Genomic DNA, 72,089 nt, shown 5'->3' with positions numbered 1-72,089 from the left:
CACAGGCAGGCTGTTCCCACTGTCCACATCATGCATGAATAGATGGATGACACCTGGAGCGAGTGAGAACAGAGTAGAAAATTGTCCCAGTAACTGGTGACAGTCAGTCAGCTGCTCTAGAGTCAGAGAAGGGAAGAGGACCACACCTCCTACTGACCTATCCTGCTCCCTGGCGTACCAACGTAAGGGAGAGGTTCACTCTCCTCTTCCACCCCATCATCTGTAGCCAGAAGCATGGTTAACTCAGACTTCTCAAAGTGGGATCATATAGGACCTCCAAGGAGTTCCTTAGAGTCTGCAAGTCTACCAAGTAGGTGACATCACCCTTGCGCTCCTTTGCCTCAAAGGGCCCTGTCCACTTGTCCTGTAGAGCACATGGCTCTACTAGGGCCATGACCCACACTTTCTAGTCAGGCTGAAACTCAACCAGAGCGATATTCTGGTCATACCAGCATTTCATATCCTCCTAAAGCGGTAGTCTTGATTCTGAAGGCCAGCATGTAGCTAAATACATCCTGAGGTAACTCTCTAGGAGAGTGCTCCCAGCCCTTTTTCACCAGACTTAGAGGTTCTCTGACCGGATGCCCATACAACAGCTCAAAGGGGCTAAAGCCAACCCCCTTCTGTGGTACTTCCCGGTAGGCAAAAACAAGGCATGGCAAGAGGACGTCCCACTTACACCTCATGGAGTCTGACAGAGTACCAATCATGCCTTTGAGGGTCCGGTTGAATCTCTCAACCAGCCTGTTACTTTGGGGGTGGGAAGTAGTGGTGAACTTGTAGTTGATCACACATTCCTTCCACATAGCCTTTATGTACATGGACATAAAGTTGGTACCCTGGTCAGATACCACCTCCTTGGGAAAAAACACTTGGCTAACGATCCCCATCAGTGTCCGGGCCACAACAGGCACCATCACTGTCCCCAGAAGGATAGTTTTAGGGTACCGGGTGGCATGGTCCACCAAGACCAGGATAAACCTGTTACCCAGGGCTGTCTTGGAGTCCAGAGGCCCTACTATATAAATGCCCACCTGCTCAAAAGGGATGCTCAAGACAGGAAAAGGTTGGAGGGGAGCTTTACATTTCCCTCCAATTTTGCCACTTGCTTGGCAAGTCTGACAGGTCCTATGAAAAGCATATGTATTTTCTTTTATTTAGGGCCAGTAGAAGTGGATGACAAGACTGTCAAAGGTCGTACCCTGCCCCAAATGTCCTGCCAGAGACACATCATGAGCCAAGCCCAGTAGGAAGGCTCTAAAGCACTGATGTACCACCAGCACACAGGCTGCCCCTTGCTCAGCACCCTTAGGCTCGCTATACAGGAGACCATTCTCCCAATAGATCAGGTGATTCTTGGGCTCAGCGTCAGCGGCCTGGGCATCGACCTGATGCCTAAGACCTATGAGAATATGGCACACCTTCTTCTCTGCACAGAACTCCTCCCAGGTGGGACCCCCTTCTTGCTGCCAGTGGGTCTACTAAGGTAGGTCTCCGAGTTTGGCCACTTGTTCCCCTGTAGGTGCCAGAGTGTCCCCCTCAAGGTCAGCCTTCTCCCCGACCGTGAGAACTTCAGGGGCGAGTTTCCCATGCCCCTTGCTCTTTCTCTTGGCAGGCATCTGAGCTCCTCTTTCAGACTCCAGGTCTTTCTGATCACCCTGATTGGTCGCCATTGACCGAGTGGTCACACATGCCCACTCTGGCAACCCCAACATCCCCAAGTGTGACCTAGCTCCACGACCTTCCAGGCAGAAGCCTCTAGGTCATTGCCCAGCAGACAGTCAACCACAATGGTGGGTCTCACAGCTACCTTCAAGGAAACTGAGACCACCCCCACTCAAAGGGAACCTGCGCCACCTTACACTGGCGCTCTGAGTTGTCTGCTGCAACCACTTGGTGGAATACACCAGGGACTATCAGCTCCTCAGACACCAGGTGACACCAGACTGTGGTCACACTGACTCCAGTATCTCTAAGAGCCTCTGCCCATTGATGGTCATCCACTTCCTGTATTTTTTTGTGTTATCAGGCATAAGGGCCCTGATTTATACTTTTTGACCAAAACTGCACTAATGCAGTTTTGGCTCAAAACATTTAGCGCTGATTAGCGCCATAATTTAAAACCACCCGGGCATCATATTTAAACTATGATGCTGGGTGGCACTAAAAATAGTTTAGAGTAATTTTTTCCGATGTTACCAATTGTGCCTTGTTGTAAGGCAAAATGACATTAATGCCGGAAAAATGACTCTACTTCGTTTTACGACACGGAAAGGAGAGACCCCAGGGAGACCCCAATCAACCAGGAACCAGCCAGGAGGACACAGACAAGACCCAGGGGAGAAAGAAGAAAAGGGGAAAGTGTTGTTTCAGTGCAGAGGAGCATGAAATACTGGTGAGAGAGGTGACAGAGCATCAGCATCAACTCTTCATCACCTCAAAATTGGCATTTGGAAGGAGAGAGGCAATTTGGCATAGATAGAAGACAAGATTAACAGTGTGGCAGAGGTCAGGAGATCGTAACAGAGTGCAAGAAACGCTGGCATGACTGCAAGCGAAGGGCAAAGGAAAAAATGGCAAGGAACAGGAAGGCTGCACTGCAAACTGGAGGCGGGAGTCCAGCACCAAAAGAGGACTTGGACGAGGTGGAGGAGATGGTTGCAGCGATCATCCCGGAGGAACTCGTCACAGGAATCGCAGGACAGCGCAGACTACCAGAATACACCACAAATGCAGGGTAAGAAGCATGGGGAAAATTAATGCTAAAATGTCAAGTGCAAGAAGGGGGAGGCACATAGGACACACAAAATGCATGTCAAAGGAGCGCAGAGGGACACATTGCACATCAAGAAAGTTGCACCATGCTGACATTAGCTACACATGTACCTACGCCTTGGTAATGCCATGCACCATAACACATACACAACCTGGACATATGTAAATCACCAGGCCAAAATACCTACATGTACATATGCAGCACATGGGATGGACGGAATGTATAATCACTGTACCTCTGGTTGTGTCATCACAACACCCCTTGTATATAGTCATATCAACCCTACCAACACACCCAAGACTTCAGAGACCAGGCAGTCAGTCAATACCATTCCTGGGGTAATGTCATGGTGGTGGCCCTTGCAGCAACACCTTGCAACTGCCTTGCCTCATTGCCCACACACATGCTGCATCTGACAACACACAAGTCATTGCAACTGTCCCAACAGTACACAGACATGTGCCGGTAGCACCACCACCCCACACATTGACAGCACATCCACATAAGACAGCCACCACTCCATCATGCAATCAAGATGCCCCCCTGGGTGCAGGGAACAATGAACTGAACAGGTCCTGGGGAATAGCAAGCTGGTCCTGTATCATTGGTAACATGCCACTACCCAGACCCACTAAACTGGTGTAGTGTGGAACCATACATCTTGATGCTGAACAGAAATGTGCCACTACAGAAAATATGTCCCACAGTTAGCAAACAGTAGGTCACAACAGTTACAGGCTGAGCCCTCAGCTGCTCTGACACAATCATGTGGGACACATATAAATGGGGAAATAAACACACACATACCACACATGGGGTATGTATGTGAACATAATGACGTATAATTCCACAACGACGGAGGAGGGGTGGTGCATGGACAAGGTTGGTGTTGGAAAGACTGCTGGTGCAGTGTGCCCTTTGCCGTTGGCATGAGGAGCCACACATTGGGATGGCAGGTGGAAATTTGTCTGCTCATGGTAGCTCTGTGGGGCACTTAGTGCAACATTGTTGATGGATCAAATAGAGTCAGTGCCAGTTTTGGGGTGCATTGGGTGTGACAGGTCATGTTGTACTTAGCCGTGCAAATCAGGCAGTGGAAAGGGCAAAGGGCCAGGGCATGGGACCCCCTGCACTGCCCATGCTAGGTGCATGGGCAGTGCAGGGGCACCCAGGGGCACACCACACCACATCACCACCAAACTTTGCATTGGGTTTCACTGCCATGCAAAGGCTAGTGGAAATGCGGGAACAGACCTGGAGGTTAGCATTGGAAGTAATACTGGTCTGGTGTCACAGGATAGCTGGCATTGCCAGTCTGTAAGCTGCTGGAAACCTGCCAGTGCCAGGCCATTGACCCATGGGGCATTCCACATTGACAACAGTTGCCACTTCCACCTGTGCTGTTGGGGCTGGTCAAATAGACAGTGGCAGTCAGGTGCCCATAGGACTGACGCATTTGAAACAATCACCATCAATCTAGCTTTGGGCCCTGACCTAAGTTAAACTCCAGTTAACTGGCTATGCCACATACATTTATCATCAGGCACTGTAACATACATAATGATGTACAGATCAGATATCTTATACCCATCCTGGCCATCCCTAGTTCTACCCCTGTGCCTGTGTCAAATTAGCTGCACTGCCACCATGCTGCGTCTCATGTAGCATAGTGCAAGGAGGGCTGCATTGAGAGGGAGGACATAGGTGTGTAGGAAGGCGAACCCACCTACACATACCAAAGATGAAATTGAACTCTGCTAGGTCCATGAGTGCTATGCTATGTTGCGCACATACACAAACATCAACATGAGGAGCTATCAATGGTAACAAGAGCATAGTGTCCTGGCAATGCCATCCCTGGGGTGGCGCAAGGTCTCAGCACCACATGGATGTATATGAAACGTGTAAGACTGGGAATAGGGGAAAATTGCCATGTGTGGTGCAGTGGCATGAGCACAGCAACACCCATTGCAAGGCCTCATTATGCAAATGGATGCATAAGGAGGGTTTACAATGACAAGATGGTGTCAAGCCACAAAAAGGGTATTCAACACACCTAGAAGATATGACGCAGACAATAGCACAAACTGGACTTCCCTTTATGTGACACGCAGGTGGGGCATAGGGCTGATAGACTGCAAACATTAAATACAGGAACAATGTTTGGTTACTAAGATGACAATGAGCTTCCAATAGCAACTGCCACAACACAGATAGGCTGATTTTACACCATCTCATTGCAGAGGATGATGGCTCTCCTGCAGATCTGCCTTTCCTGGAGTACCCCGATGACATGGATAAGCAGCTAACAACCATCAACCAAGAGACCCTCCAAGAGGTCCTCTTATCCCTCCAGACACCACCTCCAATCACAAGGAGAATTAATGTAGCAGCCACCCCAGAGGCCCCACCCAACACCCAAAAAGTACGACCTGCCAGCACCGACACAGCTGAGGACTCCGAGGACCCAGGGACCAGTTTTGAGAGGACAGTGGTAGGAGTCCAGCTGGAGCTGGCCAAGGAGGTGCAGGTGGGGATGCAAACTATGGCAGACAGCCTAGAGGGTATGCACACGTGCTTCCTTACGGCCACTGAACAGACAGCAGCCAAACAAGGCACACACTCTCCAATGCATGGAGTCCAGCAGTGTCTGAGGGGCATAGCTGCTGCCTTGAGAGAGAGGCAACAACAACTGCCCTCCCAAACTCGCAGCAGCGGGATTGAGGACAAGCTGAACTCCGTGCACCGGTAAGTGGCCTCCCTCAGGGCAGACATGGCTGACTACCACAGGGATTTTGCTGCTATCCTCAAAAATCAGCAGCTCCTCCTTGCTGCAGTGATGCCATATATAGTTTCACAGATGTCAGCTGCCGGGAATTGGGAGTCTCCAACCACTGAAGTGTGTGTTGGGCCCCCTCTACCACCCCACCACCACCATCAAGGGCAGAGGAAACACCACACACTTCGGAGGATGAAGATGTGGAACAGATCATCTTCACCCATAGTAGTTCCCGGTAACACCAGCCCATGCCACATGGGTAGTGATCTTCCTTTGTCCTGCGCTTGACATAATGCCAGTGTTAGCACAGTTGTATATATATACACTCTTCCGCAACACACTGTTGACCTTTCTGCTATGGATTGCAATTGTCTCTCACTTTTCAAGTGGCATTTCATGTTCCCCCGCACTGGACGACACTTTACCCAAGTATGTCCCATGACATGTCCTCAAACCTGGACTTGTGTTGTGTCACAATTGGATGGATTTCACTAATGGGGGTCACAGACCTGAACATTGTAAAAATTGCAATATGACATTTGTAAATGAACACCACCTACACAACCAGCATGTCTTTGTGTGTTGTGACACATCTGCTACGCTTAGACTTGTGATGTGTGTAACATGTATTTATTCACTGAGTGTCAGTACTAGAGTGCAGAAATATGGTGGCACATATCTACGCACGAGGTTCCTACATGATGAACAACAATGCTGGTCTCATCCCCTACAAGCATTTCACTGAGTATGTCAAAATGTTGAACACATGTATGCTTCACCCACTACATACAGCAGGAATGGCTGTGAAACAGTTCTTGGGTAATATCGTCAGCTGCGAGTACCAGTAGAACACATTGGTGTGAAACAGAGGTACTTAACCTTATCTGTAATTGACACTAACCAGTTTAGCATGATAGATATAACATGTAGGCTGTTGTCAGATGTCCCACAGTGTCCACCATTCCTACACAGGACTCAAACAATGACGGCTGAATTACCACACCTAACTGTCCAATACAAAGTTAACATAACCACCTTGAGTGATGGGTACACTGGATGGCAGATGCTTAGACAAGTAGATGTGCTGTAGCTGCCAATGTGACAGCTCAGTTGTAAACAGGTGATGAACATTTCAAGAGAGGGATTTGGGGGCAGGACGGAATCCCTAGGCCAACACACAATTTTCCCTGTTCACTCATGGGAAGACCCTGAGACCCAAGCACATGACACATGAAGTAAGGGAGTACCCAACGATTTTTAATGAGAATTAAACTAAACTAATGAGAATAAAGAAAACCTATCCTTACCTAGCCTAACCTAACCTATCCTAACTATACTATAACCAACAACTGATCCTAACTACCCTATGCTAAACTTACCTAACACATTTAACAACACACTCCAAACATTGGCCCCCCACCCCGCTTATATTACGAGACACAGGCAGGACAACATATACTAACCTACATATATACTAACTATATCTAAACAAAAATATATTATTTGGGTATTTAAACAAAATAACTAATGGTACATTTTTCCCTACACATATATGCCCCAACATTACCTCCTACCCACCCACCCACACAGTAACATGTAAAAAGTAGAAAACCCACCCTATAACCCACTTATCGTAACTAAACTACTAACCTACTCTAACCTAACACTAACCCCATAAAACTCACTATAAAACATTAAAACAAATGAGGAGGGAGGGGACAGAACTGGGAGTGACAGTACACAAAGCCAATCACAGCTTTGCCCTCTTGAGGGTTTTTTGATAAACTTAAGTATTTTCGTGTTTGCTACCACCTCTTTCTCCAGACTGTCCAACTTTTTCAGGACCAGTGTTACATCCCTCTGTAGATCTTTGATCATGTTCTTGTCCATGGCAGCAGGTGGTGTGGGCTGTGGTATAGACGTGGACAATGTAGCAGCTGGGGCTGTAGTGGTGGTGGCAGCTGTGCACCCTGGCAGCTGTGGCGTTTGGTCCTTTCTGTGTGGCCACTGCCACTGTGAGCCCCCTTTGGGTGAATGCCCGCCATTCTCTGGTGCTTCTCTATCTGCGATAGCAGCATGCCATCCTCCGGAACCCAGATTCCACTGCTAGGATGTGTCTGCCCTCTTCTGAAATGCCCGCAGTTCCTCATTGTTCTGTTGCAGCTGTTGAATTGAGACAGGCAACCATCAGTGTCAGCATTGTGTGGAGTATGTACAGTATTATTAGCTTACACTCTACATCTAATTGCACATGCACTTCAACTCACATTCCAGAAAAGACAGTGGCCCTGATAAATACAAAGACAAAGCCTTAGCATCATTACCTTGACACCAAAGCAACGCATAAGAAGATTAGGAACCAAACCAAATTAGGTGTGCATTGATTTTGTGCCATGTGTAACAATGCAAAGGCACGGTCAACTTCACCTAGATGAGGCCCAAAAGTCCTCATCATCTGTGTCAATTTTCAAGCATTCATCACCAGTAACTTGAAAATGTTATTGGGAGTATGAGATGCAGTTGGTAACCATAAGTGGACAGTGTTGCTAGGTACACATGCAAACCTGATCAACATGACTGTCACCTACGCTGTGAGCATTACATCTACCTACAAATGTGTTGTTCCTCTCCCCCTGTACGTCAGGGGGATGGCCATGCAATCCATCATCTCAACTGTCCTGGTCATCCACCAAGTCATGCCCACTCATACATGGAGTCAGGGAGTGGACCATATGTTAGGAGGGCTGCCAACTAGAAAGCTAGTATCCATAGGTCTATCACATCTACATTCCTGTGTCCAGGTGTCGACACCCATCAATACGTGATCTGCCAAAACTGTTCCTTACACACCCATATCTATGCCGGCACACCTCTGGCCTTGACCTGCGTGCATGCCTATTACATTCCACATAAGTGTCACGTAAATGGTGTACAAAATATGGAGCACCATGCTTTGGGACAATTGCCCACCCAGTCCTACATATACATTACAATACAGGGATGCACCAAATTGTGTTCAAAATGGTACATCACTGTGTTGTGAGAATGACTGTGTGTCCCAGTGCCAGTATTCTCACAGTGTTGCATTTCTTAGTCACAACTGGCCCTACATGTGGCTTGTCATCACCTTGTTTACACAATGCTGCTCATTGAGCATTGAGCATTGATATCTGATAATTTTACAGCTTATCACACCTAGCACTGTGTGCAACCTACATGACTCACTCACACCAAACTCTCGATTACTACACAGGACACACATTATCACACTTACTGGATACATTTGGGTCCTCAAATCTTGCCACATCTCCGATGGTGTAGGGGGGAAGTCCACCTGTAAGATATGGATGGAAAACCATGCTTAGTGTTATATCACTGCCACTACTAGTGTACAACATATTACAGTGTGTACTATTTTAGTGGAGTGAGCAAGATATCCTGGTGTAAAAAAGTGCAACAGACAAACCACTGCAAACTCACGATGACACTGACACTCAGGTGAGTGAGAGCCACACATCTGCACACTTTCACTGGGCCTGAGGCTCATGTAGTGCTACACCAAGCAACAAATCTATAGAAGATGGAACTCCATGGTATGATGGGGAGTTGGGTGACAAATACATGACACTACCCTGGTGCTTTGCAAGACAATTGACTCAGGTATTCAGGCTTGTCCTGCAAGGTACTGAGAGGCACTTTGTGATGGACATGCAGCTCAATTATTAGTCTGCAATGATCATTCGTTGAGTAATCCATGACTGATGTGGAAAAATTGTCTGATAGTATCAAATGCCCCATTTACAGTGCCCCCTAAGGTGGGGAAGCCCCCTCTGCTAACATGATGGGAGGGCTCATGTGTGTGAAATGAGGACAATGTAGCGCTATCCATGCATTGCCCTACTTTGTTGACACAATCCAGTTAAATAGAGTAGGCTGGCGGTGTCTTTGCATATCATACATGACACTATGCCGGGGCACAGGTGTCGCCATGGCCCCTGAAATGTGTGACTTAGTGATGGTTGTACATGACTCACCTGACATCTGACCTGCATTGGTAAAATGGAAGGACATGTGATCTCCACGTCTAGACTGGCGCAGTTACACTTCCATTCTGGTTGCATGCAACCTGTCCACGTGCAATGCATGCAGCACTCCCAAACATATGGCTACTGTCATTCAAAAGTGGTGAACGGTTAATAGTATGCCAATGAGAGACTCACTACACCACACCAAGATGATCAAGCAGATCCTTCTCCCTGGTCACCAGATTTGCCCAGCAGTACTTCAGATGATGCTCATTCCTGCTGCTGCGAAATACCCTCTTCAGCTGGTGGAGCACCCTGCCCCACCGCAGCCGCTTTCCCTCGGTCCAGTAACCTTGAATTACCCAGTCTCCACATCTCCAACATCAATGGCAGGTAGTGGGCTACCAGCCACAAAAAGCTATCCAAATTCTCCTCTCCCATCCTTATCAACCTCCCCCTACCAGACATATTATCCAGGTACAGGTTGACGACAACAAAAAAGAAATTAATATAAAGGAAACTTAAGGCCCAATAATTAATCCCAACTAACCCAACTTAACAACTATCCCGGACAGACACCCCACAGTACAAGTACAATTATGGACAAAAAATACACACAAATGGACAGACATTAGGACAAAGTACAGTCAAAAATAGAAAAAAACACAACAGGAGGGACACCACAAGATACAAAACACAGGAAAATCACACCACCAACTCCAGGACACAGCCACACAGTCAAAAGAGGCACAGACTGTAAAGAGAAAGTGAAAGTACACCCACTGTACCATGCCTGTAAACACGGTTCTCCGATTACATGACTTTCTGTCCCCGTGTGTCATGTTTTCTGTTTTGCGTGTATTTATCTGACGTATGTGATATTTGGGTGAGTATTTTGGACGCATGACCTACGTCCCTCATTTTTATTGACGCATTACCTTTATGTGTTGAATTAACAGAAAATCAGCATTAAGAAAAGTGCGAAGGTGGAATTCACGCTAAGGGCCATGGGGACATATACTTTATGTTTGCAGTTGTTTTTGACACATTTGTGTCAATTTATTTGACTCAATTCTTGATTGCGGGATTTTGTTCCATTGACTATCGATGCACCCTGTATCAACACACAAATGAAATGGGTTGTGCTGCAGTGTGGCATATTGTGTATGGCCACATGCGGTAGTCAGGCAACAATGTGATGAGAGTGTGATTGGTCTGTTACACCGATGTGTGTATTACAGATTCAACAGCATGCAAACAGTTGCACGTCGTGCATATGTATGCATGTGTTACAACAGTGTGTCCACATATGTATGGCAGTCAGTATAATGCAATAGTTCTGGGTTGTGATTGTGAATTGTATTTACTTATGTGATGTGTGTGTGAGAAAGTAGCCTCTTTCTAGCATGGTGACCCCCACTTTTGGCCTGTTTGTGAGTGTGTGTGTCATTGTGTTTTTACTGTGTCATTGGGATCCTGCTAGCCAGGACCCCAGTGCTCATAGTGAAAAACCTATGTGTCAGTGTGTTTTGCCTGTCTCACTGGGATCCTGCTAGCCAGGACCCCAGTGCTCATAGTTTGTGGCCTAGTGTGTGTAGGGTCAGTAGTTCTTGAGTGTGTCCCTGAGGCTCTGCTAACCAGAACCTCAGTGCTTATGCTCTCTCTGCTTTTAAATGTATCACTGTAGGCTAATTACTTAATTTACCAATTTCAATTGGCACACTGGACCCCCTTATAAGTCCCTCATATATGTTACCTAGGTACCCAGGGCATTGGGGTTCCAGGAGATCCTTATGGGCTACAGAATTTCTTTTGCCACCCCTAAGAAGCTCAGACAACCCCTTTCACAGGACTGCCACTGCAGCCTGTGTGAAATAGTGCACACATTATTTCACAGCCATTTTCACTGCATTTCAGTAACTTATAAGTCACCTATAGGTCTAACCCTCACTTAGTGAAGGTTAGGTGCAAAGTTACTTAGTGTGAGGGCACCCTGGCACTAGCCAAGGCTACCTTTATTTTTAGTAACTCTGAGTATTGTGTTTTGTTATGATATAGTGCTATATGATATAAGTGGTATAGTAGGAGCTTTGCATATCTCCTAGTTCAGCCTAAGGTGCTCTGCTATAGCTACCTCTATCAGCCTAAGCTGCTAGAACACCTCTATTCTACTAATAAGGGATAACCGGACCTGGCACAAGGTGTAAGTACCACAAGGTACCCACTATAAGCCAGGCCAGCCTCCTACATTTGTGGTGCAGCGGTGGGATAAGTACTTGTAACTGCTTTACCACTTTGTCATTGGTACTGTCCATGAGAAAAACATATACCAACTATTTCAGTATATACACATTGAACCAAAAAGTTTTCTGTTCTGCTCTAAAACTTTCTACAAAGTTTCTGAAAAGTTCTGAAAACTTAAAAAAGTTTTCAAAAAGTTTGAAAAAGTTTTTTCTCTGTACTTTCAAAAGTTCTAAAACTTTTTCTCTCTCTGTCCTAAACCTTTTCTATCAGGTCTGCAGTAGAGCTCACTCCCAAAATTGCTCACGCAATCTATGAGAGTTTAAACTTTAAAAGTTTGAGGGGTCTCTGCATAGAAAGAGGCTTAAGCATTGGTAAGAATCCTACCAAAGACTTTCTCTTCAACCTTCTCCTAGAAAGTGACCAGAACCAGTCTGGCCCATCTCAAGAACAGGAGGTAGGAGGGGAGGGTGCCCAGTCAGACTCAGAGGAGTTCCCTGAAGAGATTGGGGAGGGTTCTTACAAAGACCTGCCATCTAGCAGGCCACCTAGTGACACTGGTAGTGGGAGAGGGTCACAAATTAGTAGGGCATCTTTCACTCCTAAAGGCCAGGTTACTAGGGTCCAGCCTGTTAGGGACAAGTCTCTCTCTGCCAATTCCCAAATCTCCTCTGTAGCTAAACATTCCCAATCCTCCCACCCTTAGGATAACGTAATGGAAGTGGAACTCAGAAAGCTGAGGCTGGAAGAGGCCAGGCTGAAGCTTAAACAGCAGCAGCTGTCCTTAGACAGGGAATCCCTGGATGTAGAGAGGGAAAGACTGAGATTGGGGATAGTTGCCCATGGTGGTAGCAGCAGTGTTTCTGATAGCAATCCTGTTAGAGAGCAAGATTCCAGAAACCTGCATAAAATAGTCCCCCCTTACAAGGAGGGGGATGGCATTAACAAAATGATTTGCTGCACTTGAGAGGGCCTGTATGGTACAGTTGGTCCCTCAAAAGCAGTGGGCTGCTATCTTGTGGCTATCTTTCACTAGTAAGGGTAGGGATAGGCTCCTTACTGTCAGAGAAAGTGATGCTAATAATTACAAAGTTTTGAAGGATGCACTCTTGGATGGATTTGGCTTCACCACTGAACAATACAGGATTAAGTTCAGAGACACCAGAAAAGAGTCCTCTGAAGACTGGACAGATTTGGAGGGTTGGTTGCATGGCAGTAAGGTGACTGACTATGAAAGCCTGTATAATCTAATCCTGAGAGAGCATATTCTTAACAATTGTGTGTCTGATTTGTTGCACCAGTACTTGGTAGACTCAGATCTGACTTCTCCCCAAGAATTGGGAAAGAAGGCAGACAAATGGGTCAGAACAAGAGTGAACGGAAAGGTTCTTACAGGGGGTGACAAGGATGGCAAGAGGAAGGATGGTAAGTCTTCTGACAAGGGTGGGGACAAAGATAAAAAACATTCTGAGTCTTCACCAGGCCCAAAAAAATCCTCTGGGGTGGTGGGTCCAAACCCTCTTCTCACAATCAGTAAAAGCAGTGGTGTTATTTATGTAAAGTAAAAGGCCATTGGGCAAGTGAATCCACTTGTCCAAAGTAAAACACCAAACCTCCCACCACCACAACCCCAACTGCAACCTCTAGTTCCCCTAGTAATAGCAGTGGTGGTGGGAAGTCAACTACAAATAGCCAATCCAAGGGTGTAGCTGGGCTCACTATTGGCAGTGTAGTTGGGGTTGGTCTTGTTAGGGAGACCACAGAGGCTGTTTTAGTCTCTGATGGTGGCATTGACTTTGCCACCTTGGTTGCTTGTCCCCTTAATATGGGTAAGTACAAGCAACTACCCCTAATCAACATTGTTGAGGTTGAGGCCTACAGGGACACAGGAGCCAGGGTAACTATGGTTATAGAGAAACTGGTTCACCCTGATCACCACCTACTTGGTCAGCAGTACCAAGTGACTGATGCTCATAATAACACACTTAGCCTCCCCATGGCTGTTGGGAATCTCAACGGGGGGGGGTTACTGGTACTGTTCCAAATAAAGTTGTGGTAGCCACTGAATTCCCTGTAGATTGCTTACTAGGCAATGATTTGGAGACATCAGCTTGGGCTGAAGTGGAGTTGGAGGCTCATGCAGCAATACTGGGCATTCCTGGGCATATTTTTGCTTTAACCAGGGCTCAGGCCAAAAAACAAATAGGACAGGGAAACTTGGATCCTGGAACAATGGACCAAGTGCTCCCAAAAACTAGGGGTAGAAAGGGTAAATCCTTGCCCACTATCCCTTCCTCTCCAGAAGATTCCCCTTTTGAGGAAGAGGAATCCTCTCCCTGTGCAGAATCTACACCAGAGGAGCTGGCAGCAGACACTGCTGAGCTTTTGGGTGCAGGGGGCCTGCTAGGGAAGAGCTGAGTGTGGCACAGCAGACCTGTCCCACACTAGAGGGTTTGAGACAGCAAGCTGTCAAACAGCAGAATGGGGATGCCATTGATAGCCATAAGGTGCATTGGGAAGAAAACCTCTTGTATACTGAGTCAAGGGACCCTAAACCTGGAGCTGCCAGGAGATTGGTTATTCCCTTGCAGTACAGAGAGTTCCTTCTTACCTTGGCAGATGACATTCCTTTGGCTGGGCATTTGGGCCAGACGAAAACATGGGACAGGCTTGTTCCCCTGTTTCACTGGCCTCATATGTCAGAGGACACTAAAGAGTTTTGTCGCTCTTGTGTGACCTGACAAGCCAGTGGCAAGACTGGTGGCAGTCCAAAGGTCCCCTTAATTCCACTTCCAGTGGTTGGGGTGCCCTTTGAAAGGGTAAGGGCTGACATAGTTGGCTCCCTTGACCCTCCAACAACTTCAGGCAATAGATTTGTCCTGGTGGTAGTGGACCATGCCACTAGGTACCCTGAAGCAAGCCATCCCCTTAAGGACCACTACAGCTCCTGCAGTGGCAAAGGCCCTCCTGAGAATCTTTGCCAGAGTGGGTTTCCCTAAGGAAGTGGTGTCTGACATGACAGAGGTAGTAACTTCATGTCTGCATACCTCAAAGAAATGTGGAAGGAATGTGGTGTAACTTATAAGTTTAGCGCCTCTTACCATCCACAAACAAATGGTCTGGTTGAGAGGTTTAATAAAACTCTCAAAGGTATGTTAATGGGACTACCTGAAAAACTCAGAAGGAGATGGGATGTACTATTACCTTGCCTCCTTTTTCTTACAGGGAGGTACCCCAAAAAGGAGTAGGCTTTAGCCCCCTTGAACTCCTCTTTGGGCACCCTGTGAGAGGTCCCCTTGCTCTTGTTAAGGAGGGTTAGGAACAACCTTTAAAAGCTCCTAAACAGGACATTGTGGACTATGTACTTGGCCTAAGATCAAGAATGGCTGAGTACATGAAAAAGGCCAGTAAAAACCTTCAGGCCAGCCAGGAGCTGAAAAAGCAATGGCATGACCAGAAGGCTGTTCTGACTCAGTACCACCCAGGACAGAAGGTGTGGGTATTGGAGACTGTGGCCAAAGAGCACTCCAAGACAAATGGAGTGGACCCCATCTAATTGTTGAGAAAAAGGGTGAGGTTACCTATTTGGTAGAAGTGGGCACTGCCTGGAATCCCCTTAGGGTGCTCCATGTCAACCACCTGAAACCCTACTATGACAGGGCTGATCTCACCCTGCTCATGGCAACTGATGAGGGACAGGAAGCAGAGAGTGACCCTCTCCCTGATCTCTCCTCCACCATTGAAGCTGATGGCTGAGTGGAGGGAGTAGTACTGGCACATTGGCTTACTGCAGAGCAGAAATATAACTGCATAAATCTTTTAAGTCCGTTTTCGGAACTCTTTTCACTGATACCAGGTACCACTACTTGGTGTGAACACACAATTGATATTGGAGACAGTTTACCTGTCAAAAGTAAGATTTATAGGCAGCCTGACCATGTCAGGGACTGCATTAAACAAGAGGTTCAGAAAATGCTGGACTTAGGAGTGATTGAGCCTTCAGAAAGCCCATGGGCTAGCCCAGTAGTGCTTGTCCCTAAACCTCACAGTAAAGATGGAAAAAGAGAGATGAGGTTTTGTTTTGACTATAGGGGGCTCAACCAAGTAACCAAGACAGATGCTCACCCTATACCCAGGGCAGATACACTGGCTTCTGCCAAGTATCTAAGCACTTTTGATCTAACTGCAGGGTATTGGCAGATTAGGTTATCAGAAGATGCTAAACCAAAGACTGCATTTTCAACCATTGGAGGGCACTATCAATTCACAGTAATGCCCTTTGGTCTGAAAATGCACCTGCCACTTTTCAAAGGTTGGTCAACACAGTCCTGCAAGGGTTGGAAGCTTTTAGTGCAGCATATCTAGATGATATAGCTGTCTTTAGCTCCACCTGGGATGATCACCTGGTCCACCTGTGGAAAGTTTTGGAGGCCCTGCAAAAGACAGGCCTCACTATCAAGGCCTCAAAGTGCCAGATAGGGCAGGGGAAAGTGGTTTATCTGGGCCACCTGGTAGGAGGGGAACCGATTGCACCACTACAGGGGAATATCCAGACTATTATGGACTGGGCTCCCCCTACAACTCAAACCCAGGTGAGGGCCTGTTTAGGCCTCACAGGGTACTATAGGAGATTCATCAAGAATTATGGCTCCATAGCAGCCCCTCTCAATGATCTCACTAGCAAAAAGATGCCTAAAAAGTTACTGTGGACAGCCAGCTATCAAAAAGCTTTTGATGAGCTCAAACAGGCCATGTGCTCTGCACTTGTCCTAAAAAGTCCTTGCTACTCCAAGAAATTCATAGTCTAGACTGATGCTTCTGAATTAAGGGTTGGGGCAGTGCTATCACAGCTGAATACTGAGGGCCAGGATCAACCTGTTGCTTTTATCAGCAGGAGGTTGACCCCTAGAGAAACGCTTTGGTCTGCCATAGAGAGGGAGGCCTTTGCTGTGGTCTGGGCACTGAAAAAGTTGAGACCATACCTGTTTGGTACTCACTTTATTGTTCAGACAGACCACAAACCTCTACTTTGGCTAAAACAAATGAAAGGTGAAAACCCTAAATTGTTGAGGTGGTCCATATCCCTACAGGGAATGGACTATACAGTGGAACATAGACCTGGGAGTACCCACTCCAATGCAGATGGACTCTCCAGATTTTTCCACTTAGACAATGAAGACTCATCTGGGCAAGGTTAGCCTTATTGTCCCTCGTTTGGGGTGTGTGTGTGTGTAGGAAAGTACCATCTTGCCTGGCATGTTGCCCCCAATGTTACTCCTGCTAGTCAGGACCCCAGTGCTCATAAAGTATGCCCTGTTTGTGTTCCCTGTGTGGTGCCTAACTGTATCACTGAGTCTCTGCTAACCATAACCTCAGTGTTTATGCTCTCTCTGCTTTTAAAATTGTCACTGCAGGGTAGTGACTAATTTTACCAATTCTCATTGGCACACTGGAACTGGTTGCTGAGCATCCCCTCTGTCTCCTCCTCCAAGGGGCGATCTCCTGGTCCTTCCTGGGCCCTAGCAGCACCCAAAATCCTCAACCGTGACTCTTGTAGCTAGCAAGGCTTGTTTGCAGTCTTTCTGCGTGAAAACAACTCTGCATCCTCCAGCACGCTGTGGGACATCTTCTGACCAAAGGAGAAGTTCCTGGCATCTTCCGCTGTTGCAGAATCTTTGGCTTCTTCCACCCAGAGGCAGCCTTTTTGCACCTTCTTTATGGGTTTAGTGGGCTCCAGCCCCCCCTGGACACTTGCGTGACTCTTGGACTTGGTCCCCTCCCTCAGGTCCAGGAATCCATCTTCAGTGTTTTGCAGTCAGTTGTTGTCCTTGCAGAATCTCCTATCTCAACTTTACTGTCTTTCTGGGGTAGTAGGGTAACTTTACTCCTACTTTTCAGGGTTTTGGGGTGGGGTATCTTGGACACCCTTAGTGTTTTCTTACACTCCCAGTGACCCCCTACACACTGCACTAGGCCTGGGGTCCATTCGTGGTTCGCATTCCTCTTTTGGAGTATATGGTTTGTTTTGCCCGAGGCCTATTTCTCCATATTGCATTCTATTGTGATTCTACATTGTATGCACTACTTTTCGAACTGTTACTTACCTGTTTTTGGTTGTGTGCATATAATTTGTGTATATTACTTACCTCCTAAGGGAGTATATCCTCTGAGATACTTTTGGCATATTGTCACTATTGTCATGTGTTTTCTCATGATATAGTGCTATATGATATAAGTGGTATAGTAGGAGCTTTGCATGTCTCCTAGTTCAGCCTAAGCTGCTCTGCTGTAGCTACCTCTATCAGCCTAAGATGCTAGAACACCTCTATTCTACTAATAAGGGATAAGTGGACCTGGCACAGTGTGTAAGTACTAAAAGGTACCCACTATAAGCCAGGCCAGCCTCCTACACCCTCTTCTGGGTTGGCAGGGGCTCCTGTCCTTCCTGGAATTTCTTTCGACTTCTGGACTTGGTCCCCTTCCTTTGCAGGTCTTGAGGTCCAATAATCCAGCAGTTGTTCTTTGCAGACTTGGTTGGCTGCTGCAAAATCCCCAAAACAAGTTGTAGTGTGTCCTAAGGAAACTTGCAGTATTTTACTCCTGCTTTTCTGGGCATTGGGGTGGAGCAATTTACTTACCTTTACTGTATTCTTACCCTCCCAGTGATTCTGCACACACTGCCCTTGTCTAGGGGGGAATTCGTGATTCACATTCCACTTTTTTAGTATATGGTTTGTGTTGTCTGGAGACTTATTTTCTCCCATTTCATTCTAAATGATTTCCTACTGTTTGCATTGTTCTATGACTATTTACCTGTCTAATTTTGGTGTCCAGTGTATATATTGTGTATAATACTTACCTCCAAAAGGAGTATTGTCTCTAAGATATTTTCGGCACTGTGTCACCCAAATGCATACCTTTATGTTTGGTAACACTGAATATTGTCTTTACATGTGTATAAGTACTGTGTAACTATAAGTGGTTTTGCATGAGCTTTGCCTGTCTCCTAGTTCAGCCTAAGCCGCTCTGCTATAGCTACCTCTATCAGCCTAAGCTGCTAGAACACTACTACATTTACTAACAATGGATAACTGGACCTGGTGTAAGGTGTAAGTACCCAAGGTACCCACTACAAACCAGGCCAGCCTTCCACAGTGGGTGGCTGTGGCCATTCAGGACATTTGGGATCCCCCTTCCTGTGACCCACCTGATCACAACCACAGCATTTGCAGAGTCTCGCCTCTGCAGGCTTTCCTGAAGAGGCCCATGGTTTCTTATCTGCTGGAGACGGGAATTTTTACCCTGGGTACTAGATTGGGGCCCTTTAGAGAACACCTGTTGTTTACACTTGTCCCCCCAACTCTGTTGCTGGGGACCCTGCCCACCTCTACAGAGTCTCCCCATACACCTTCTTGTGGACCCTGCTACTCACCCAGCAGTCAATCTCCATAGCAAGCTTCCTGAGGTAAGTCAGCTTACTCTCCGTCACGTGCTGGCACAGCTGTGCAAAACACAAACTAGAAAATGTGCTCCCATGCAATTAAGTTGTAAAGCCCCTGAAAATCTGTGACATTACCGCCCTTCACCCACCCATTGCACTACAAAAAGAATCCATACATTCTTACTAGGCCTGTGAATCGGTTTTCTCACTTTCTCTAAACTGATCCCTGTACTTGTCAGGAGTGAGCACATACCTGGTGAGAAGGTCCTCCTTTATGTCTATCTGATGTCTTCTAGTTCCCTCCTGTCCTCCAGCTCTTCTGGGGGTCAGACCCTTGGAAACACTTCTTAGAAATTGGGTCTTTGGTTGGCAGTCAGGCTAACCCCTGTCCAAGCAAAGACCCTCACTCTAGTCAGGGTAAAGGAGAATCACCCTCAGTTAACCCCTGCTCACCCCCTTGGTAGCTTGGCAGGAGCAGACAGGCTTAACTTCAGAAGCAATGTGTAAAGTATGCCTACCAACACAGAGTAAACCAGTGAAAACACTTCAAAGTGACACAACACAGGTTTAGAAAATTATATAACATTTATCTAAACAAAACAAGACCAAAACGATAAATATCCGATATACACAAGTCGTTATGAATTTTAAAAAGACTAAGGGGGTCATTCCAACCCTGGCGGTCGGTGTTAAAGCGGCGGCCAACCCGCAAACAGGCAGGCGGCCAAAAACATGGAATTCTGACGCTGGCGGGAACCGCCAACACAGACCGCCACTTTAACACTCCGACCGCCGCGGCGGGACAAACAAACAGCGCGGCGGTCACCGCCAACAGACAGGCGGCAGACAATGTACCGCCCACCCTATCACAACTGACCAATCCGCCACCTTTTCCGGGGCGGGAGCCCCGCCGATAAAAACACGGCGGAAACAGACTACGAACGGGAAAACGCTCACCCTACACACTCCACGAGGAATCTGGACAGCATGGAACCAGAACTACACATCCTACCAGCAATTGTCTACCTGCTCCTCTACCAGGAGCACGAACGCCGGCGCAGAAGACAACGGTGAGTACTGCAACTACGACACAGGGGAGGGGGGGAGGAGAAAAGAATACTGGCACACACATACGCGACCCCCCCCCACCCAACTACCTACACACCAATGCAGAGCAACAACTCAGAGTGACACCCCCCAAACCCCCCGGAAGAATGCAAAGACAAAATAATATGTTATTGGAATTCAAATATATTGTAAGGCTAAGTAAATAAGTAAGTCGAACATCCCATAACTATATACACATATGTAAATTGTCCCGTCAAAATTGGCTTCCTGTCATTGTACGTGGGCCAATGGTCCTCAACACATGGGCAAAGCCCACACATGAGACCCGAATCCATTGGAGAGAACACTGCAGGGGCATCAGATAGGAAAACTACAGGCACCTCAGGGGGAAGGGAAGGGGGGGCACCTCAGCCACATGAGTCCACGACGCCAGATCCACGAGGGGCCTCCATGCCCACTGTTCAATCCTGGGGAGTGCAAAGCCACAGTCTCACAAGTCCCTACAGTGGGTGGCTTGCCCACTGTGCCATCCTGGGGAGTGCAAAGCCACATTCTCCCAAGTCCCTACAGTGGGTGGCTTGCCCACTGTGCCATCCTGGGGAGTGCAAAGCCACAGTCTCACAAGTGGATGACAGACTCCAGCGGTACTGGAGGAGTCTTGGTGCCCAGAGTGTATCGTGCAGCCCTGTCCGACACTGATCCGGGCCTGCCCCTTCTGCCAATGTGTCAGCGGTGCTTCAGAGGAAGTGCCCAGCAGAGTGGTGCTTGAGAGGAAGGGCCCAGCGGAGCGGTGCTTGAGTTGAAGTGCCCAGCGGAGCGGTGCAGAGACGTTGGTGCCCAGCGGAGCGGTGCTTGAGAGGAAGTGCCCAGCGGAGCGGTGCTTGAGAGGAAGGGCCCAGCGGAGCGGTGCTTGTGTTGAAGGGCCCAGCGAAGCGGTGCAGAGATGGCGGTGCCCAGTGGAGATGTGCTTGAGAAGAAGGGCCCAGCGGAGCGGTGCTTGAGAGGAAGGGCCCAGCGGAGTGGTGCTTGAGAGGAAGGGCCCAGCGGAGCGGTGCTTGAGTTGAAGTGCCCAGTGGAGCGGTGCAGAGACGGCGGTGCCCAGCGGAGCGGTGCTTGAGAGGAAGGGCCCAGCGGAGCGGTGCTTGTGTAGAAGGGCCCAGCGGAGCGGTGCAGAGACAGCGGTGCCCAGCGGAGCGGTGCTTGAGAGAAAGGGCCCAGCGGAGCGGTGCTTGTATAGAAGGGCCCAGCGGAGCGGTGCAGAGACGGCGGTGCCCAGCGGAGCGGTGCTTGAGTTGAAGGGCCCAGCGGAGCGGTGCTTGAGAGGAAGTGCCCAGCGGAGCGGTGCTTGAGAGGAAGGGCCCAGCGGAGCGGTGCAGAGACGGCGGTGCCCAGCGGAGCGGTGCTTGAGAGGAAGGGCCCAGCGGAGCGGTGCTTGAGAGGAAGGGCCCAGCGGAGCGGTGCTTGAGAGGAAGTGCCCAGCGGAGCGGTGCTTGAGAGGAAGGGCCCAGCGGAGCAGTGCTTGAGTTGAAGGGCCCTGTTCAGCAGTGCTTGTCTTGAAGGGCCCTGTTCAGCGGTTCTTGAGACGGCGGTGCCCTGTTCAGCGGTGCTTGTCTTGAAGGGCCCTGTTCAGCGGTTCTTGAGACGGCGGTGCCCTGTTCAGCGGTGCTTGTCTTGAAGGGCCCTATTCAGCGGTGCTTGTCTTGAAGGGCCCTGTTCAGCGGTTCTTGAGACGGCGGTGCCCTGTTCAGCGGTGCTTGTCTTGAAGGGCCCTGTTCAGCGGTTCTTGAGACGGCAGTGCCCTGTTCAGCGGTGCTTGTCTTGAAGGGCCCTGTTCAGCGGTGCTTGTCTTGAAGGGCCCTGTTCAGCGGTGCTGGTCTTGAAGGGCCCTGTTCAGCGGTTCTTGAGATGGCGGTGCCCTGTTCAGCGGTGCTTGTCTTGAAGGGCCCTGTTCAGCGGTTCTTGAGACGGCGGTGCCCTGTTCAGCGGTGCCAGTCTTGAAGGGCCCTGTTCAGTGGTTCGTGAGATGGCGGTGCCCTGTTCAGCGGTGCTTGTCTTGAAGGGCCCTGTTCAGCGGTTCTAGCGACGGCGGTGCCCTGTTCAGCGGTGCTTGTCTTGAAGGGCCCTGTTCAGCGGTTCTTCACATGTGTCTCCAGGGCACCAGATCTGGCCAATATATGGTGTTCACTCGCCATCCGACTTCTCGCTTGCGGGGCCCTCCTGTGCTGGTGTCCCATGCCCGTGGGTGTACTCCTTCACCCCCGGAATGCGGCTGGTGGGGCCCTCCTGGGCAGCTCGCCTGCTGCCGGACTTGTCGGCCGTGCTGCCCTTGCCATCCTTGCCTGTTCCTCTGTGTCCCTTGCCTCCCTTTGGAGATGTGCCACCCCACTTCCTGACAGTGCCAGGGTGGTGCCTGTGGAGGCTGCCGTCTCTGTCCTCTCGCGCCGGCCCTTGCCTTTTTTGGATTTTTTCCCAGGGGGTGGGCTGGCTGTCCCTTTGCTGCTGGCCGATGTAGCTGCCCTCGAAGGTGGTGGACTCCCATATCCCTGGACTATGGTCCTTGTAGGTCCAGGGGTTGTGGTGGCTGAGGTGCTGATTGGACTTTTACGATATGGAGGGGGTGGGTCAGGTGATGGAAAGAGGTTAATTTTGGAGAGGAAAAACTTTTTAGGAGCAATGGGAAGGGTAGGTGCAGTGGATATGGGAGTGGAGGAAGAGGATGTGGTTGTAGGAGAGTCAACTGTGCTGTCGTTGGGTGCAGGTGCTTGTGACGGAGGCTGTTGTGAGGTGGATGGCTGTTGGGTGGTTGGCTGCCTGCGTTTGTGTGGTTTGGAAGAGGGGGTGACAGACACACTGGGAGAGGACACAGGGGACGTGTAAATGGCAGTGGGGGTGGTGACTGCACGTGTGCGGAGTGTTCTGGTGGGTGTGCTGGCGATGGACGTAGTGGCTGATGAAGTGGTGTATGCAAGTGTGAGTGGAGATGTCACAGGGAGGGAGGAGGGAGACGAGGAGGAGGGGGACACAGAGGAGGCAGTGGCTGTTGGCATGTCTGCATGTGGATGTTGCTTGTGTGAATGCTTGTGGGATGTGTGGTGCTTATGTTTGGATGAGCTGACCTTGGGTGTTGAGGTGTGCAGGCTGGTCTGTAGGTGTGTCTGGGATAGGCAGAGGAACAGGGGAGTGGGACTGGGTGGAGGGAGTTGGAGGAGGGAGGCAGGAGACAGGGACAATGGCTGCCGTCAGTGCTGAGGCCAGAGCGTTGAACGATCGATGATGGGCAGCCTGACCCGAATGAATGCCCTCCAGGTATGCATTGCTCCGATGCACCTCCCTTTCCACCCCCTGGATGGCATTCAAAAGGGTAGACTGCCCAACAATGAGCGTCCTGAGGAGGTCAATGACCTCCTCACTGAGGGCAGCAGGGGTAACTGGGGCAGGGCCTGAGGTGCCTGGGGCGAAGGAGATGCCCGCCTTGGTGTGCGAGCGGGCACGGGGAGAACGCTGAGGGGCTGCTTGGAGGGCGGAGCTGGTGCGCTGGGTGGCGGCTGTACCTGTTGTTGCGGTGGGCACGGATGTTGCTGCCACCACAAGGGAGCTCCCTTCCGAGGACGTGTCGGTGTCGCTGATGTCTCCACGTGTCCCCGTTGTGGAGCCCCCCTCGCCCTCCGTGTCACTGGTGAAATCAGAGTCCGTTGCATGGCCCTCCGGGGCCATGTGAGATGCAGCTCCCTCTTGCTCCAATGCCACTTCTCCTCCGCCAGATGATGCTAATGCACACATGAACAGGAAGAGCAGACAAAAAAAGGGGGGGGGGGAGAAATAAAGACATGTTGAGTGCATGCATTGGCAACACAGTTGGCGGAGAGGACAGACACAGAAGCCCCCTGCACTACGCCGCGCACTTGGGGTACACTACTCAATCAGTGAGACTTGGCCTACAAGCCAATGAACGACATCTGCACACATAGGTGACACAAGGCCATGGATAGCTGTACTTGGCACCCTACAGAGGTGGAGGGCGGGGGCACAGGGCCATGCCTTACAGAGGGGACTAGCCTACAGAAATCGCCCTGGCCTAGGGATACCCACATCCCTCCTCCCCACCCAGACACCTCCACTGCGCGCTAAGATAGCAGAATGTGCTTGTACTCACCCCCTTGTGTCTGCTGTGTTGTCCTCACGCGCCCATCCAAATCTGGGTAGGCCACCGCCAGGATCCGAGACATCAGGGGGGTCAATTGACGAGTGGCACCCCTCCTAATTTGGGAGGCCATCCCCAGCAGAGCCTCTGCGGTCTTTCTACTCCCGCGGCGGATGTCCTCCCACCTCTTGCGGCAGTGGGTGCCCCGTCTGTTGTGGACCCCCAGGGTCCGGACGTCCTTGGCGATGGCACGCCAAATGTCGTCTTTCTGATGGGCGCTGACCTATGTGACACGTACAGGGAGAGAAAATAAAATATCAACATTTTCTGCATGCTCGATGTGAGTGTCCCCCCCATCCCCACCCTTGCCATGTGGCACATGCTCTCATCTGTCGTTTGATGCATGCCTCATACGCTCCCCTCCGCACCTTCTTTCATTCACCCCACTCAACCCAGGCATTGCCCACAAAGCAACGTCCCAGTGTACTCACCTGTTGGTCTGGAGGAACGTAGAGTAGCGCATACTGGGGGAGGACCCCATCCACGAGTTTCTCCAGTTCTTCAGAAGTGAAGGCAGGGGCCCTTTCCCCAGTCGCAGCAGCCATTGTCTCTTCCAGACCGAGATCACAGCAGCACTTGCAGTATAGGTCCTCTCCTGTGGATGATCAGGTCTCGAGTGATTAAGCTGATAGAAAATGGCGCACTTCGTCATTGGCTCCTGAAACCCATAGGGTTCTATGTTAACCAATGCGGCTTTGCACCGCGGTCTTCGACCGCCTACCGCCACGGAGTGCCACGCCAGCGCATTGACCTCACATCCCATTGTCACACTTCACAGGTCAGGCAGCCGCCATTTCAAGGGCCCACATGGCTTAATTTCTACTGCGTCACACAGGCCTAGGCCTTGCATTGCCACTCATACAAGCCATTCAATGCATAGCGAATCGTGTACTGTGCAAGCTGTGGGAACGTACCTGTGGTTTGCTTGACTCTGTGCTCCATGTTGTCCTTCCTAGGCACCGTCCGCTGGGACTTGCGAGGAGATGGAGGAATGTTCCCGTGTACAGACCGCTGGTGGACCTGTCGACAATGGAAGAAAGACATGTCATACTGACATACAGGCTTGACCGAGCCACTATACAGGAACTGTGTGCCCAGCTGGGGCCAGACCTGATGTCACCCATTCGCCAACCCACAGGGATTCCCCCTCTGGTGCAGGTTCTGTCAGTACTCCATTTTTTGGCAAGTGGATCATTCCAAACAACAGTGGCCATTTCATCAGAGATGTCTCAGCCTATGTTTTCTAAGGTTTTGTCCAGAGTGTTGTCTGCCCTGATGAAATACATGCGGAGCTACATTGTTTTCCCTGAGGTGGGCGATTTGGCTACAGTGAAGGGTGATTTCTATGCCCTTGGACATATTCCCAACATCATTGGTGCCATTGATGGGACCCATGTGGCTTTGGTTCCCCCCAGTGAAAGTGAACTGGTGTACAGAAATAGAAAAAATTACCATTCGATGAATGTCCAGGTGGTCTGTTTGGCTGACCAGTACATCTCCCATGTAAATGCCAAGTTCCCTGGGTCAGTGCATGACGCGTACATCATGCGTAATAGCAGCATCCCTTATGTGATGGAACAGCTACAGAGACACCGTGTGTGGCTAATTGGTGACTCTGGTTACCCCAACCTGTCGTGGCTACTGACCCCAGTGAGGAATACCCGGACCAGGGCAGAGGAACGGTACAATGAGGCCCATGGGCGGACTAGGAGGGTGATCGAGCGGACCTTCGGCCTCCTGAAGGCCAGGTTTAGGTGCATGCATATGACAGGTGGATCCCTAATGTACTCACCGAAGAAGGTGTGCCAGATCATCGTGGCCTGCTGTATGCTTCACAACCTGGCTTTGCGACGCCAGGTGCCTTTCCTACAGGAGGATGGTCCAGAGGGTGGTGTTATGGCAGCTGTGGAGCCTGTGGAGAGTGAAGAGGAGGAAGACGACGGGGACGACACAGACAACAGGGACACAGTGATACAACAGTATTTTCAATAACACACAGGTATGAATCAACACTGCCATTTCACATGTACTTACAGTCTCCTGCCTCTCTACTTTCTGAGTTTCCCCCCAGTTTATGTTAACTGAGTTGTGACTTTCCCTTCCGTTTTCAGAGATGTGGGCCCCACTGCGTGACCTCTGCTTTGTTTGCCCATCGACTACAGCTGTGTGACAGTGGTATGTTGTCATCACAATGTAACTGTACATTTTGGCACCGTTATGTCTAATACATTTGTTCAAAAGACAAGCAGACTCCAGATAATTTTAGTGCAATAAGTGATTTTATTTAAGTGCTAAATTTAAGAAAATGCTAGAAAATCAGTGATGGGTGATGGTGGAGTAATGTCCATGGCAGAGTCCAGATTTTCAGTCTCACAGGTGCATTGTCCATATGCCTGTGGAAGGATGGAGCAGGGGCAGTTCAAGGTTGGACAGGGTGACAATGTGGGACAGTGGGATGACATCAGGGGGTATCCTTTGCTGGCGGGGGTCTTGGCATCCTACTCTGTCTTCTTCCTAGATCTCAGGTACCGCTTGCGGGGTGGTTCTTCTTCTGCAGGAGGTGGGGTTCTGGTGGCCTGTTGTTGTGTGGGGGCCTCCTGTCCACTTACGCCGGCGGAGGTGGTGGCCTGTTCTTGGTCCATGCTAGTGACAGGGGCCCTTTGTGGTGCCACATGGTCCCGCAATGTGGTGACAATCTGGTTAAGAGCCACGACGATGGTCCCCATTGCGGAACTAATGGCTCGGAGTTCTTCCCTGAACCCCATGTACTGTTCCTCCTGCAGTACCTGGATCTCCTGGAACCTGGGCAGTACCGTAGCCATCGTCTCCTGGGAGTGGTGGTATGCTCCCATGATGGAGGAGAGAGCCTCGTGGAGAGTGGGTTCCCTGGGCCTGTCCCCCCCCTGTCGCACAGCAGCCCTCCCAGTTCCCCTGTTTCCCTGGGCCTCTGTCCCCTGGACCGTGTGCCCACTACCACTGCCCCCATGTCCCTGCTGCTGTTGGGGTGGTGGGTCAACCTGGGTGCCCTGTAGTGGTGGACACACCGCTGATTGACGTGTCCTGGAGACAGAGGCATGGGCCCGCTGGGTGGGACCTGTGCTAGTGTTTCCAGAGGGGGGTAGGTCTGCTGTGGCCTGTGGCTGTGTGAGGGGAACCGACTGTCCCGAGGTCCCCGATGGGCCGTGCTGGTCATCAGGGTCCAGGGAGACAGAGCTGCTGTCATCACTGGGGGCCTCTTCTGGGGGTGGGATGGACATTTCTGGACCCTCCTGGTCGGTGTGGTGGCGTTCGGGTCCTGCAGGGGTATAAGAGTATGTTTATTGCTTCTGTGTGTGCCATAGTGTGCAATGGGTGGGTGGCCGTGTACCCCAGTGCTGGCATTCCCTTGTGGGGGCTGTTGTGACGGTGGCTTGTGGGGGAGATGGGTATGTGCAGTGGGCATGCTTTGGTGATGGGTGTCCATGCTTTGTGGACGCATGCAGGGCTAGGTGTTGGGATGGGTGGGTTGTGATGGTGAGCCATTTGCAAGGAGTTGGAGTGATGGGGGTGGGGGTGAGGGTGGGGGTATGTTTTGGCATGCAGGTGGGGTGGGGGGAATGAAGTAGTGAAGATTTGACTTACCAGAGTCCATTCCTCCAGCTACTCCTGCGAGGCCCTCAGGATGCAGGATGTGCAAGATTTGCTCCTCCCATGCTGTAAATTCTGGGGGAGTAGGTGCGGGTCCGCCGCCAGTCTTCTGCACTGCGATGTTGTGCCTTGATACCATGGAACGCACCTTCCCCCGTAGGTCGTTCCACCGCTTCCTGATATCCTCCCGATTTCGTGGATGCTGTCCCACAGCGTTGACCCTGTCCACTATTCTTTGCCATAGCTCCATCTTCCTGGCAATGGTGGTGTGCTGCACCTGTGTCCCGAAGAGCTGGGGCTCTACCCGAACTATTTCCTCCACCATGACCCTGAGTTCTGCTTCAGAAAACCTGGGGTGTCTTTGGGGTGCCATGGGGTGGTGTGGATGAGGTGTGGGGTGGTGTATGTGTTGTAGAGTGTTGTGAGTGTGGTGGTGTGTGTGTTTTGTGCGTGGATGTGGTGTGGGTGATGTTGTGATTTGCCTCTGTGTGATGGTGTACTCTATTCTGTGCTGTCTCTCTCTGGCCTTCAGTCGCAATTGTGGTCGTAAGGGTTTGTGGGTGATGTGGGTGTGTGTTTTATATTGTAATGGGTGTGTGGGAGTGGTGTGTGTATGTGTCTCAGGTGTGTGTATTTTGAATTGTCCAATGTGGCTGTGTTTTGTAAAGGTGTGTGTATTTTGAGCGCGGCGGTGTGTACCGCCAATGGAATACCGCGGTTGAAAGACCGCTGCGGGGATTTGTGGGTCGGAATAGCATGGGCGTATTTCTGTTGGCGTGACAGTGGAGGTTTGGTCATCGCCAGTTTTTCGCTGGCCGTTGGTGTGGCGGACTTTTGTTGTTGTAGGGTTTTTGGCGGTTTGCCAGTTGCGGGTCAGAATGACCGTGGCGGTTTACCGCGGCGGTGTTATGGCGGTCTTCTGACCGGCGGTAAGCGCCTTTTACCGCCGAGGTCAGAATGTTAGGGCCATATGTACAAACACATTTTCCCATAGACACAGAATGGGTAAAACCCTTTGCTACATCTGGCCCTTAATCCTTAGAAAACAGTGAGAATGCTGTTATTTCACAAAAGTACCTGGGTAGTGTCAAAATAAAGCCGCATGCGAGTGTGCATCAAAAAAGGCCAGTGATGCATCAATTTCTCACCCGCAAGCGAGAACGTGTGTCATTCCTCCTCCGGTCAGGTCAGCGTGCGTTGTTTCTTCTCTCCCGCAAGAGAGCGATGCCTCGATCCAGACGGGCACCTAGAGTTGAGGCAGGCTTTGATTTGATTTTCTGCACCCAGCGGCTGCGTTGAAATCCGGTCGCAGGGTGTCAAGAAACCGTGCTGCGTTGGGGCTTGCGTTGTTAAAAGCAGCCGCTGCAGGTGTTGCGTGTCATTTCTCCAGCCGCGTTGAGTCGATCTTCCAGCCATGATGCAGGTGGAGCGTCCATTTTAGCTGCGAGGCCGGCAGCGCATCATTTATCAGCTGCAAGGCGGGTGGTGCATCGAAAGTTTCCCCGCACTGTGGTCTGTGTATGGAGTTCTGTCCTTTTCCACCAGCTGCACCTTACAAGGAGCCAAAGACAGGTTAGGGCACCACTTGGCAGGCAGAACTATCACCAGAAAGCCCAAGTTCTGGCAGAGAGAAGTCTTTGTTGTCCCTGTGTAGGAGGTTGGCCTGACTTGTAGTAGGTATCAATGGTTCTTACACCTTGTGCCAGGTCCAGTTATCCCTTATTAGAAGAGTAGTAGTGTTCTAGCAGCTTACGCTGGTAGAGGTAGCTATAGCAGAGCAGCTTAGGCTGAACTAGGAGACATGAAAAGCTCCTACCATACCACTTATAACATATAGGTACTATATTATAAGAAAGACAATACTTAGAGTTACTAAAAATAAAGGTACTTTATTTTAGTGACAATGTGCCTCAAATATCTCAGAGGATATACTCCCTTAGGAGGTAAGTAAAATACACAAAATATACACAGATAACCAAATCAGGTAAGTAAAACAGTCAGAAAGTAGTGCAAACACTGTAGAATACAATAGGATGCAATAGGCCTGTGGGCAACACAAACCGTATACTAAGAAAGTGGAATGCGAACCACGACTAGTAGACTAACCTAGGCTAGTATAGTGTGTAAAGGGTTGCTGGGAGTGTAAGAAAACACTAAGGGTGTCCAAGGTACCCCACCTAAAGACCCTGTAAAGTAGGAGTAAAGTACTACTATTTCCCCAGAAACACACTAAAGTCGTGATAGAGGATTTTGCAAAGACCACAACAGACTGCAAAGCACTGAAGACAGATCCCTGGACCTGAGGACCTGCAAAGGAAGGGGACGAAGTCTAAGAGTCGGGAAAGTGTCCAGGGGGGCAGGAGCCCACTAAACCTCAGATGAAGGTGCAAAATGGCTGCCTCTGGATGGAAGAAGCTGAAGATTTTGCAACAACGAAAGGTGCTAGGAACTTCTCCTTCATGCAGAAGATGTCCCACGGTATGCTGGAGGATGCAGAGTAGTTTCCTTGGCAAAATACAGCAAACAAGCCTTGCTAGCTGCAAGCGTCATAGTTAAAGAAAGAGGGTGCTCCCCCTACCCAGGAAGGACCAGGATGTCGCTACTTGGGAGAGGAGACAGAGCTGGCCCTCAGCAACATAGAGAGCCCACAGAAAAGAAGGGTGCACCTGCAGAAGTCCTTGAACATGGGTTCAAGAAGTCTGAACAGGGTGGTCATCTCAACGCTGCAAAAGAGGATCCCACGACAACAGAGATCAACTCAGGGAGCTGAGCATCGCAGGTCAAAGTGCTGGGGACCTAGGCTTGGATGTGCATGCAGGATTTTGTGGAAATGTGCACAGAAGCCCTTGTAGCTGCAGTTCACGCAGTGCACCGGATTACTTTCTGTAGAGGGGAGACAAACACTTACCTCCTCCGAATTTGGACTGATGGACCACTGGACAGTCTGGGTCACTTGGGTGTACCACCTGTGTTCCAGGGGCCAAGCTTGTCAGGATGAGAGGGGTCCCAGAGTACCTGTGACGCTGACGTTTGGTGCCTGCTGGAGCAGAGGGAAGATTCTGTTGACCCACATAGATTTCTTCATGGCTTCCAGTGCAGGATGAAGGCAGGTAGCCCCCAAAGCATGCACCACCAGGAAACAGTCGAGAAAGCCGGCAGGATTAGGCGCTACAATGTCGCTGGTAGTCTTCTTGCTACTTTGTTGCAGTTTTGCAGGCGTCCTGGAGCAGTCAACGGTCGATCCTTGGCAGAAGTCGAAGAGAGAGGTGCAGAGGAACTCTGGTGAATTCTTGCAAGTCATTATCCGAGAAAAAGCCCATTGGAGAGACCCTAAATAGCCCTCAGAGGAAGATTGCCCACCTAGTCAGGTAAGCACCTATCAGGAGGGGTATCTGATGTCACCTGCCGGCACTGGCCACTCTGAGGCCTCCAGAGTGCCCTCACACCTCTGGGTTCAAGATGGCAGAGGTCTGAGACACACTGGAGGAGCTCTGGGCACCTCCCCTGGGGTGGTGATGGACAGAGGAGTGGTCACTCCCCTTTCCTTTGTCCAGTTTCGCGCCAGAGCAGGGACTGTGGGTTCCCTAAACCAGTGTAGACTGGCTTATGCAAGGAGGGCACCATCTGTGCCCTTCAAAGCATTTCCAGAGGCTGGGAGAGGCTACCCCTCCCCAGCCTTTAACACCCATTTCCAAAGGGAGAGGGTGTAACACCCTCTCTCAGAGGAAATTCTTGTTCTGTCTTCCTGGGACTGGGCTGCCCAGACCCCAGGAGGGCAGAACCCTGTCTGTGGGGTGGCAGTAGCGGTAGCTGCAGAGAAAACCCCATAGAGCTGGTTTGGCAGTACCCAGGGTCCATGCTGGAGCCCTGGGGATGCATGGAATTGTGTCCACAATACCAGATTTGGTATGGGGTGACAATTCCATGATCTTAGACATGTTACATGGCCATGTTCGGAGTTACCATTGTAAAGCTACACATAGGTATTGACCTATATGTAGTTCACGCGTGTAATGGTGTCCCCGTACTCACAATGTCCGGGGAATTGGACCTGAACTATGTGGGGGCACCCTAGCTAGTGCAAGGGTGCCTTCACACTTAGTAACTTTGCACCTAACCTTCAGCAAGTGAAGGTTAGACATATAGGTGACTTATAAGTTACTTAAGTGCAGTGAAAATGGCTTTGAAATAACATGTGTGTTATTTCACTCAGGCTGCAGTGGCAGTCCTGTGTAAAGGTTTGTCTGAGCTCCCTATGGGTGGCAGAAGAAATGCTGCAGCCCATAGAGATCTCCTGGAACCCCAATACCCTGGGTACCTTGGTACCATATACTAGGGAATTATAAGGGTGTTACAGTGTGCCAATTAAAATTGATAAAAGTGGTTACTAGCCTAAAGTGACAAATTTAAAGGAAGAGAGAGCATAAGCACTGAGGTTCTGATTAGGAGAACGTCAGTGACACAGTTAGTCACTACACAGGTATACACATTCAGGCCACAAACTATGAGCACTGGATTCCTGGCTAGCAGGATCCCAGTGAGACAGGCAAAACACACTGACAAATAGGGTTTTCACTATCAGCACTGGGGCCCTGGCTAGCAGGATCCCAGTGAGACAGTAAAAACACACTGACATATACTCACCAGCAGGCCAAAAGTGGGGGTAACAATGCTAGAAAGAGGCTACCTTCTCACATAATCCCCCCCCAAACGAAGGACAATAAGGCTAACCTTGGCCAGTTGAGTCTTTATTGTCTAAGTGGTGATAAGTGGAGAGTATCTCTGCATTAGATTGGTTACTCCCTTTATCATCCACTGTATGGTTACTTCCCTGCGGGGATGTAAACCACCATGTTTGGAGTTTTTTAGCTAACCAACAATATGAGCCTATATTCTCAGAGTTCCTATTAGTATGTTTTAGATTAGAGCAGTGGGATTGGTCCACTGAGCCTATATCAAGTGAAGTGAATGCTAGACAGGGATGCTGTCTCAATGAAGCCACAGATGGGCAAATAGTTTGTCCATATGGCTGTAAGGGAGAACAGGGTTGCTGTTTCTCTTGATTTGAAACAGGACAGGGCTGCTGTCCTGTAATCTCCACACTAGGGCAGGGCTGAAGTCCTAAGGGCCATATTTATACTTTTTGACGCAAAATTGCGCTAACGCAATTTTGCGTCAAAAAAATTTGCGCCGTCTAACGCCATTTGGATGCGCCATGCGGGTGTCAAATTTATACTTTGACGTACGGCGGCGCAACCAACAGGTGGGAGTCATTATTTCGTGACGCAGACAGCGTCGGTCTGTCGTAAAGGAAACCAACGTAAATGCGACGCACATCACTGTGGGTCGATTTACGACAGCGCAATCGTGAAAACGCCGTTTTTTTTCACGCAATTGCGTCACATTTTTGCGCGAAAACTGCCCTTTCAGGAGAGGAGACCCAAAATGGATCCTAGATGCCCCAACAGACCCCAGGAGGATGAGAGCAGACCAGGAACCAGCCAGGAGGAAGCATACAGGAACCAGGACATTTAAAAAAAAAAAAAAAAGTGTCGCTTCAGTGCAGAGGAGCAGGAAATCCTGGTGAAAGAGGTGACGGAACACCAGCACCAACTTTTCATCACCTCCAAATTGCCACTCAGTAGGAGAGAGGCCATCTGGAAACAATTTGTGGACAAGATTAACAGTGTGGCTGAAGAACGCCGGACAGTCACCGAGTGTAAGAAACGCTGGCATGACTGCAAACGTAGGACCAAAGAGAAAATGGCCAGGAACAGGAAGGCAGCAATGCAGACTGGAGGGGAGAGTCCAGCACAACAGGAGGCCCTGGACCACATGGAGGAGATGGTCGCAGCCGTCATCCCGGAGGAGATCGTCACAGGGATTCAAGGACTGGACAGCGCAGACTACCACGACACTACGCACATGCAGGGTAAGTCGCATGGGGAATCATGATACAATAATGGGGACTGTAAGCAGGGGGGGGATACCTACTACACAATGCATGTAAGTCAGCACATATATGAAGTGGCATGGGGAAAGGGGCACCACAGGGGGGCATGCCCAGTACTGACCGAAGCTGGGGCACGACAAAATACAGCACAACAACAGTCCCACGGAACATCCTGTAATTACAACAAGAGAGCCAAGGGAAAGCAGTGACAGGTGGGAAGGACACTACCTCAAATCCACATCCAGGCACTTGTATTGCAAAATCTATTCTACATCAACTAGGTCCCTATCTGTAATGCAGTAGCAAATACAACAACTGTAACTTAACTGCAAACACAGTTGACAATAACACCTCTCATCTCTGTGCAGCTATAGTACCAAATGGCAGAAACCCCACCCTGGAACATACATACCTAAATTAGGGGGTGAGGGTGACATCTGCAATTACTCCTAGAAATAAGACAAAGGTACCAGTACACTCAAATGCCGAATGTCCATAACTGACACATACATAAGCCTAAGTAAACAGCAATAGGAGCCACACAGCACTAACGATACACACATGCTGCATACGTCAGGGTCCCTCACGTGCCTGGCTAACAAGGCTACATCACTAATGTCATACTGCTCAGACAACAACATTGAGGAGGGGACACAGGCAACTGGTCACTGAAACACACCTGCAAAGTCGGACAAACAAATCGGACCTTCATACGATAAACAGGCCAATCCAATTCAAAACACATCACCCAACATCATCTCAAAACATCAAGAATGTTTACATCCATACCACATCCTAACATTGACATGCATAGGTAATGCCACGTTACATGTACAGATCATGCAATGTGAATAAAAAGTGTATGGGGCAGGGCCTGAGAGGCAAGTGTGCTGGCAGGGCAGTCACAACACCCACAGTCAGTCAAAGTGTAGTGTGGCAAGTGAAACGTATACTTTGCGCATTAGCCTCAGGCTGGAGGCCTTTGTGCATCTTACCCTGAATGTACTTATACTCATTTGCTCACATCTAAGTGCCTCAGAGCAATTTGCACTAAATGATTCTCATTGCCCTTCCTATCAGTTAATGTAGCAAATAGTCAGTCCTAAGGTGTTGTCAATTAGTCAAATCACACTGTTTTGCCTACTTCTGCACTGGAGTTTGCCAGAACATATTCACTCTGTGCCCCAGTCAAGGATACCGTCTGGTACGTTGCTGATAGATGTGGTAGGGGTCAAGGTTTGGCATTCCTGCGTAGGGAAACTTTGTCATCACCATGACATATGTCTTTTACATTCACTCCCTTGTCCCAAGACACGCATGGGGGAATTTCCAAACAGAAAATAACAACTAGATGCTGCCTGCCTTGCTGCTGATGCACAACCAGATCCTAGCCCATTCCTCTGATATGAGGGATGATGTCTCCCCTGTGATTCTGACAGGCAACCTCCAAACTTAACAAGCTGTGCTATACATAGAACATGCAGGGGGAGAGTAGAAACAGTTAGGCACCATGAAAGCTGTGTACTAATGTATTACTCTCCTGCGGACTATTTCAATTCTAACAGTGTGTATTGTTTGTGTAATTGGGTCTCACACCTAAATTCCTACAAGTCAGTTGTACAATGAAACTTCATATCAAACTAATACTGTCTTTGTCATTTGTGTATGGGAACATACCAGAAAAGATACAAATGTGTAGGACCTGAGTGACCACCACTTCCCTGAGAAGTTCCAAAGATGTCATGCACTCAGATGTCTAAACATTCCTTTGATGTGGGAGACCAGAGGCACTGCTAGTTAGTCTTAGCTAAATTGAATATCTGGGTGACAGAGTTATTTTCAAGTGGGTCAAACTTAGTCCCCCACACCATTAGCTATCCTGCTGCCTAGAAAGCCAAGAATCACATGTTGGATAATGAGAGCCCACCCTACAAAATGTCCCTCCATAACAATAGTGAAACACAGAGTGAGGAGTAGGAGAAAAAAACGCCTATTCCTAAATAATTACAAAGCAACACCTAGAGGCGACCTGGCAGACATGTCTGAAAGATCCATATCAAACATGTGACACACAGGTGGGCCATAGGCCTACAACAATGCCCTATGACGGACAGCAGATACCTAGACAAACACAGAGTACAATGTTAAGGCATCCAAAGGCTTGTATCTTACTGCAAAATTGTCACAACACAGACACACTAATTGTACCCTGTTTCATTGCAGAGGAACACAGATCTCCTGCTGATCTGCCTGTCCATGAGTTCCCTGATGACATGGATGACGAGACCATCAACCTCCCACAAGAGACCATTGACATGGTCCTTGAAAGCCTCCAAACCCCACCTTCAGTCACAAGGAGGAGCACAGAAGAAGCAGCCACCACAGTAGAACCACCCGCCACCCCAATTGTAAGACCTGCCAGCTCCAACACAGCTGAGGACTCTGACGACACTGGCACCAGCTTCGAAAGAACTGTCGTTGGGGTCCAGCGGGAGCTGGCCAAGGAGGTGCGCGTGGGGATGCAAAATATGGCAGCCAGCCTTGAGGGGGTGCGTTCGTGCATGTTGTCAACTGCTGATCAGGCAGCTGCAATGCAAGCCAGAAATTTTCTCTTGGAGGACATTTCAAAAACACTGAAGGAAATTGGCACAGCTGTCATCCAGTTGACACAACAACTCAAACTGCAAGCCACTCAACGTGTGCACGAATGCAACATAGAACCCCTCAGGGCCGACCTGGCTGCCTACCATCGGGATGTGGCTGCCATTCTGAAAAACCAGCAGGCCCTCCTTGCTGCAGTACTGCCCTTCCTTACTCAACAGGGATCAGCCCCCGGGATGTCTGCCTCCATGTCTTCTAACACTGAGGTGTGTGTTGCCCCTTCACAACCAACAACAACAAGGACACACCAGGCAACACACACATCAGAAGAAGAAGACATGGAACAGATAACATTCACACGCAAGAGTACCCGGAAGCCCTAGTCCCTGCACCATGCCCTACTCTGACCAAGGTCCTACGTTTTGACACATGCCAGTCTCACTACAACTAACCTCAATGACTGTTCGGCAATCCACTGTATGACTTGTCCACCTTGCCAGTGAATGTTTCTCTCCTACCATTTGGCATTTCATGTTCCTCTGCACTGTCTGTGACATCACCCCAGCATGTCAGGAGCATCATCCACACCCCTTCTGTAGCATCACCATGTAATAATGCACCAGAAAGGAGTCAGCAAACATGGTGAATGGACATTTTGCACAACACCACTTATAAATAAATATCACTTGCACACCTATTGTGTCTCTGTGTCATTTCAAAATTCAACTGTGCAGTAGATAACTCCAAAGTGGCTGTGTGGAAACCATGTCGATTCTCTATACTACTGTCCTGATTTCATGTATACTGAATCATCTGTGCAGTGGCCAGGATTGCATCATAGCTTTACTATACTGAGGAAAATAACTGATGAAGGGACTAAGCACACACAATCATGCTGTGTTGGACAGAATGATGCACCATCTATAGCTATTCTACACAACTAATGGTGGCTGAGAAATGTAGGCACCATTCAATACTAAAATTTGAAATTATGCTGTAGAATGAAAGGAATGATAAACAAATTACACTGCATCAATCACCCTTACGGCGTATACTTCCATGAAGGAAAGTCATGCTGAATCAGTACACACATGATGTAGGTCAGCAATGATAGCAACAAGACAAGAGTGTGAACAAATCATCATCTATAAAGCTCTCCCTGAACTTCACAATGCTGTCCGACCTATCTATTTACCTACAATAACAAGTCTGGAAGCACACTTTGTGAAGTAGGATACATACCAACCCCAAACCTTGATGATCAATGCACACTACCAATGGTGGCTCTCCAACATGGTGGATACTTACCAAGTTAGCACACGGGTAGCTGGCATGTTAAACCTCATAAGCCTGGGGATAGGGAGCATGGAACACAAATGTCATACTTAACATTTCTGCTACACTGATGTCAAGGCCATGAAAAGGTAGCACCTAACGCATCAGGTAAAGGGTTAACAACATTTTTATTTAAAAGTAGTAATAAAAGAGACAACTAAGGGAAAGGTAAACCTACACTAATCTAACCTGACTACTACTAACCCACAACTGTCCCTAACTAACCTAAGCTAAACTTACTCTACACATGTAACGAAACGATCTAAACATCAACCCCCCACCCACCATTAAGAGACAAGACACATGCAGGACAACACTTACTAACCTACACACATACTATACTATCCTAAACAAACATATATTTTTTTGTATTTTTTATTTTTTATATATATATATATATTTTTTTTTTTTAATTAAACAGGAATCATAACATTGCCCCCCACCCACCCACCCACACAAAAATATTAGATAGAAAGTATAAGGACCCCCCATCCTCTTACCTAACACTAACTAAGCTAATTACCTATACTTATCCTATAACTAACCCCCCCAAACCCAACTAACAGTATGAAAAGAGGAAAGAGGGGAGGGGTAAAAGTTCAGGAGGGCAAAATAACTAAAGATTTGCCCTCTGAAGTGTGCGCCGGATGGAGCGCACCTTCTTTTTAACCTCCGCCATGTCCTCCGTCAGGTTGTCCACCTTTCGAATTAACCTGTCCAGTTTCCTAGACAATGCCTGGAAGGCTGCAGGGTCAATTGGAGGGTCACTGCTGGTCTGCGTGCCGGTGGAGGTGGAGATTGTCGCTGGAGTGGAGTGGCCACGGGACAGCCCTGCTCCCAACACACGGCTGGGTCCAGGTCTTGAGGAAGATGGCTGGTCCGTCGCTGGGTCCCCTTGGGCAGACCTGGTGGTTGTAGGTGGCACCGTTGGTGGAGCCTGTGGTGTGGCATACCACGCCCCGGAGGCCCGATCGGAATTGTATCTGCGGGCCATCCTCCGATACCCACACTGCATCTGCAGGATGTGCCTGTACCTCATTGCCCTGTGCTCAAAATGGTTGCGCTCTGCGGCACTCAGGTTTGCAGCTGTGAAGAGAAAAGGGAAATATTGAGCATTGAATTTACAGTGGGTTGAATCCCACAATGGCTCATTTGTCCATTACTAGAAATATATTGTATGCAGCAATTGTTACAACATAGTTCACGGAAATGCTCAGAGGAAGTACATGTGAATCATGCATCCCTAAGGTCATATCACACCTAGCATATCCATGTCTCTACATGATGGATGACATCACCCTAAACTACTCATCCAAATCATATCTAAGGCATTTGACATTATGGCACCAGCTCTTCCGCATACTGACTTCAGTACATATGTCATTCTATGTGATTACACTCACACTCCTCACTCAATAGCATTTTTAATTAGTTGTGTGTTAAGATTGAACCCCTGGACCAGAATCATGTGTCCACACTAGGTGTCAGATGTAGGAATTTAGGAAAATCAACTAGCAAATTGCAAAGCAGAACGGTGTCTCTGACACCGTCTGCGAGTCGCTATGGGGTCCCTAAAACCCACCTCATGAACATCAATGATGTGGGTTCCAAGTTGCCCCACCTTAGCAACATGGGCACTCACGGGGATGGTGGCCTGCTGGGACCAGCAGAACTCCATAGACGTGACTGTTTTTAAATTAAGCAAGTTATTTCTCCCCAAGTGTAGTCCGTTTACCGGAAAGAAAAATGAGCTGCAATTATTTTTAAATCACAACAATTGTACTTGGAAATTTTCACGGTAATTATTGGTCCCTTAGACCACTGGCTTTTTTGCGTAGGATTTTTTTAGTCCACTCACAAAGGCTGAAGCTTTACAATGAGGACCCCTTCCAGTCAGCAAGGTGGTTACCATCCACTTCAAGTGGATGATAACAGCTACTCACTTTGCAACCACGTACTCGGTTGCAAATGGGATTGCCTACCACTGTGATTTGCAAGTAGGTCTGGTAAAACCCTTCATTATATCAATTTTGAAAAGCATTTTACTCATATGTACATGACCACCAAAGACATTTTGGATTAGGAAACAGACGTTTGCAAATCCCACACAGATATTTATGCCATTTGCAACGTGTAGACATTTTTCTCACTCTGGCACAAGGTACTAACTCAAGTCACAAAAGGTGTTAAGTACGTGTAACATACTGGTTGCTACAGTCCTAGGTACCCTGTTTCACAGTAACATCCCAGTCTTTGTGGGTGGTGTGGGAAGAACAACCAACAATCCCATGTTCAATGCACACCCAGGAGTGTACAGAAAGTTCAACAATTATGTGCCTTCACACACAACACCTATGAAGGGCTAGCAACACGTTGTAGTCAGCCCAACCTTGTCACATCCCAGGTCCACACATGTCAAAATGTTATGACTTAGCCCAACATAACATACTATTAGTGAGGCATGTTTAACAACACACACAGGGGAGGTAGTACACCCATTCACATGATTCAACTGAACACCTAGGGCATTGCACTCAAGTCACACACACTTCGAGTTCACCTTGTGGAAGTACATGCCCATGGAAGATCCAACCTACAGTGTACACAGTCCATCCTCAACTAGGAAGAAGCACTTGTCATCAATGCCATGTGCCTAAGCTATCTGGGAGACTGTCAGTCTGATATGCAGACTCAGTTCATGGCAAGTCCCTGACCAAGTCTAACATTGACCAGTCTATTCCAAATGAGTCATACCATTCCCAATTGCCGCCATAATTGAATGGGCTACAGCCCCTCAATCTGAGAGATGACTTCGTATTGCTTTGCAGAAACATTATTCAAATTTGATATCACACTAAAAGAACAAAGCCAATGAACGGCCAGCACATCAAATCATGAATTCTCTTGAACACACAGTAATCCATCATGCGTCATTACCAAACAATGTAAATAGCACTCAGGCGACACTCACTGTAGGTATCGGGGTCGTCAAAATGGGCCACCTCTCCCACGGTGTACGGGGCTGGTCCACCTGTAAAGCATGAAACAAAGATTATACTCAGACTGGGTGAACGGACAAAAGATTTCTGTTACAATGACACTGTGTGAAAATGACATGGTAATGATAGACTTTCACACATGCTCATCCTGCATGGATCACTTTGTATTCAACATTAACATTGGATGAGTCTCCTGCTCCAGTGTCACACCCTACTACACTCATGCAGTGGTCAGGACAGTCATGTGTCGTCCAAGTTAATCCTCCATTAGTATGCCCCAACAATAATGTTATCCATACATCTCAGCATGTGCATCCCCGAGAGACATTCCAAAACTGGTTCCATGAGGACTGCATGACCACTCACAATTAAACAGGCTATTTGGACAGGGTCAACAAACAGCAAACAGACACACATGTGACATATGTGTGAGCAACATGACTAACTTCATGTGACGTGACGGCAACACACATGTATAGCATCATCATGTGTTTCCAATTTTCTGTCTAGCTATGGCGTCTGCATATGTAGGTATGTTGTTTCTACATGACGTACTCACTGGCCATTATGACCAGTGGAGTACAAATAGAGCCGTTCACGTGTTGCTTTTCTGACACAAATGCAACACTACATTACATGCAGCTACAGGCATCTGGTATGTGTTGCAAAAATGATCCATCGGACTGGTAGCATAGGTCTTCATACACATTCTGCAACAAATACACATTAGGACACATATGTATACCTTTGTAGCGCAGCATTTGAAACATTTTGGGACGCAGAGAGGGGGCGACTTAGCATAATACAAATAGATGTTGAATTTATAAAGCTGTCATTGCGTGTACATGTGTTGCAAGAATGGGGATTAATGTGTATAACCATGGGCCTAGGTTTCCCTGGCATTACACACACTCAGCTACTTATTTTGCAGATTCGCTAACAATCATCACATGTTCACACACCGATTTCTGTCATTCCCATGTAATTGTTTTTTACTCACCAACATGGCCACCAATCTGGAGTCCCAGGTGGTCCAGCAGGTCCTGTTCCCTGGTGATCAGATCTGATCAGCGGTGCTTGAGTTGGTGTACATTCCTGAGACTCCGATAGACCCGGACCAGGTGATGGCGCACCTTCTCCCACCGGATTTTCCTGGCCTACGTGTGATACCCCTGTATCACACGGCCCCCAGCTTCCAGCATTAGTGGGAGGAAATGGCTTACGAGCCATATGAACCCCCCCAATTCGTCTTCCCCCATCCTGGACAGGCGAGGCCTACCTGACATATTGAGAGGGATAAGAATGTACCAACAAAATATAAAATATAAAGGGGGAAATGGGGAAAGGTAGAGGTGTGAAAGAAAAAGGAGAAGTAGAAAAATAGCCCAACTAACCCCCCAAACTATGCTACCCACAACAGACTCCCACAGACAATACAAACTATCACAGGTATAGACAAAATAACACTAAACAGACTGAGACAATGTGATACAACAATAATAGATTGACACTAAGACAAAATACAAGGCACACAGGACACTAGAGCAGTAAAACACAGGACAACACCTTTCACACAACCACACAGTCTAGAGAAATCTGAGACTGCAAAGTGAAAGTGAAAGTTACCTCCCAGTACAGATTTTGTAAACAGGATATCCTATTACATCACTTCCTGCATAAAATGGCCGCCGTTTTTATTTTCCCGACATGCGTCATATTTTCACGCATACACAGTTGTGCGTCAATTTTTTATGACGCATTACAGTGCACATGATGCGGAGTAAAAAAATGTGATATGAATATTAATAATTAATACTGTACATGAAATGACCAATATATTGTGCATGTAGCGTCAATTTCACCACGCATACATCATGGGCGTCGTTTTTTTTACACGTACAGTGGTGCACATGATGCGGAGTGAAAAAATATGTTAGGAATATTAATAATTAATACTGTACATGAAATGACCAATATATTGTGCATGTAGCGTCAATTTCACTACGCATACATCATGGGCGTCGTTTTTTTTACACGTACAGTGGTGCACATGATGCGGAGTGAAAAAATATGTTATGAATATTAATAATTAATACTGTACATGAAATGACCAACATATTGTGCATGTAGCGTCAATTTCACCACGCATACATCATGGGCGTCGTTTTTTTTTTACACGTACAGTGGTGCACATGATGCGGAGTGAAAAAATATGATATGAATATTAATAATTAATACTGTACATGAAATGACCAACATATTGTCCATGTAGCGTCAAATTCACCACGCATACATCATGGGCGTCGTTTTTTTTACACGTACAGTGGTGCACATGATGCGGAGTGAAAAAATATGTTATGAATATTAATAATTAATACTGTACATGAAATGACCAACATATTGTGCATGTAGCGTCAATTTCACCACGCATACATCATGGGCGTCGTTTTTTTTACACGTTCAGTGGTGCACATGATGCGGAGTGAAAAAATATGATATGAATATTAATAATTAATACTGTACATGAAATGACCAACATATTGTGCATGTAGCGTCAATTTCACCACGCATACATCATGGGCGTCGTTTTTTTTTACACGTACAGTGGTGCACATGATGCGGAGTGAAAAAATATGATATGAATATTAATAATTAATACTGTACATGAAATGACCAACATATTGTGCATGTAGCGTCAATTTCACCACGCATACATCATGGGCGTCGTTTTTTTTACACGTACAGTGGTGCACATGATGCGAAGTGAAAAAATATGATATGAATATTAATAATTAATACTGTACATGAAATGACCAACATATTGTCCATGTAGCGTCAAATTCACCACGCATACATCATGGGCGTGTTTTTTTTTACACGTACAGTAGTGCACATGATGCAGAGTCAAAAATATTGTGGATGCAAATAATATTTTGAAGGCGAAATATCAAGACACTTTTGGATACATTTGTATCTGACTCTGCATTGTGTGCACTCATGTACGTGAACAAATTATGACGGCCATGCTGTATGCGTAGAATATGGAGCAAATTTATCCAAATGTCTTCATGTGTTTAGCTTTGGAAAGGTGATTTGTCATGGTCAAACGGTGCAATGTGAGACACATTTGTGTTTGTATATGACAAATGTCCGTACTTTTATGTATAGACGGCCTTCACACTGTGATGTTTGGGATACGTTAACTAATGTATTGACCATATTTGACAACATATTTGGTGTAATTGCTGATGGCTATTTTGAAATGATGTTTTGGATACCATTATGTATTCCGTCTCCAAAATGTGCCCACCTTTATGATGGGGATGCTTTTATCTGTAGTCCTAACAGGGAGTGGGAGAGTCACTTTCAGTTTTTATGGGGCTGACCATGTCCCATTATGATTTTGTGTTTCATATTTGTGTAGGACTTGTGACATGGAGGCCACACATGTGCCTTATGCATGTGTTTAGTTCACAAGTACATGATTCTTGTATGTTTTGGGGGTGGTAGAGGTGGACTTAGGCCCCCAGCACCCTAGGATTTGACCATCCAGAATAGCTACTGTATCCATGGAGTATTTTTATCATATCATGGCAAACCTGCAGCAGCGGGCTAATGTAAGGCCATATGGTATGAATGACTGTTGACCATTCATTCATCTCATTAGCCCATTTGACGTTTGCAGTAATGATGATTTGGAGCTAAGTTGCATACCATTTTCATATGACTAAGTTTGCAAGACTCTCAGCGTTCACGATGTGATAATGCGAAGAATTTTTTGCTTGTCTGTGTCCCTTTCTGCATAAACTGGTTTAGTGTCATGTTACAATCTTCCTGCTAGGTTTAAACTGGGACACAACTGTGATGGTCTACTTTCAAATATTAGGTTGGTTGTATGACATATGTGTACATGTGTGTGGGAATGTGGATCCAGTATGACCTGTCTGTGTGTATGTTGTCACTGTAACTTCAAGGTCTCCTCCTGAGTTAGTGGCAGCTGATGTTGTTGCAATTGTGTATTGCTCACATCATACACTTGAGAGAAGCCATTGATGACATGTTCACGTACACATGGATGGTCCCACCCTGTCTCTGAACACGTGTGATGTGACTTTCAAAGGATCTCCAATTTTGGGCTGGATGAGAGACTGTTTCAGTTGTTTGGATCTGGCATGTGTAATTGTCACATTTGTACTCTTGTTGGGCTCTGTGTATGGTAATGTAACATGTCACATCCTACCCTCTGTGCATACAGTTGTGATGTTTATTTTTGGTGTGATGAATTTTAATGGCATTCTTGATCAATGAAACGACATTCATCTTCAGCTATTTCAAACTAAAGGTGGTCAGAAATGAATAGGCCAAAGCATGATATGGTGTTTGTTATCTGTGTTTATTTACAAGTGTGGAATACAAGTGATTATAATAACTTAAGTAAAAAAATTGTTCACAAGCTGTTGGCGCCTACGCACTCCTGCTGCAGTGTTAGGTTGTTCCCCCTCCTGTTGCAGGCCAGCATCCTCCTCATCATCATCCTCAGGCATGTCTGGGTCCGGTTCAAGGAGGGGAATGTTCCTTTTTACACAAATATTGTGTAATATGGCACAAGTGAGTATGATCTTGCAGACCATCTCTGGGGAGTATAGTAGGCTTCCGCCAGTGATGTCAAGGCAGCGGAACCTTGACTTTAGGATCCCAAAGGTCCTCTCCACAATGCTGCGTGTCCTCTTGTGGGCGTCATTGTATGCCCGCTCAGCAGCAGTATTTGGGTTCCCATATGGTGTCATTAGCCAAGGCTGGATGCCATACCCCTGATCAGCTGAAAGAGAAACACAGAATGGTATCAATTAGATGTAGGAGGCACTGTTGTACGTATCTTTGATGGCAGTAGTTGTGTTGTGTTGTCTGTGACTATTTTGTGTACTAATGTGACAACCTATGGTTGTTGGTGGAAACTTTGGCATTGTTTTTTTTCCTTGGCTGAGCAAGTGTTTGTTGTCTAACTGTTTGTCAGCAGGATGTATTGGTTTCTCAAGTACAGTGTGCCCTCCCTTGCATTGTGACTTGTGACACAGGTGTCCGTGTGTCCTCACTGGGGGTGTGATGATAGTTCCATGCAGAGTTGAAACATGAAAGGGTATTAGAAACGTTCATATGAACATACCCAGGCCATCCCATCCCTTATAAGTTATGCATTGTATTAGTGTACAGGTTATTGTGAGACTTCCAATTTGCAAGGTGACATTTAGGCAACCACAGTCATGAATGTCTTCACACTAAGCTGTGGAGTAAATTCCAATGTGTGAGAGGTTCAATGGTGACTTGTGACACATGGCTAGTGATGAGAGTACCTCAGTGTGTTCCTGTCTAGGTGTTGCTATTGTGGTGTATGTGTTGTTTATCCTAGAGGGTTTCTGTGCAGTGAGTATATAAGTAGATTTTTGTCCTTACCAACAAGTAGTCCATTGCCATACCGTCCATCCTGGAAGTGTTGGTTGATGGTGCAGTGACGGAAGATGAATGCGTCATGTACACTCCCAGGATATTTAGCCACAATGTTGCTGATCAGTCCTTGGTGATCGACTATGGCCTGCACGTTGATGGAATGTGTGTGCTTCCTGTTGCGGTAGAGGTGTTCACTCGCAGCAGGTGGCACAAGGCGTACGTGTGTGCAGTCGATTGCACCAAGGACGTGCGGAAAGCCACTGATGGCGTAGAACCACTGTTTTGTTTCCTGCTGCTTCTGCACTGTGTTAGGGAAGCAGATGTGGCGGGGTGTCAGTCCAATGATGGCATCCAGTACTTTAGGCAGGAATGCGGAGAAAGATGGTTGTGAGATTCCACCAACCAGGGCACCAGTTGTCTGAAACGAGCCACTTGCCAGCAGGTGAAGTACGGCAAGCAGCTTTGTTTCGGTTGGGATAGTGCGTGGAGTCACTAAAGTGGGGGCCAATTGCTGTTCAATATTTGTCAGCAGCTGCTGAATGGCCTGCCAGTTCAACCGGTACCTCTGGATGATGTCTCGTTCCCTGAGGCCATGCAGGGTTGTTCTTGGGCGGAATATCCTCTCCTGCCTTCTGTGCTGTCTTTGGGGTCCCTGCTGTTGTTGTTGTGGCTGCTGTTGTTGCTGCAGGGCTCTGCGTCTACGTGCACGTTGAAGAAAAAGCACCTCCATGTCTCCCTGTTGCTGCTCTGCTGCTCTGCTGCTCTGTTGTTTGTTCTGTGTGTTCTGATTAAGTACAGGTGTGTTTGCCCCATTTTAACGCCTTCCCTGACCCAGGCGTTAATATTTCACGCTATTCGTGCTTTGCGCCATTTTTTTGCGCCGCCTGCCGCGCGGGAGTGATTTTTGCCCTGGAGCATAAATACCACGCACCGCTATGTGCGTCTGTTTTTGGACGGGAACGCCTACCCTGCATGTCATTAACGCAGGGCGGGGTGCCGCTTCCAAAAACTGGCGCACATAGCGCCATTTTCCTGGTGCGCCGGATCGGGCGTCAGGGTTTAAATATGGGGCAACGTTTGCGCTGAAAGTGCGTAAAAAAAATTGACGCACATTCGGCGCAAACGGAGTATAAATATGCCCCTAAGTGTTCTGAGGTAGTGCAGGGCTGCTGCACTAAAGTTTCTCTGGTGGGTTTGGAGGGATGCTCCATGTTAACTAAAATGGTGCAATTTTTCACATCAGGATTAGTTATCCCACTGAGAGGTACTTTTACCTCAGGGAGTACAGCTGTGGTACCTTATGTTTCCCTTGTACATGTTCCACCCCAGAAGAGGTTTCTCCCACCACAGGACTGGTATCCTTAGTGGCCAGGTGGGTAGGGGATACTTTGATGCCCTTTTTACCTGTTGTTAGAGGAGGGTCCAGAGATTTCAGGCCTTTTTCTCTCCTTTGCTTATTCATTTCACCAGAAATGAGAGGAAGCAATTCCTCAGCGATACCCTGCATGGAAGCATGGGTCTTAAACTCTACCTCAGCCCAACCTGACGCCTCTAGGTCATTCCCTAAGAGACAATCTACAGGTAAGCTAGGTGATACCACCAACTGCTTTGGGCCAGTAACTCCACTCCAACTAAACTGAACTATAACTGGGGAGGGGAGGAACTGCGTGGAGTTATGGACATTGATAATCTTGTACTGTTGTCCAAGGAGGTGTTGTGCAGGGGACACTAGGTTCTCAGTCACTGGAGTAATACTGGCACCTGTGTCCCTGTAGGCCTGGGCCTCAACGCCATTTATTAAAACTGACTGACTGTACTTATCCATTGTAAGGGGACAAGCAGCCAGTGTGGCAAGGCCAATGCCACCAGGTGTGACAGAAACTGCCTTGGGACTGACTACCCCGGTTTCTATTATGGACCCAAAAGTGAACCCAACTACACCCTTATTTTGACTGTTGCCAGCAGTCCCACCACTATTACCACTACTGCTAGGGGCACTAGAGTTTGATGTATTAGTGGTGGTAGGCTCAGTGGCCTACCTGGGCAGGACTTATCCCCTGTCCAATGGCCTTTGTTTTTACACACATAGCACCAAGGCTTTTTAGTGTGTGTGGATTGTGAAGAAGAGGAAGAAGATGATTTATCACCACCCCCGAAGAGTGTTTAGGATGTGAAGAAGATTCTTTGTTTTTACCTTTATCCCCCATGCATATCTTGAGATTTGTCACTATCTTTCTTCTTGTCATCCTTGTCACCCCCTCTATGAGCTTTCCTGCTCACTCTTGTTCTGACCCATTTGTCTGTCTTCTTTCCCAATTCTTGGGGAGAGGTCAGATCTGAGTCTACCAAGTACTGATGCAACAAGTCAGACACACAATTATAAAAATATGCTCTCATAAAATAAGATTATACAGGCTTTCATTGTCAGTCACCTTACTGCCATGTAACCATCCCTCAAAGGCCTTCACTGAACAGTCTACAAAGTCTGTCTAGTCTTGAGAGGACGACTCTTTTCTGGTATCTCTGAACTTTATCCTGTATTGTTCAGTGGTTAAGCCAAATCCATCTAATAGTGCATCTTTCAAAACGCTGTAGTTGTTGGCATCACTCTCCCTGACAGTAAGGAGTCTTTCCCTACCTTTGCCAGTGAAAGATAGCCACAAGATAGCAGCCCACTGTCTTTGAGGGACCAACTTACCATACAGGCCCTCTCAAGTGCAGAAAACTACTTGTTTATGTCATCGACCTCATTGTAAGGGGGGACAATCTTATGCAGGTTTCTTGAATCAGTTTCCCTAACAGGATGACTATCAAGATTGCTGCTTCTGCCACCCTGGGGTACTAACCCCACCTTCTGTCTTTCCCTCTCTACATCTAGGAATTCCCTATCTAAGGCCAACTGCTGCTGTCTTAGCTTCAGTCTGGCGTCTTCCAACCTCAGCTTTCTGAGTTCCCTGTCTAGAGTGTTATCCTCAGGGTGGGAGGTTTGGGAATTCTCTGACACAGAGGTAATGTGAGAATTAGCAGAAGTGGACCTTTCTCTAACTACCTGAACCCTAGTGACCTGGCCTTTTGGAGTGGAAGGTGACCTACCGATATGTGACCCCCCTCCCACTACCAGATTCACTAGGTGGCCTGTTAACTAAAAGGTCTTTGGAAGTACCCTCCCTAGAGTTCTCAGGGCCCTCCCCTGAAACTGTCTGGGTACCCCCTCCTCTACCTCTTGACCTTGGGTTTGACCAGTCTTACTCTGGTCACTTTCAAGGAGAAGGCTAAGAAGGAGATCTTTGGTAGGGTTCTTACCAATCCCTAAATTCCTTTCTATACAGAGACCCCTCAAACGTTTGAAGTTTAAATTATCATAAGTTGTCAATGCAACTTTGGGAGTGGTCTCTACCACAGATATAGTGGAAAGAAAGAGTTTAGGAGAGACATAACTTTTAGGGAACTTTTAAAGAAAAGTAAAACTTTTTCAAACTTTTTTGAAACTTTTTAGACATTTTTTAGAGAGAAAGTAAGACTGCTAAGTTTACTTGTGTATATTTTAAATATTTAGAATATGGTTTTCTTATGAAAAGCACCAATGACAAAGTGGTAAAGCAGTTACAAGTACTTATCCCACCACTGCACCACCAATTTAGGAGGCTGGCCTGGCTTGTAGTTGGTACTAATGGTACTTACACCTTGTGCCAGGTCCAGTTATCCCTTATTAGTAGGGTAGTAGTGTTCTAGCAGCTTAGGCTGATAGACGTAGCTATAGCAGAGCAGCTTAGGCTGAACTAGGAGACATGCAAATCTCCTACTATACCACTTATATCATATAGCACTCTATCATAAAAATCACAACACAACACAACACTCAGAGTTACTAAAAATAAAGGTACTTTATTTTAGTGACAATGTGCCAGAAATATCTCAGAGGATATATTACCTTAGGAGGTAAGTCAAATACACAAAATATACACAGAAAACCAAATCAGGTAAGTAAAACAGTCAGAAATTAGTGCAAACACTGTAGAATACCTACAGTACCTGCCTAGGGGCAACACAAACCATATACTAAGAAAGTGGAATGTGAACCACGAATGGACCCCTATGCTACTGTACTGTGTAGAGGGTCGCTGGGAGTGTAAGAAAACACTAAGGGTGTCCAAGGTACCCCACCCCAAGACATTGGAAAGTAGGAGTAAAGTACTACTGTTTCCCCAGAAACACACTAAAGTCATGATAGAGGATTTTGCAAAGACCACAACAGGCAGCAAAGCACTGAAGATGGATTCCTGGACCTGAGGACCTGCAAAGGAAGGGGACCAAGTCGAAGAGTCGCAAAAGTGCCCGGGACGACATGAGCCCACTAAACCCCAGATGAAGGTGCCAAATGGCTGCCTCTGGATGGAAGAAGCTGAAGATTCTGCAACAACGAAAGGTGCTATGAACTTCTCCTTCATGCAGAAGATGTCCCATGGTGTGCTGGAAGATGCAGAGTTGTTTCCTTGGCAAAATACCGCAAACAGGCCTTGCTAGCTGCAAGAGGTATGCTAGAAGAAAAAGAGTGCTGCCCCAGCCCAGGAAGGACCAGGATGTTGCCACTTGGGAGAGGAGACAGAAGGGGCCCTCAGCAACATAGAGAGCCCACGCACAAGAAGGTAACACTGCAGAAACCCTTGAACACGGGTTCAAGAAGTCTGAACACGGCAGTCGCCTCAACACTGCAAAAGAGGGCCCCACAACACCGGAGATCAACTCAGGGAGCTGAGCTTTGCAGGACAGAGTGCTAGGGACTTAGGCTCAGATGTGCATGCAGGATTTTGTGGAAATCTGCACATAAGCCCTTGTAGCTGCAGTTCACGCCATGCACAGGATTACTGTCCGGAGAGGGGAGGCAAGGACTTACCTCCTCCAAATTTGGACAGATGGACCACTGGACAGTCTGAGTCACTTGGGTCCACCACCTGTGTTCCAGGGGCCAAGCTCGTCAGGATGAGAGGGGTCCCAGAGTACAGGAGACACTGAGGTTTGGTGCCTGCTGGAGCAGGGGCAAGATTCCGTCAACACAAGTGCAGGATGAAGGCAGGCAGCCCCCAAGCACGCACCACCAGGAAACAGTCGAGAAAGCCGGCAGGATTAGGCGCTACAATGTCGCTGGTAGTCTTCTTGCTACGATGTTGCAGTTTTGCAGGCGTCCTGGAGCAGACAGCAGTTGATCCTTGGCAGAAGTCAAAGAGAGAGGTGCAGAGGAACTCTGGTGAATTCTTGCAAGTCGTTATCTGAGGAAAAGCCCACTGGAGCGACCCTAAATAGCCCTCAAGGAGGATTGCCCAGCTAGTCAGGTAAGCACCTATCGGGGGGTCTCTGATGTCACCTGCTGGCACTGCCCACTCAGAGGCCTCCAGAGTGCCCTCACACCTCTGGATTCAAGATGGCAGAGGTCTGAGACACACTTGAGGAGTTCTGGGCACCATCCCTGGGGTGATGATGGACAGGGGAGTGGTCACTCCCCTTTTCTTTGTCCAGTTTCGCGCCAGAGCAGGTACTGGGGGTTCCCTATACCAGTGTAGACTGGCTTATGCATGGAGGGCACCATCTGTGCCCTTCAAAGCATTTCCAGAGGCTGGGAGAGGCTACTACTCTCCAGCCTTTAACACTTATTTCCAAAGGGAGAGGGGTCTTTGTTCTCTCTTCCTGGGACTGGGCTGCCCAGACCCCAGGAGGGCAGAACCCTGTCTGTGGGGTGGCAGCAGCAGTAGCTGCAGAGAAAACCCCAGAGAGCTGGTTTGGCAGTACCCGGGGTCCATAGTGGAGCCCGGGGATGCATGGAATTGTGTCCCCTATACCAGATTTGGTATGGGGGTACAATTCCATGATCTTAGACAAGTTACATGGCCATGTTTGGAGTTAACATTGTGAAGCTACACATAGGTATTGACCTATCTGTAGTTTACGCATGTAATGGTGTCCCCGCACTCACAAAGTCCGGGGAATTTGCCCTGAAAGATGTGGGGGCACCTTGGCTAGTGCAAGGGTGCCCTCACACTAAGTAACTTTGCACCCAACCTTCACCAAGTGAAGGTTAGACATATGGGTGACTTATAAGTTACTTAAGTGCAGTGAAAAATGGCTGTGAAATAATGTGGACGTTATTTCATGCAGGCTGCAGTGGCAGTCCTGTGTAAGAATTGTCTAAGCTCCCTATGGGTGGCAAAAGAAATGCTGCAGCCCATAGGGATCTCCTGGAACCCCAATACCCTGGGTACCTCAGTACCATATACAAGGGAATTATATGGGTGTACCAGTGTGCCAATGAGAATTGGTAAATTTAGTCACTAGACTGCAGTGACAAATTTAGAAAGTAGAGAGAGCATAAACACTGAGGTTCTGGTTAGCAGAGCCTCAGTGATACAGTTAGGCGCCACACAGGGAACACATACAGGGCACATACTATGAGCACTGGGGCCCTGCCTGGCAGGTTCCCAGAGACACAAGGACTAAAACAACATACATACAGTGAAATATGTGGGTAACATGCCAGGCAAGATGGTACTTTCCTACACTTTACCACCCCCCCCCCACAAACGAAGGACAATAAGTCTAGCCATGACCTGATGAGTCTTCATTGTCTAAGTGGAAATGTCTGGAGAGACCATCTGCATTGGAGTGTGTACTCCCAGGTCTATGTTCCACTGTATAGTCCATTTCCTGTAGAGATATGAACCACCTCAACACTTTAGGGATTTCACCTTTCATTTGTTTTAGCCATAGTAGAGGTTTGTGGTCTGTCTGCACAATAAAGTGAGTGCCAAACAGGTGTGGCCTCAACTTTTTAAGTTCCCAGACCACAGCGAAGGCCTCCCTCTCTATGGTAGACCAACGCTTTTCTCTAGGGGTCAACCTTCTGCTGATAAAAGCAACTGGTTGATCCTGGCCCTCAGAATTCAGTTGTGATAAGACCCCTAATTCAGATGCATCAGTTTGAACAATTAATTTCTTGGAGTAACATGGGCTTTTTGGACAGGTGCAGAGCACATGGCCTGTTTGAGCTCCTCAAAAGCTTTTTGACAGCTAGATGTCCACAATACCTTCTTAGGCATCTTTTTGCTAGTGAGATCATTAAGAGGGGCTGCTATGGAGCCATCATTCTTGATGAATCTCCTACAGTACCATGTGAGGCCTAAAAAGGCTCTCACCTGGGTTTGAGTTGTAGGGGGAGCCCAGTCCATGATAGTCTGGATCTTCCCCTGTAGTGGTGCAATCTGTTCTCCACCTACCAGGTGGCCCAGATAAACCACTTTCCCCTGCCCTATCTAGCATTTAGAGGCCTTGATAGTGAGGCCTGCCTTTTGCAGGGCCTCCATAACTTTACATAGGTGGACCAGGTTATCATCCCAGGTTGAGCTAAAGTCAGCAATTTCATCTAGATATGCTGCACTAAAAGCTTCTAACCCTTGCAGGACTGTATTAACTCACCTTTGAAAAGTGGCAGGTGCATTTTTCAGACCAAAGGGCATTACTGTGAATTGATAGTGCCCTCCAATGGTTTAAAATGCAGTCTTGGGTTTATCATCTTCTGATAACATAATCTGCCAATACCCTGCCATTAGGTCAAAAGTGCTTAGATATTTGGCAGAAGCCAGTGTATCTATGAGCTCATTTGCCCTGGGTATAGGGTGAGCATCTGTCTTGGTTACTTGGTTGAGCCCTATATAATCAACACAAAACCTCATCTCTCTTTTTCCATCTTTGATGTGAGGTTTTGGGACAAGCACAGCTGGGCTAGCCCAAGGGATTTCTGAGGCTCAATCACCCCTAAGTCCAACATTTTCTGTACCTCTTGTTTAATGCAGTCCCTGACATGGTCAGGCTGCCTACAAATTTTACTTTTGACTGGCAAGCTGTCTGCAGTATCAATTGTATGTTCACACCAAGTAGTACTACCTGGTATAAGTGAAAAGAGTTCAGAAAACTGACTTAAGAGATTGACACAGTTGTCTTTCTGTTCAGCAGTAAGACAATCTGCTAAGACCTCTCCTTCCACTAAGCCATCAGCTTCAGTGGTGGAGAAGAGATCAGGGAGAGAGTCACTCTCTTCTTCCTGTCCATCATTTGTAGCCATGAGTAGGGTGAGATCAGCCCTGTCATAGTAGGGTTTTAGGCGATTGACATGGATTGCCCGAAGGGGACTCCTAGCAGTGCCAAGGTCTACCAAATAGGTAACCTCCCCCTTCTTTTCAACAATTAGATGGGGTCCACTCCATTTGTCCTGGAGTGCTCTTGGGGCCACAGGCTCCAATACCCACACCTTCTGTCCTGGGTGCTACTGAGTCAGGACAGCCTTCTGGTCATGCCATTTCTTTTGCAGCTCCTGGCTGGCCTGAAGTTTTTTACTGGTCTTTTTCATGTACTCTGCCATTCTGGATCATAGGCCAAGTACGTAGTCGACTATGTCCTGTTTAGGAGCTTTTAAAGGTTTCTCCCAACCCTCCTTCACAAGAGCAAGGGGACCTCTCACAGGGTGCCCAAAGAGGAGTTCAAAGGGGCTGAAGCCCACACCTTTTTAGGGTACCTCCCTGTAAGCAAAAAGGAGGCAAGGTAACAGGACATCCCATCTCCTTCTGAGTTTTTCAGGGAGTCCCGTTATCATACCTTTGAGAGTTTTATTAAACCTCTCAACCAGACCATTTGTTTGTCGATGGTAGGGAGTTGTGAACTTGTAAGTTACACCACACTCCTTCCCCATAGCTTTGAGGTATGCAGACATGAAGGTACTACCTCTGTCTGACACCACTTCCTTAGAGAAAACCACCCTGGAAAAGATTCCCAGGAGGGCCTTTGCCACTGCAGGAGCTGTAGTGGTCCTTAAGGGGATGGCTTCAGGATCTTCCCAATATACCTTATGGCTATCACTGACATCCCCATTCTGCTGTTTGACAGCTTGCTGTCTTAAACCCTCTAGTGTGGGACAGGTCTGCTGTGCCACACTCAGCCCTTCCCAAGCAGGTCCCCCTGCACCCAAAAGCTCAGCAGTGTCTGCTGCCAGCTCCTCTGGTGTAGGTTCTGCACAGGGAAAGGATTCCTCTTCCTCAAAAGGGGAATCTTCTGGGGAGGGAGGGATAGTGGGCAAGGATTTACCCTTTCTACCCCTAGCTTTTGGGAGCACTTGGTCCATTGTTCCAGGATCCAAGTTTCCCTGTCCTTTTTGCTTTTTGGCCTGAGCCCATGTCAAAGCAAAAATATGCCCAGGAATGCCCAGTATTGCTGCATGAGCCTTCAACTCCACTTCTACCCAAGCTGATGTTTCCAAATCATTGCCTAGTAAGCAACCTACTGGTAATTCAGTGGCGACCACAACTTTCTTTGGACCAGTAACCCCCCGCCCCCAGTTGAGATTCACAATGACCATGGGGTGGCTAAGAGTGTTGTTATGAGCATCAGTCACTTGGTACTGCTGACCAAGTAGGTGTTGATCAGGGTGGACCAGTTTTTCGATCACCATAGTTACACTGGCTCCTGTGTCCCTGTAGGCCTCAACCTCAACACCATTGATTAGGGGTAGTTGCTTGTACTTATCCATATTAAGGGGACAAGCAACCAAGGTGGCAAAGTCAATGCCACCATCAGAGACTAAAACAGCCTCTGTGGTCTCCCTAACAAGACCAACCCTAAATACATTGCCAATAGTGAGCCCAGCTACATCCTTGGATTGGCTATTTGTAGTAGATTTCCCACCACCACTGCTATTACTAGGGCCATTAGAGGTTGCAGTTAACGTTGTGGTGGTGGGAGGTTTGGTGTTTTTCTTTGGACAAGTTGAATAAATTCCAAATGGCCTTTGACTTTACATAAATAACACCAAGGCTTTTTCTGATTGTTTGAAGAGGATTTGGACCCACCACCCCCAGAGGATTTTTTGTGGGCCTGATGAAGACTCAGAAGGTTTATGTTTGTCTCCACCCTTGTCAGAAGAATTACCATCCTTCTTCTTGCCATCCTTGTCACCCCCTGTATAAACTTTCCTGTTCACTCTTGTTCTGACCCATTTGTCTGCCTTCTTTCCCAATTCTGGGGGAGAGGTCAGATCTGAGTCTACCAAGTACTGGTTCAACAAATCAGACACACAATTGTTAAGAATATGTTCTCTCAGGATCAGATTGTACAGGCTTTCATAGTCAGATACTTTACAGCCATGTAACCAACCCTCCAATGCCTTCACTGAACAGTCAACAAAATCTGTCCAGTCTTGAGAGGTCTCTTTTCTGGTGTCTCTGAACTTAATCCTGTATTGTCCAGTGGTTAAGCCAAATCCATCCAAGAGTGTATCCTTCAAAACTTTGTAATTATTGGCATCACATTCTCTGACAGTAAGGAGCCTATCCCCACCCTTTCCAGTGAAAGATAGCCACAAGATATCAGCCCACTGCCTTTGAGGGACCAACTGTACCATACAGGCCCTCTCAAGTGCAGCAAACTACTTGTTAATGTCATCCCCCTCCTTGGAAGGGATCGACTATCTTATGCAGGTTTCCGGAATCTTGCTCTCTAACAGGATTACTATCTGAAACACTGCTGCTACCACCATGGGGAACTAACCCCATTCTCTGACTTTCCCTCTCTATATCTAGGGATTGCCAAGGCCAGCTGTTGCTGTTTAAGCTCTAGTCTGCTCTCTTCCAACCTCAGCTTTCTGAGTTGCCTTTCCATTAAGTTATCCTCAGGGTGGGAGGCTTGGGAATGTTTGGATACAGAGGAAATGTGGGAATTGGCTGAGAGAGCAAAAACAACAAGTGATGGACGGAATGCTGAACATTGTCAAACACTCACCCCCAGTCATAGATCTGGGTTTAATTCATCGTTTTTTTGCTCACCATGCCACCCCAGTTTGGACCCAGCCATATGCAAATCAGTCTTGACCCTGTTCCTCATGGGAACAGTCCAGACCGAACTGCCAAGCCAGGTCCTCACTGGACCGGAAACAAGCATCCTGGGACCGGTTTCGGGGTTTCACCCCTCATCAGCCAGGCTAGCTTGAATCCAGTGGCATGGGAAGCACGGGACCCACGTCTGGGCATACCCTTCCCACTTAGGGCGACAAAGCAAAAACAACAAGTGATGGACGGAATGCTGAACATTGTCAAACACTCACCCCCAGTCATAGATCTGGGTTTAATCCATCGTTTTTTTGCTCACCATGCCACCCCAGTTTGGACCCAGCCATATGCAAATCAGTCTTGACCCTGTTCCTCATGGCAACAGTCCAGACCGAACTGCCAAGCCAGGTCCTCACTGGACCGGAAACAAGCATCCTGGGACCGGTTTCGGGGTTTCACCCCTCATCAGCCAGGCTAGCTTGAATCCAGTGGCATGGGAAGCACGGGACCCACGTCTGGGCATACCCTTCCCACTTAGGGCGACAAAGCAAAAACAACAAGTGATGGACGGAATGCTGAACATTGTCAAACACTCACCCCCAGTCATAGATCTGGGTTTAATCCATCGTTTTTTTGCTCACCATGCCACCCCAGTTTGGACCCAGCCATATGCAAATCAGTCTTGACCCTGTTCCTCATGGGAACAGTCCAGACCGAACTGCCAAGCCAGGTCCTCACTGGACCGGAAACAAGCATCCTGGGACCGGTTTCGGGGTTTCACCTCTCATCAGCCAGGCTAGCTTGAATCCAGTGGCATGGGAAGCACGGGACCCACGTCTGGGCATACCCTTCCCACTTAGGGTAACAAAGCAAAAACAACAAGTGATGGACGGAATGCTGAACATTGTCAAACACTCACCCCCAGTCATAGATCTGGGTTTAATCCATCGTTTTTTTGCTCACCATGCCACCCCAGTTTGGACCCAGCCATATGCAAATCAGTCTTGACCCTGTTCCTCATGGGAACAGTCCAGACCGAACTGCCAAGCCAGGTCCTCACTGGACCGGAAACAAGCATCCTGGGACCGGTTTCGGGGTTTCACCCCTCATCAGCCAGGCTAGCTTGAATCCAGTGGCATGGGAAGCACGGGACCCACGTCTGGGCATACCCTTCCCACTTAGGGCGACAAAGCAAAAACAACAAGTGATGGACGGAATGCTGAACATTGTCAAACACTCACCCCCAGTCATAGATCTGGGTTTAATCCATCGTTTTTTTGCTCACCATGCCACCCCAGTTTGGACCCAGCCATATGCAAATCAGTCTTGACCCTGTTCCTCATGGGAACAGTCCAGACCGAACTGCCAAGCCACGTCCTCACTGGACCGGAAACAAGCATCCTGGGACCCGTTTCGGGGTTTCACCCCTCATCAGCCAGGCTAGCTTGAATCCAGTGGCATGGGAAGCACGGGACCCACGTCTGGGCATACCCTTCCCACTTAGGGCGACAAAGCAAAAACAACAAGTGGCTGAGAGAGACCTGTCCCTAACTGGCTGGACCCTAGTAACCTGGCCTTTAGGATTGACAGATGCCCTACTAATGTGTGAACCTCTCCACTACCAGTGTCACTAGGAGGCCTGCTAGAGGGCAGGTCTTTGTAAGAACCTTCCCCAGTCTCTTCAGGGAACTCCTCTGAGTCTGACTGGGTACCTTCCCCTCCTACCCCCTCTTCATGAGATGGGCCAGACTGGTTCTGGTCACTTTCTAAGGGCAGGTTAAAGAGGAATTCTTTTGTAGAACTCTTACCAATGCTTAAACCTCTTTCTAAGCAGAGGCCCCTCAAACATTTGTAGTTTAAACTCTCATAGGTTGCCTGAACAACCTTGGGAGTGAGCTCTACTGAAGACATGATAGAAAAGGTTTAAGACAGAGAGAGAAAAAGTTTTAGAACTTTTGAAAGCACAGAGAAAAAACTTTTTCAAACTTTTTGGAAACTTTTTACAAGTTTTCAGAACTTTTCAGAAACTTAGTAGAAAGTTTTAGAGCAGTAAAGTAAACTGTTTTGGTTCGATGCACATATATTGAAACATTTGGTATATGTTTTTCTTATGAAAAGCACCAAATGACAAAGTGGTAAAGCAGTTACAAGTACTTATCCCACCGCTGCCACCAATGTAGGAGGCTGGCCTGGCTTATAGTGGGTACCTTGTGGTACTTACACCTTGTGTCAGGTCCAGTTATCACTTATTAATAGGATAGAGGTGTTTCTAGGAGCTTAGGCTGATAGAGGTAGCTATAGCAGAGCAGCTTAGGCTGAAATGGGAGACATGCAAAGCTCCTACTAAACCACTTATATCATATAGCACTATATCACAAGAAACACAATACTCAGAGTTACTAAAAATAAAGTTACTTTATTTTAGTGACAATATGCCAAAAGTATCTCAGAGGATACTCTCACTTAGGAGGTAAGTAATATACACAAATTATATGTACCCAAATTATATGTACCCAAATTATATGTACCCAAATTATATGTACACAAATCAAAATTAGGTAAGTAACAGTAAGAAAAGTAGTGCAAACAATGTAGAATCACAATAGGATGCAATAGGTAGGAATAGGCCTAGGGGCAACACAAACCATATACTCCAAAAGTGGAATGTGAATCACAAATGGACACCAGGCCAATGGTAGGTTGTAGAGGGTCGCTGGGACTGTTAGAAAGCACTAAGGGTGTCCAAGATACCCAACCCCAAGACCCTGAAAAGTAGGAGTAAAGTTACCCTACTACACCAGAAAGACAGTAAAGTCGAGATAGGGGATTCTGCATCTGACTGCAAAACACTGAAGACGGATTCCTGGACCTGAGGACCTGTAAAGGAAGGGAACCAAGTCCAATGGTCAGGCAAGTGTCGGGGGGGGCAGGAGCCCACTAATCCCGGATAAAGGTGCAAAATTGCTGCCCCTGGGTGGAAGAAGCCAAAGATTCTGCAACAAAGGAAGGTGCCAGGAACTTCTTCTTTGGTCAGAAGATGTCCCACGGCGTGCTGGAGGACGCAGAAAGACCGCAAACAAGCCTTGCTAGCTGCAAGAGTTGCGGTTGAGGATTTTGGGTGGTACTAGGGCCCAGGAAGTACCAGGAGGTTGCCCCTTGGAGGAGGAGACAGAAGGGACGCTCAGCAACTTAGAGAGCCCCTGCAGAAGCAGGCAGCGCCTGCAGAAGTACCTGAACAGGCACTTAGAAGATCTGAGGACAGCGGTCAACTCAGAGTCACAAAGGAGGGTCCCACGATGTCGGAGTCCAACTCAGTGACTTGGGCACTGCAGGATGGAGTGCTGGGGACCTGGGCTAGGCTGCGCACAAAGGAAGTCTTGGAAAAGTGCACAGAAGCCCGAGCAACTGCAGTTCACACAGTACACAGGATTACTGTCTGGAGTGGGGAGGCAAGGACTTATCTCCACCAAATTTGGACAGAAGGGCCACTGGACTGTGGGAGAGACTTGGACCCAGCTCCTGTGTTCCAGGGACCACGCTCGTCAGGATGAGAGGGGACCCAGAGGACCAGTGATGCAGAAGTTTGGTGCCTGCGTTAGCAGGGGAAAGATTCTATCGACCCACAGGAGTTTTCTTCTTGGCTTCCAGTGCAGGGTTAAGGCAGACAGCCCTCAGAGCATGCACCACTAGGAAACAGCTGAGAAAGCCGGCAGGATGAGGCGCTACAATGTTGCTGGTAGTCTTCTTGCTACTTTGTTGTGGTTATGCAGGCGTCCTGGAGTAGTCAGCGGTCGATCCTTGGCAGAAATCGAAGAGGGGAGTGCAGAGGAACTCTGGTGAGCTCTTGCATTCATTATCTGAGGAATAGCCCAAAGGAGAGACCCTAAATAGCCCAGAAAGTAGGATTGGCTACTGAGAAAGGTAAGCACCTATCAGGAGGGGTCTCTGACATTATCTGCTGGCACTGGCCACTCAGGGCTGTCCATTGTGCCCCAACACCTCTGCATCCATTAACATTCAGATACTCCTAAGTGTTGTGCCGTCTCCATCAGTAACCAAATACCTATAAAACTTTAAAGGGGGGGTTTTCACAGATTGAGAGTACATCCAACAACATGTGGCTTCCACCATTGATTATACTTACTCACGGTTCTTTTTTAGATTTACATTTTATTTTCAAATGCTTTTATAGAAAAGTCAGATATTTTACATTTATTCTCATAAAAATAATTTGCACATCAGTGCCGACACATAATCAAAACCATATCATGTTCAAGCACGTCGATCCGACTGTCTGGAATGGCCCTCAACTTCCTAGATGGAAAAACTCCTAAAGTTGTTTGGCGCCCATGGATCAGAAATCTACCATGACACTTCGAATAATTCTATTTTCAGTTTTTAACTATAGATCAAACAACACGCAAATAGTTGATGGTTTGTGCATAATTTTGGACGAGGAGTGTACTTTAAATCAATTCAATTTACATTCTATTCATCATGTTTTCAACTTTGACACCTATTGTTATGTTCTTGAAAGTGATTTCTTTCAAATATCTCTAAGTGGGATGCATTAGTCAGTGGTTCATTTTTTGATGTTTAGTATTCCTTTAATCAAGTGAAATGCCATATTCTTCTTGCGTTCGTTGAATATACGTTTTATTGCAGTTCTCCTCTTCTGGTATGAGCAACAAATACGTTTTGCAATCTATAAAATCTAAGATGGTCTAGTTCATTATTATTCCTCTATTGCATTTATTTCTCGTTTTGGCTTAGTGCATAGCTGTCAATTTATGTCTGCCCTTAGCTGTCTCTCTCAGTGATTGCTTCATATATCATACGCAATACATAATATACATGCATAGAAGGGCTTTTCGTGAACATGCCCCATCTAGTGGTCTTTTCCACTAGATGAAGCATGCCATTCACATTTTTCTACTGCTCACAACAGTATACAGCATGGAACAATGGTCAGCCTACTTTACTCATTGGCTCTCTTCAATTTGAGTGACTGCACAAAACTTGTGCACATTGTTCACATCCAAAAGAATTCTTTTTTTCAGTGTCAAAGATGGTTCAGAATGTGTTTTTTCATTTATTTTCATCTTTAAATGACCATTATCTATTTTGCATGAACTTAGAGTGCCCTCTTTTTTGGCTCCTTGGTGGATAGACGCTATTCAGGGCCTCCGACATGGCCCTACGCCAGGGTCCATCAAGTTGAGGCACAGAGCACCTGACGATTGGGGACTGATTCACAGTGGATCCATCCTTGAATCTCTCTATGGACTATTGATTGGTTGTGTAATTTGTTGCATTTCTTCATGTATGAACACTAATTTTCATTTATGAACATGCTTGTTTGAGCAGTAGTGATATTGAGAGGCCCTGTTGAATGCCAACACACCTTTTGTGAGGGTATACAAGGGAGAAACATGTTGACGTATATTTAGTGACATCATTGCAGGGTGAATCTACCACTGCAGTGGTCCTTTTATTCATTTTTAAACCTGACCTAGGCATGCATGAATAAAGTTGAACGCTTTCCCTGAAGTCAGTTTTAATCACTTTATTTGTATTTTGGCACACTCTGCATACCTCACCATCCTTTACCTGTCAACAGGGTTCCTACTTACTATCCCAAAATATCTGAAGAGCTCTGCCTTCTTAATGGGGGAGTTGTACCCCACACTTGTGAGCAACTGTCACGGTGTGAGGAGAAACCAATGATGAAACATGACACCTTTAGCCGGTGAGGGAATTCATCCTTAAAAAGGAATCCCTGATCAGCTGGGTTTCTGTCTTACCTCTTCCCAGACCCAGGTGTTTCATTTTGTGTATTAGTGTCCCAGACTCCACCAATCTTTGTGGGACCTCCATGGTCCCCCCAGAATTGTTGCTTGAGAGTGTACTGATGCAGCACCAGGCTATATACCATTTTCTGTGTATTACGATTTAGGGCCATATTTATCAACATTTCATGCAATGAAACTCAGCAAGCCATCTTGCTGTGCTGCATGAAAGGGAGAGGAGAACATAATAATGTGCATTCTTGCTCTGCCTGTGCTGGAGCACAAACTGCTGCCTAACGACAACATGGCTACCCTTGCATTATGGTGCAGTAGTGCTTGCATTGTAGGCAAGATTGTTTTTGTGTAGGAAGCGGCACCATCCTGTGCAAAAACAATCCTCTTAGGCTTTTTCCTATTTCTATGTGTTCTGAAGAATGCAGCACATAGAGAAAGAGGTAGCATTTTGATGCATGCCCAGGAATATCAGTATTGCTAAATCAACTAATGCTTCAGAATCCATAGATGGATGGATGCATGTGAACACCCACACTTCACCCATGGAACATCTTCCTGGGGCAAAGTAATACAAGGGAGTGACTTGTGCTGCCCTGCATTACTCCAGAATTACCAATCCACGCACGGCCACGCAAGGTGGTCTTGCTTGGCTTGGGAAATGTTATCTAGCTACTGCATCACCCTTGCACCCCCTTGGGTGGTGTAAGGGCAACACAAAACATTGGTAAATATGCCACTTAGTTTGTAGGCACCCCAGAGACATGCTTTTGAAATTTGAGGTTGTGCCCCACATGCCCCACACAACAAACTACAACCCAGAGGACCAATGGACTTCCTGACTGCCATTTGAGAGAGCTACCACCATGTGGGTGGTGTATTTTGCTTAAGATTGCGCTTGTTTTATAATAGGGATGTACCATGGGCCAAAAAGAAAGAACCTTCTTTACCTGGGGTGCAATGCCATATACATCTAGCAACTCCCGATTTTTAATGTGTCTGTACCTATGTGTGTGCTGGACTACAAAAGATTCAGGTCTCCTGTTTAATGTTGTTCCTTTTTTGTCTCGACAGATAAAATGACAAGAGCAAATCAAACTCTGGTGTTTGTGTTTTTTGCATTTTCAACGATTGAAGAGCTTCAATTCTTAATGTTTACCGTTCTTTTTGCCACATATCTAGGAGTTCTTTTGGAGCACATTGCTCTCATTGTTGTAATACTGGTAGATATCAATCTCCACACTCCCATGTACTTTTTACTCTGGAATTTGACGCTGATGCAAATTGTCTGTACATTTGTTACGATTCCAAGAATGCTTGTGAGCCTCCATAGTGGAACAAAGCATTTGCACTGCACTAGGGTCTCGCATTTCTCAGAGTTACAGCTATTAGTAGTTGTAAACTCCCAACCGGATTTTTCTTTCCATATTAAAGAAAAAAAACAGCGCTATCGCGCTGCTACAGTTCACTCGTAATGAAACCTATCGGCAAAAGTGCAATTAACTTTAACAGCACTTTTACAAATAGGTTTCATTACGAGTGAACTATAACAGGGTTGATGTTATGCACAGCGCTCGACTTCTGCCAAGCGAGATCGCGCTGTAAACTCCTAACCCGACTTTTCACCTATCGGGCAAAAGTGCATTTATGTACATAACCCGAAAAAGTGAAATCAAGTACGTAAAGCGCTCGACTTCTGCCAAGCGAGATCGGGCTCGTAAATTAGAGAAAACAAAGTCCACGAGCCCGATGGAAAAGAAGCGAGCCTCGCATGTTTTCTGTACTTGGTCGCTGCGCTGGAGGAGGGCTAGCCACCGGAAAAGGCATGACTTATGCTTGCCTTCGACTAATGAAAGCAAGCAGATTTTATTAGGGAAGCCCACCAACCAATAAAAAACACTGACAGGAAGTTGACAGGGCTCGGAGCCCTTTTATAAATACAAAAGAGTCTCCCTGCTAAACGCATGCGCGAGCGCATGCAACGCAGGCTCGACCCTAAAAAGTAGTCCACAAATCTGACGGGAAGCAGCGAGCCTCGCATGTTTCCAGTACTTGGTCACTGCGCTCGAGGAGGGCTAACCACCGGAAAAGGCATGACGTATGTCTGCCTTCCACTAATGAAAGCAAGCAGATTTTAACAGGCAAGCCCACGAACCAATGAAAGACAACTGACATGATGTCAACAGGGCTCCGAGCCCTTTTCTAATTCCTTAAGCGCTTTGCAAGCGAAACGCATGTGCAAGCGCATGCGACGCAGGCTTGACCCTAAAAAACACAATTTCTCTAGCCGGATGTGGCGTGCAGATCTGTTTTTTTAATATCCTTCGGGAACTCGGCATTTCTCGTCGTAGTGGCCATGGGTTACGATCGCTACGTTGCTGTGAGCAACCCACTGCATTACAAAAACGCATCATCAAAAAAACTGTCTGTTTAAATCTACTTGCAGCAGTGTTAATAACTGGCTTCATAATAGGACTGACACAGACTATTTTAACATTATCTGTGCCTTACTGTGGACCCAGTGGAATGAATCACTTTTTTTGTGATGTTGCACAGGTGTTAATACTGGCTTCACAGTGCACAGATTTGTTTTATATACTCGAAATTGTATTTACTTTGTTTGGTGTCTTGTTTCAAAGGGACAGGAGAAGCTTCACACTCTGCACCTAGCATCCTTAAATGTAGTATCCTGTCCTAGGGAACTAAAGGGCAGTGTATTGGCAAAGGCTGGCTGCACCTCTTTAGGAACCGCTGTCTCCTGTTATCCCACAGCCTAGAGTTTGCCTACTACCAAAGGCTTCAGGAATGGATTGAAAGAGCCTTGCAATATAAATTGCTCATCTGTCAGGGAACCACCACGTGTCTGCATATAAAACATCATAGTGCCGATCCAAAATGGATTCTGCTGTGTCCACAGTCAATATGACATACATACTCCTAGTTCATTCTGTGATGCACACATCTCTTTCTCCCCCGCCCCTCTCTTTACACACTAGTGAAGTGCGGGGCTGCAGAGGACTGAGTGATAGACAAGTTGAAAGGGAGAGGTGAATGGATGACTCTCCCTACATAGGCAACAGGTAAATAGGCCTGTCCTGTTAAACACACAGCGGGCAGAGGGTACATGCTCACAGCGCTATGCAGCAGTCATTCCTGTCCCAACACAAATACACAAACAGCTATATTCAAACCTTTAGACAAGCACAGTAGGATTAGAGAGAAAAGACACATACACCAAAGTCACACATGTACACAGATATAACAGATCTAGAGGCGTATAGAGGAGTTAGTGAGAGCTGGGCATATACTTGCCCCTTCCATCCTTAAGTGGGAGATTGTTAGGTAGCTATGATCTTGAATCGTCTGTTGGGGATGACCCCGTTATTTAGCCTAGTCCTGCACTGAACAATTGGGTAAAATACAGGGGGCTCTCTAAGATGCCCTCTGTGTGCATTTTTTAATAAATCCAACACTGCCATCAGTGTGGGTTTATTATTCTGAGAAGTTTGATACCAAACTTCTGAGTATTCAGTGTAGCCATTATGGAGCTGTGGAGTTCGTTTTTGACCAACTCCCAGACCATATACTTAATATTGCCACACTGTACTTACAATGTCTAGGAATAGACTTAGACACTGTAGGGGCTTATTGCTCATGCAGCTATGCCCTCACCTGTGGTATAGTGCACCCTGCTAGAGGGGTGACTTACCTATGCCACAGGCAGTATTTTATGGGCAAGGCATCCTGAGGGGGATGCCAAGTCGACTTTGCCTTTTTCTCCCCACCAACACACACAATCTACAATGGCAGTGTGCATGTGTTAGGTGAGGGGTCCCTTAGGGTGGCACAACATATGCTGCAGTCCTTAGGGACCTTCCCTGGTCACAGGGCCCTTGGTACCACTGGTACCTTTTACAAGGGACTTATCTGTGTGCCAATTGTGGAAACAATGGTACATTTTAGGTGAAAGAACACTGGTGCTGGGGCCTGGTTAGCAGGGTCCCAGCACGCTTCTCAGTCAAGTCAGCATCAGTATCAGGCAAAAAGGTGGGGGGTAACTGCAACAGGGAGCCATTTCCTTACACTCACCCCCATCTTCTGCCCCTGTATGTAGATCTGTTGAAAGGTGGCAAAATAAGGGAGTTGCTAGTATCTAAACCTTACAAAAATATGAGCCCTGACATAATCGGAGAGGCTATCATTCAGAGCTCTGAAGCAACGTGTCCCATGGACAAGCAAATATTTTATAAAATTCCACACCCGGATCCATCTCACATAAGTGGCAGCCCAGTGCATTATGAGCCTATATGTTAGCCTTGGGTAAACTGAACATATTGTATTCTCCTTACTGAGATACAGCCTTCCAAATGAAAAGAACACTTTGACAACCCTTGCCTGAGTGTGTGCCAAAAGAATTTCTTCAAAACCTTCTAAAGAGGATGAAAATATCAGTTATTTCTGTATCGCACTCACCTTTGATAAGTCTATATAGAGCCATGGAAATGGCCTTATAAAAAAAATAGTCCAACGTTTTGATGTGTTGGTTCTCATTTGTAATTACATTCAGTGTAAAGCTATTTGACCCACGCCCCCCAATTTAAGTCTTTTCTGCATGCTAGAAAACTGCAGTATATATGAATGAATGACTAGGGCAAATGTTGGCACTAAACTGATTGAGGTCACTCTGGTCTACACAAGTCTTACCAGAAGCTGAAGCCGACAATTTGAATGGGTAGCCACATAAAAATTCTAAGGGGAATACTGATAATCTAGCATGAGGTATTTGATCAGGCTTTCCAGTCTCCTGAGCCTCTTGTAAATGTGAGAACTGCCAATATAATCTGCACACTTCTACACATCCGTCCTGTAAACTGTATGCATGTCTAAATTTGCTACCCCACACCATGTGCTGTAATTTTGAAATCTTTTGCCAGGAGTTGATATTCAAGCACCCCATAAACTCTAAACTAAGATTACTAAACCTCTGTCTAAAACTGTGTTCTTGGTAGCCTTTTGTGAACCAAACGGAAGGTACTGTTGTGGGAGGCTGGCCTGGTTGGTAGTGGGCACCCTGGGTACTTACACCTTATACCTTTATATATTTACCCATGGTTTTAATAATGTAGTGTATGTACATATATGTGTGTATTCATGTGTGTTTGTATATGTGTGTGTATGTATATATATGTATGTATGTGTATATGTTTCTGTGCTTGGCATGTTCATGGGTCATTGCATGGCTCCTGGGTGGGTTGCTATACTAGATATCTATGAATCCCTGCTTTCATATTATCACACTTATCTACCCATCATCATATGTCATGTCTCTATCAAACTATCCTCCATTCCCACTGTGACTCATCCCAAAATTCTTTCTACTACTTTAATCTCCTAAATAACTCTGCCTAAGCTCTTCCCTCCGCTTCCACATCTAACTCACCAAACCTCACTTTACTTCCATGACCTCCCACACAACCCTACTAAATTCTCCCTCATTTATCTCACCCTGCTACTATGCTCTCCCTAACCCTTCCACAGACTCTTACCTCCTCCATCCCCCTTTACTCATCCCAAGCCTTCAGGTTGAGTAAATGAGGGATATACTCCCAATTAACACTTCTGGATTTCTGTCCTCCTCCTCCCCTCCATTACTCCAGTCAATCTAACTAACAAACTCTCAAATCAGCGGCTCAAATTGACTCATAATAATACCAAAACTGTACTTATATTTCCCGATACTAATCCATCACTAATGCTTGTTGGGTTCCAGAGTAGCGTGCTACTCACCGAAAAGCACTTCGATGCCTCGTCAGGGGTAGTAAGCGCTATATAAATACTATTACAATACAATACAATACAATACAATGTGCCATTCGTTCTTGTTATGATCTCTTATATTTACATTGTTTCGGCTATAGTTAAAATTCGCACCACTGGGGGGAGACGTAAAGCTTTCTTTTTCTGCCCTTCACACCTCACCACTGTCATTTTGGAATACACCTGCTTTATCTTCATGTATATACGGCCGAAATCCAGTTTTATGTGGGACAAAGACAGATTGGTTGTTTTAGTTTTCACGATTATAGGCGAACGTTGTGTCCTCTGATATTCAGCCTCAGAAACAAAGCTGTCAAGAGTGGCTTCAGAAACACTAAGGGAAAAAGCACATTTTTCTGTTCATTAAACTGTATTGCATAATGGGGCTGAGTTAGAGCTAGGCACTAACATAAATTCCTTCTTATTCCTGGGGTACTGCTGGATTCAGAGCAGTGCTTAATTTGTAGGTCCTTCATTGAAGCCCACTGAGGGCAGACACTACCAACAGCCCTACCACAGCTGCTGATGCAAGTACTGCATCACACATGCACTATATTTAAATTTTTTTAATGAACTGATCTTTCCACTACCTGGTGTAATCCCATAATAGGTGGCAATATTTACAAATAAGTGCTGGTGCCGAACACCAAAAAACACTAGCACAAATTAAGCACTGATTCAGAGGAGAATCCTTCAGTGGAATTTGCTGTTATTATGTTAAGGAAATTCACTTGTTGATCCTCCACATGAATCACTGCTTTCAGAAACTGGAAACATTTCCTGTTGTCACTCAACTATAAATAAGGCCTTCATTTTTCAGTTAAATGCACCTGCAAACAGTGAATTGTGTTTCTCAGTCTTTCAGCTCTTTGTATAAACGGCAATTAATAGGTGACAAGGTCAGACATTATTCAACTGTCCATCCAAGTTTCTAAACCAAGGTTCTTATTTAGACTCATTCAAGTCATATAGATTATTTCACTTCGATTTCCCTAATGTAGAGTGATGCATCATAACTACATCACCGGGACTGAGTAATATCGCCAAGAAAACTGTGGCTGTTTTTACTGGTAACTACTTCCCATAGGGCCTTTCTACAGGGTCCCTGTAGTTTTGCCTGCTAACTCTGTTCCCCTGGAGTTACCACGAACTTTGGTACCAATAGTTCCTGGGACAAGTTTACTGGTTAGTAATGACAAAATGTATCAAAGAGTTGCGTTGCTCTTGCGCCACTTAATGGGATGCAGGAGTGACGCAACTCTTAGGCAGATTTAGCAAGCCACGCAAGGTCACCTTGCGTCGCCTTGTCTGGCTTGATAAATGCAATGCAGCACAAATTGCTGTGTTGCGTTATTCTGTCATGGGAAAGAGTTCAATGGGTGGACTGTGTGTGTTCCCATGCTTCCACCCATGGAATTTGGAACATTACCAGATTTACCATTACTGGTAGACCTGGGAATGCGTCAAAAACCTATGCCTCCTCAGGTGAGGCGTAACGAGGAAGAATATCTTGATTTTTCCTCCTTACCTCTTCTTTCTATGTGTGCTGCATGCTGCAGCACACATAGAAAGCAGAAAATGCCTCAGAGGATTATTTTTGTGCAGGAAAGTGTACCTTCCCGCACAAAAATAATCCTTTTTACAAAGCAGGCACCCTTGCATCATATCCTCATCCACCCATGCATGCATACATTCATACACACACTCTGAACACACACTAACATACATAAAGGCACACACACATTCACACGACACAACATACACGTACACTCACACCCATTCATGCACACACGTATTCCACATGCCTCACACCGGCATGCACGCATACAAAAACAATCACACACACACAGAGCACCCCCCACCTCCCTCCCCTGTTAGAGAACCTGACTTACCTGCTTACAGGGTGTCATCCGGCAGGAGATGGGACGCGGCGCTGCTGCCAGCAGCAGCATCCGCCAGCGGAACACCGCCAGGCCGTATCATGTGTCATGATAAGGTCGGCGGCGTTCTACTGGTGTGGCGATGCTGCTGGCAGCAGCGCCACCTTACTGCTGTCCTCCGCCATCACCATAGCCGGAATTTTTCCATCCTTCTGGCAGAATTCCAGCTACGGTCATAATATGGCGGACGGTAGATAGCCACGGCGACGGTCTTTTGGAGGCTGTTGCTGTGGTCATAATGATGACCTCAATCTGCTTTTAACAGATGGAATATTGGCATGAATTTAAGAGCAATTCTTTTTTCACTTGTAGTTATGAATTTAAAATCTAGAAATTTTGGCAACAACGATTTACAGTTGTAGTGTAAACAGTCTTTTTGATCTCAGTCACAATAAAGCATCAAAGTTTAACTTGTAGAAAGGGACGTACTTTTATGCAAAATAATTACATTAACTTCACTATCACACATCACATTTATGAAGAAGATAATCACCCAGATAGGTGATGTGCTTTCATTGACAGGAGACAGCTTTATTCAAAAAATGTTTTTCAGATCACGGACCCAAGAAAGAACTCACATAACTGGCAGATTTACTGATAATGGTGACAAATCTGCCATTTGGAAAAAATTTAACCATTAAATTGACACATCTTTTTAAAAAATGTGAAAGCCACCCTCTCATTACTGGACTAGTTGGTTATTTAGAGTTTGGTGGAATGCTGCATCAATCATAAAACAGCAGATGAGCTGAAGATGAATCACAGGGTTTCCCCAGCAGAAATCCTTGACCTGATGGATGGTCCCACGCAGGACTACCAGATTAATCAATCAATCAGTAGATTTGTAGAGCACTACTTGTCACCCGTGAGGGTACTCAGGTGGTGACAGTGTCCAGTTATTAGCCGAATAGCCAGGTGTTCAGCGACTTTTGGAACTCGTGAAGAAATGGGGAGGTCTGTAGATGAAAGACTATCTCGTTCCATGCCTTCACTGATAGGTAGGAGGATTAGAGAAAAGGATGTGGAGCATAGGTATCAGGTGGGCTTATGGAAATTCAGACAGTGGATCAAGTAGGAGGCTTTGTAGTTTTGTAAGGCCATGTAAGCATGGGTGAAAAGTCTGAACTAGAATCATTTCTGTACTGGGAGCCAATGGAGTTCCCTGGGATAGGGGGTGA

Source organism: Pleurodeles waltl, chromosome 11, assembly GCF_031143425.1.
Source record: "Pleurodeles waltl isolate 20211129_DDA chromosome 11, aPleWal1.hap1.20221129, whole genome shotgun sequence".
Classification (NCBI taxonomy): Eukaryota; Metazoa; Chordata; class Amphibia; order Caudata; family Salamandridae; genus Pleurodeles; species Pleurodeles waltl.
The sequence above is the reverse complement of the archived record's forward strand: the minus strand, read 5'-3'. Positions refer to the sequence as shown.